The sequence below is a fragment of the Stenella coeruleoalba genome (assembly GCF_951394435.1).
Source record: "Stenella coeruleoalba genome assembly, chromosome: 2".
Classification (NCBI taxonomy): Eukaryota; Metazoa; Chordata; class Mammalia; order Artiodactyla; family Delphinidae; genus Stenella; species Stenella coeruleoalba.
Window position 1 is genome coordinate 9760068 of NC_137147.1, and position 72089 is coordinate 9832156.

General features: G+C 45.8%; 3 protein-coding genes across 4 annotated transcripts in view; all 3 read left to right on the forward strand.

Annotated features, from left to right (window-relative positions):
- Positions 1 to 3864: 3864 nt before the first annotated feature.
- On the forward strand, positions 3865 to 11689 carry LOC307181899 (uteroferrin-associated basic protein 2-like; the record flags this gene model as incomplete). The annotated part of the gene is made up of 5 exons (XM_079912792.1): positions 3865 to 4501; positions 7302 to 7569; positions 9290 to 9514; positions 11432 to 11439; positions 11538 to 11689. The coding sequence occupies 5 exons, from the start codon at positions 3865 to 3867 to the stop codon at positions 11687 to 11689; spliced, it is 1290 nt and encodes a 429-aa protein (XP_079768918.1).
- A 7359-nt stretch (positions 11690 to 19048) lies between these two features.
- Positions 19049 to 25298, forward strand: LOC307182838 (serpin A11-like; the record flags this gene model as incomplete). The annotated part of the gene is made up of 4 exons (XM_079914429.1): positions 19049 to 19824; positions 20983 to 21256; positions 22502 to 22649; positions 25095 to 25298. The coding sequence occupies exons 1-4, from the start codon at positions 19182 to 19184 to the stop codon at positions 25296 to 25298; spliced, it is 1269 nt and encodes a 422-aa protein (XP_079770555.1). The 5' UTR covers positions 19049 to 19181.
- Positions 25299 to 68489: 43191 nt separating this feature from the next.
- Positions 68490 to 72089, forward strand: part of SERPINA1 (serpin family A member 1) — a 10885-nt gene continuing 7285 nt past the window's right edge. The window contains exon 1 of one of the 2 annotated variants that reach the window (XM_079915025.1): positions 68490 to 68592. The gene's annotated coding sequence lies outside the window, so the exon portion shown is untranslated. Of the gene's footprint in view, positions 68593 to 70518; positions 70590 to 72089 lie in introns of those variants that run through there. The other variant, XM_079915024.1, reaches the window with a different exon arrangement.

Sequence of the window (72089 nt, forward strand, 5' to 3'; positions counted from 1 at the left end):
AGCAACACATTGTTGTATTTATTGCTGTACACAATCTTATGTATTTTAGAGAAGTTAAGAGAAGAATGAGAAAACATATTTAGAGTCTCTATATTTACCATTTTTATCATTGTTTATTTCTTCCTGTAGATTCAAGTTACCATCTGGTGTCATTTCCTTTCAGTCTGAAGGACTTGTTTTAGTATTTATTGTAAAGGAGGTTCTCTAGCAACTATTCTCTGAGTATTGGTTTACCTGTAAATGTTATTATTTCACCTTCATTTTTCTATCCAGTTTTGCTGGATAGAATTCTTTGTTGACAGGTTTTTCTTTCATTCAGCACTTTAACTATGTCATCCAACTGCATTCCTCCCTCTATTGTTTCTAACTAGAAGTCAGCCACTAATTGTTTTGTTATTCCCTTGCATGTGATAAGTTATTTTTTCTCTTGCTGCTTTCATGATTTTCCCTTTGTCTTTGCCTTTCAATAATTTAATTATGGTGCCTAGGTGTGGATCTCTTTGAGCTTCTTGGATTTGTAGATTAATGTTTTTCCACCAAGTTTGAGGAGCTTTCCATCAGTATTTCTTCAAATATTTTTTCTGCCCTTTTCTATCTCTCCTCTCCTCTGGGACTCCCGTTACAGTTATGTTAGTATGCTTGATGCTGTGTCACTGGTCAATGAGGCTCTGTTCACTTATTTTTCAATTTTTAAATGTTCCCTTCTCTGCTCATATTGGAGCATTTGTATTGGTCTAGCTTCAAGTTCACTGATTCTTTCTTCCACCATCTCAGATCTACTGTTGAGCCCTTTAGTGAATTTTTATTTCAGTTATTGTACTTACAAATCCAGAATTCCCATTAAAAAATAATTTCTATCTCTTTACTGAGTTTCCCTATCTGTTGTATCAATGTCTTCATATTTTTCTTTCATTCTTTAAACTGGTTTCCTTTAGTTCTTTTGACATGTTTATTACAGCTGCTATGAAGTCTTTGGCAGCTAAATCCGACATCTAGGGACACTCAGAGGCCACTTCTATTGACTTCATTTTTCCTGAGTATGGATCACACTTTCTTATTTCTTTTCATTTCTCACAATTTTTTTGGTTGAATGCTGGACATTTTAGATAACATATAGCAGTAACTGGATTCTGACTTTTCCCTCTTGAGAGTTTTTGTTTTTGTTTGTTTAGTAATTTGCTTGGACTGAATCTGTGAAGTGTGTTTCCCCTGAAATTTATGACCAATGATGTTTCTTCTCAGTCTTTATTTTTAAACCTGCCTCCTAGAGGTCACCCCTGTGTCTGTATTGCTTATTGTTCAGCCACATATTGGCCAACCTCAAGTACCATCATATTTTACTTTCCCCCTTTCTCTCTTGCTTCCCCAAGGGCCAGGGAGGTGTGGGTATCTTGGGTCTGCTCCAGTCTCTGTTTGCACATGTGCAGAACCCCCTTTCAACTTGGGATATACAGAGAGCTCATCAAGCCCCCAGTAGCTGTCACACCTCTTGGGACTCCCTGTTTAATCCCCTGCTAATCCATTAGTCCTTGTATTGCTCCAAACACAACTCCAGGCTAACAGAACCACTGCCCCCACCCACACTCACACACACTCTGCTTGCCACTGATGTCATCACTTTAACTGGCAATGCTCCAAGTCAAGTGAGCCTGCTCTGGCGACAGCAACCCCACTCCGGTTAGACAACCCACCAGCAGAGCTGGATTAGGGTGGAAGCAGCCCCAGACAAGCATGCCACAGGCTCACTCTGTTCTTACACAGAGTTCAGTACTTTTCATGAATGAACACTTATCTGTTTGTTGTGGGCCTTTGGTGGATTTTCTATAGCACCGAAACGGTTGTTTTTGACAATTTTGCCCACCTCTTTAGTTGCTATTGAAGAGAACATTTGGCATTCACCTCACTCCACCATGCCAGAAGTGAATTTCTCCTAGACTTGGAGAAACCCTGCACACACAGCCTTGACCACCACTCCCCCAGGGAACTTCACCCCAGCCCGGCATCTAGAATTCCCTCTTCAGGCTTCCTGGGCAATACATTAACTCTTGTGTATTTTTTTAAGACTTAGAGGAAATGTTACTCAATCTCTCCTAATTGTCCTAAATTATTAACTGTGCCCTTCTCTTTCCATGCACAGCCCCTTACTGGTAATGCGGACTCTCCACGAACTAGTCAAAATGTAGCCCACAGTCCTTTTACATGTTTGTTTCTTCCTCAAAACCAAGATCTCCTTGAACTCAAGGGTGAAGTCTCCTCAAGGGTGGAGGTCAGGCCTGAAGCCTTGTGTTCCCCCAGTCCCTAGCCCAGAGCATGGCTCTTAGTAGGAGCTACGTAAATGTTTGTTGAAATAGCACAGGAGTAATTTAATGAACAGTAGCTCAAACGGTACAAGAATCCATTAATTTGTTTATTGTCTCACTGGGAACTGAAATGATTCATCTCTTGTTTGTTCTGGACAATATGTGAACACAATCTTTTGGCCAAGTTAATATTAATTCAGGTTTATCCATTTCATTACACCAGTGACAGTATAAATAAGTCACTGATGGATGCAGAGAACAGCAGCAGTAGACAACAGCAGGCTCTCCTGGAGGGTAAGTCATCTTTCTCCTCTTGGGGACAGTGAGGGTCCACATGGGTAGGCATTTTATTGCCCTTTTGCTATGGTTCAAGCAGCATCTGCCTTAGTGCACAGCAGATGCTATTTCAGTAGCCATGAAAAAGGTCACCAGTGGTGGCAGTGATGATGCAGAGAAGTGGACCCTGTACCCAGAGCTGAGCTGGTTACTGTAGGAAAATAAGGAAGGGAGGACATGGCCCTGCCCTAAAGAGGTGAAACTTGAACGCAAGCTCAGGTCATGGTTCTCATCTTCTCCTTTCCCATCAGTGGGGCCAGAAATCCACCATTGGTGCCCCCTTCAGATGCAAGGCCTGACTTTTGGTCTCAGTCAATCATGGGGGGCACTTATGGGGGCAGAGAGGGTTTTTGCCCTGACAGTGGGTGAGGGACCATAGCTGTGAGCACAGGGAAGGCTTAAGTGAGGTGACCAGGATTTCCTGAGATGACCTTTGCCAGGCCCTTGATTCAGCTGATGTCTAAGTCGCCTGAGCACCACCTGGGCTTTACTTTAGAAATCACGCTGGCAGCTCTAAAGCCAGATCTGGCTGGGTTGCATCTGGGCCAGCTGCTATGAGCAAGTTGCTTTTGGCAAGATTGAATTTTCATGTAAAAACATGGATTTCTAGATGCTTCAGAAACAAAAAAATCCGGCACCACTGACCCAGCACTGCCACTAATCACAGCTGGAGCTGAGTGACACCTGCCTCTTCAGCCTGGCCACGATGACCCATTTTCCATAGTCCCCAGCACACCTTATTGCATTACACTGGCTGTCTTTCCACGTGGGTATTTCTGGCCAGATCTCTGCAGATGTTTGAAGCTGCAATCTGTGCTCTCTCTCTCCTCTTGTTTCTTTCCTTTCCACACTTTTCAGGATTTTTGTCATGACCTCTGTATTAAAAAAAAACAAAGAAGAAGAAGAGCAAGCAAAAAGGATAGAAGAAACCCCAGTGTGGTTGGAGAAGACCCACTTGCAGCGTAGGCTAGGGGCAGAACTGAATCCCTGTTAATCAGGTCACTTACCTTTAATTTGTCTGAAGTCATGTTCCAGAATACTCATTAGACTTTCCTTGTTAGACTTAGCTAGGATCCTTCAATTAAGGACAAATAGCAACCCCACCCCTGTGAACTGCACCCAGGTAAGAATGAGCCTTTTTCAATCCCCTCAGCATTGAGAACACGTTCCATAGAATATTCACCCGTATACCTCTTCCTTCCAATAACAGCTCTGGATTGTTGCAGAAATGTCCCACAGGAAAATACATCTGGTGCTGTCTCTGGTCCTCATCCTCTGTGGCCTTTTTAATAGCATCTTCTGTGAAAAGCAGCAAGACTCCCAAAAGAATATCAACCTAGTCTTATTAAAGAAAATTCCATCTCTCTCCCAGAAGACAGAAGCTGGCCATAAGGCGTTTGCCCAAAAATTATTCAAGGCTTTGATAATTGAGGATCCCAGAAAGAATATCATCTTCTCCCCTGTGGCCATCTCCATCGCCCTGGTCACCCTCTCCCTGGGGATCAAATCCACAACGCGCACCAACCTCATTGAGGACCTGGGACTTGACCTCAGAAAAATCCAAGTGTTAGACAAGGACAAGCATCTTGTCCAGACGTGGAATGAGCTAGTGAAGCAAGAGCAACTGAAGCACAAGGATGTTCTCTTTATCGATAACAACAGGAAGATCAACCAGATGTTTCTGCAGCAGATAGACAGAGTACATGAAGTGGACATCCAGACGATTGACCTTAAAGATACAGAAAAAACCAAGAAGGCCATCAATCACTATGTGGCTGAAAAGATACATAAGAAAATCAAAGACTTAATCACCCACCTGGACCCTCAGACTGTCCTATGTCTTGTCAACTATGTTCTCTTCAAAGGTGAGGTTTATTAAATGCATGAATTCTCATTTGGGGTAAACTTTGCCCCTGTGTTTCCTAAAAGATTTAAGTCAGGAAAAAAAAAATTTTGTCAGTATATCCCATTTTCCCAGAAACCAGTAGATCCAAAACTTTTTAAATGGACTTTGATATCATTGTGTTGTCTAGCATTTTTCAGTATTTCTCCTCTTAATCTTCTCAGTCATCTTGTTTGCCGTGCTTAAGATATTTTGGAGTATAAAGGCAATGACTCTTGCTGGTAAAAAAGGGAAAAAGAAATCTTTTTGCAGAGGCAGGAGCATTGGCTAATTCACTTGTTTTGTAAGGTCAGATCAGCGTGAGATGAGATGCTTTTCGAAGTTTTGTCCATTGTTGAATTCAGGATCACACACCAGGTGTCTAAACTAGCAGTTTAAATTCCAGGTCACAGATCTTGACGTGGCCCTTGTTTCTTCAGGTGGGCTCTGAGTTACCGCTCGCTGGCATCTATTTATACCCTCTTCCTCCACTTAGCATTACCAGTCTCCTTCCGCCATGGACTCTCAGTCAATGGCCTTGCCTCCTGCCCGAATGGGGACAAGAAAGCAGTTCTGACAGGATGTCCTCCATGCGCTGCCCAAGGCTCACACACCTCTCCTCTCACTCTCCCCTCTGGTCACAGTGAAGGAGAGCTTGTCCCCTCCCCTTCCTCAGGGCAGGTCCCCGTCCATCCTCCCTGCCCAAGGACTCCCTCTACTTTCCTCTTACCCCATAGCTCATGCCTCTTTTGTCCCCTTGGCTGGTTTCTCCTCTTCTGACTTCTACAACTGTCTCCTGCCTCACCTGAGCTCACGACCTCAAACACCATCTGTACTCGGACTATTCCCCGCACTCTAGATGCAGCCTGGACCACCTCTTCTGAGATCCAGACTTTAATACTCACCTGCCTACTGATATCTCTTTGGGGATGTTTCACAGACCCTCGAACACAATCCCCCCAACCACGCCCAGCATCTGCTCACCTCAGAGAATCACAGTGCCATTCACCCACCTTCTCCTGACAAAAGCTCCCCTCCAGCCTCCAGATTCAAGAACACAGTAAGTCCTATGGATTCTGCCTGCAGAGCTGATCTGGAGTGTGTTCGCTTCTCACCATCTGGTCTACCACATTTGTAGCCAAGGCCACCACTATCTCTTGCCTAGATGACTTGCCCCAGCTGTCTAATTATTATGTTTCCATTCATGCCTGCCTCCAATCCCTTCTCCATTAAAAGACCAGAACAATTTTCTTAAAACATAAATCACATCATTCCCCCATCTGAAGCCCTTCCATAGCGTCCTGATGCACTTGGAATGCAATCCCACCCAGAGCCAGCTGTGCGTGCTTTGAGCCCTGCTGATCCCTCCAGTGTCTCCCCATCACTATCCCTCTCATTGTTATGCTTTGCCCACAAAGACCTTCCCTTCTTCCTTAAATGCATCCTGCTTTTTCCTGTCTTAGTCCATGATGTTCCTTCCCTAGGAATGTTCTTCCTCCCCTTCTTTGCCAGATGGAGCACCCTCTTCTTTTAAACCTCAGCCTCAATGCTCCCTCCTCAAGAAGGCCTTCCCTGGTCTTTCAGAGGAAGTGCTCCCATGCCAGCACTCAGCTCTTTGCTTGCATCTTTCCTAATGCTCATCACACTTTTAACCATTTACAGTGGGGGATTGCTTTTCTCTCTGTATCCCCCTTAGAAAGTAAATGCCATGAGGACACAGGTCCTCTGTTTTATTCACTGCTATAACCTCAGTTCTTAGTATGGTACCTGGCACATTTTTTGAGCTCAAGAAATTTCAGATTTGAATGAGTCAATCAATGGATAAACTGTTGTGGATTAAACAGGGTTCCTACCAGGACATGCAGATTGTTTGTTCTTTACATGATAAGTGAAGGAAGTGTTCATAAAAACAATGCTTCCCAGCACAGGATGCTTGCTCAGGCTACTGGGACCATTATTCATATTTGGACTCACAGTTCCAGACTAGGTGCCTGGGACATAGAAAGTGCTCCACAAATGATCTTGGAGGGATCAAGTCTCTGGATGCTTCAGAGAACTCTCGGGCATGATTCCCTCTTAAAAGCTTTATCTATATCACACTTTAGAAGGCAAGTTGTAAAAACAGAACAGAGAGGACCGTAAGCCTGGCTATAGAATCAGAAGCAAGGCTAACACTTGCAGAGATTTTCCAGACCAAACTAGATGGCCGTCATTCTGGGTGACATGCATTTTTTAACTGGTGTGTACCTTGAATCTTTTTTAAAATCCACTGGGGAAGTGCATTAGCTAAAGTAGGATGTCACGCAGGGGTGTGCATGTATGCGCAGGTGTGTGTCTTTCTGATGAAAAATTTCCCTCCTGGAATAAGTTACATAAATTTTAAACAGATTTCTTTACCATAGGACTTCTTTGAACTCTTAATACACTCAAATGCAGTGGGAGTTTTCAAAGAAGGGTCGCTGTGGTCAATGTTTCCTAAATTATTTGATGACAGAATCCTTTCTTGGTGTAATAGTTCCAGAGGCAGGTATTTTGGTAAACATCCTTTGAGAAATACAGATTTAAAGAAATTCTATGGTGAATATCTTTGAAAATCATGCGTTAGCTTTTCTTTCCTTTGCACCAGTCTAGAATTTTAAATATTCTGTTCACTATGGTCAAGGTATCACCAACAATAGACTGCTTCCTTCCCAAGCTGATGACCTCTGGGGTCCCCGAACCTGGGGGTGATGATGGTTTTCCGCCAGATCACTCTTTGACTTTTTCCTTCCTGATTCCCCCAGGCATTTGGGAAAGAGCTTTTCAGAGCAACCTCACGCAGAAGGAGGACTTCTTTGTGGATGAAAACACCAAAGTGCAGGTGGACATGATGAGGAAGACAGAACGGATGGTTTACAGCCGCTCCGAGGAGCTGCTTGCTACGATGGTGAAGATGCCCTACAAAGGAAATGTGTCCCTCATTCTTGTGCTCCCAGATGCAGGACAGTTCCACTTGGCTCTAAAAGAGATAACTGCTAAGCGAGCTAGACTCCAGAAAGCCAGTGGCTTCAGGTATCCTGTTCAGGAGGGACATGCTATTGCATTGCATTTTTGCTCAGCCCTCGCTTCCTCTATGTAAAAGCCTTATTGTGGGTGGGGGGGGGGGAGTTTGGCATCTGGTTATTTCCTAGCATATTTGTAGAAAATGAAACAAACCAAACAGAAAGAATAGCAGCCTGAGTCCCCTTACCAGCCAGAAGCCCCTTAAACTGTTAATTATGGTTCTTTTTGTCACATGTACAGCATCAGAAACCCACTTCATACAAGCTCAGGATGGGTAAAGAGAGGACTTTATTGGAAAGATACATGGGAATTTCACGGAACCCCAGGGAATATACACAGCCGGGTCTCATGAGGGATTGGAACAAGGGACTACAAGGGCACCCAGAGCCCCATCTCTCTTGGTGTCACTAGTCCTTGCTTCTAATCTCTCTAGCTCAGCAAGCCAGCTTTTCACACACATGTTAGCCCATGATCCACTCACCCAAAAAATATTTTCTGAGCACCTATTGTATGCGAGAAACTGCTTGGTGCTGGGAATATAATGGTTAGCCAAACACTTCCCTACTATCGTGGAATTTTCGGTCTGGTGGAAGAGGTAGAAAGTCAACTAACAAATACACAATTTCAAACTGTAGTAAAAGCTAAGGAGATAATGAGTAGGGTGACATCGGCGAATTCAGTTGTGAAGTATTAATTAGGGCTCTTCATTAGTTATGACGGTCAGGGGAGGAGCCTGCGCAGGTAAATTTCAAGCTGAGACCACTGTAGACAGGCATGGCTCTCTTTCATTCAATCAAATGCTCCTCCCCACACTGAACTGAGTATCTTTCGATTCCCGCTGCATATTCCTGGAAGGGAGCATTGAACTAACCGAGCTTGGGTATGCTATTCACCAAGGTCCCATCAAATGTGGGTACATTAAATAGTGAAATCATGACTTTCAATGGCCCACTGATCTGAGCGGCAGGGTTGGGGAGACAGTCTTCAGGCAGTAAGTGTGTAGATTGGGAAGAAATCTCTCAACAGCGTTTACTCCTACAGTTGAGGGCCACGGCAGAGGGGGTCTGCCATCTTCTGCCATGGTTGTGCCTACCACAACGTTCCTGGTTGGGACAGAGGGGGTAGAGCAGTAGAGAGACCCAACTGAATGGGTTGCTAGCCCATCAGAAGCTCAACACCGCACTGACATAGTCTAAAATGTTGGGTGGGAGGGCTGGCGCTACGCACTCTGATACTCTCCCTTAGTCACAGAGTGGCTAGTCTATAGAGGGAAGAGTCCTCCTCTCTGTTCGAAAGCTTATCATCCAGGCTGGAGCTTCCTCTCCTGTGGAAACTCCCTCTGCTCTACCTGCAGCATGGGGACCTCATGCCCTCCATCTCCCTCACCACATTTAGGGTCATTGCCCAAATTAAACCCCTGCTTCCAGAAGGGTTGGAGGGACTCAGGGCTGGATGCTCTTGGGCTGACCCTCATCTTCTCTTGCATAGAGAGCCTGTGAAGGGAATCATTTGAATAGCAAGGTGTATTTTGAGTAAGCAGTTTGCTTGGAAATTCAACATTGCAGCTCATACTCCGGCATCTTTAATCTCTCCCCAACCCAGCACTTCAGAACAAACACTTCTGTTACCTTTTCACTCGGAAGAGGTCTTTCAACCTAAGCAAGGTGTTTCCGCTAGACTCCAGGAGAGGGACATTGTTCAGCTTCCTTGTCGTTTTCATTCTCAACAGATTGGTGCACTTAGTTTTGCCCAAGTTCAAGATCTCCTCCAAGATAAACTTAAAACATCTGCTTCCCAAGATTGACGTCAAAGATGTGTCTACTACAACAGCGGCCACCCAGAGCATCACAAAGAAGTCTTCTCTATCTATTTTGGAGGTGAGTGGGGTAATTTCTAGAGTCTCTGTTTTATCCACCACAGTCCTGATTGAGAAACTTTTTTTTTTTATACAGCAGTTATAACTCTTATCTGACTGGGTCCCTGGGCTTTGGGGGTTCTTTCGTTATTCACTCACTCAAAAGTAATTGCATCAAGCACTGGAGGCACTGAGGGTGAAGTCGTGAGCCAGCCAGACAACACCTTACTCTCGTAGCCGTTCCATTCTATTGACGGGGTAGGCAGTGAGCACGCCAACAGACAGATATGTATTACGTCCCCCAGTGATACTTCCTGTGAAGAAAGGAAAGCAGAGAAACTGGGAACGGCATGTTGGGGTGCAGTGAGCAGGCTTGAGAAGGCCTGGGTTGGCCTTTATGCCAAGGCCTGAATGAAGGGCAGGAGAGAGAAGGGAGCAAATACCTGGGACATGTGTTCCAGACAAAGAGAGCAAGTGTATCCTAAGGGAATGTGAACTTGAAATTTCTGAGGAACCCCAAGAAGGCCCAGGCAGTTAGAGTGCTGAGTAAGATGGAGCCTGGTAGGAAGTGAGGGCAGAAGTCAGGCAGGGCCAGGTCATGTAGGTGTCCCAGGCCCTGGACAGGACGGGGGTTTATTCTGACTGACATGGGAGACCACCGAGGCTGACATGAGCTGACATATGTTTTACAAAAGACCACTTCTTGCCGCGCGGAGAACAGGCAATGGCCCTGGAGGAAGAGGGGGACCCATTAGGAAGTTTGGCGGGTAACCCAGGTGAGAGGTAATGGAGGATGGATGGGGCCTTCGAGGGAGGGTTAGCTGTGGTGAGAAGGCTCTGTGTGCCTTTTGAAGACAGAGCTGGGGAGCAGGGAGGGAAGAGTCGGGCTTGTAAGCTGGAGCCTGGGAAACGATGGAGCCAATGCCTGAGGCAGGAAAGATGGAGCAGGAGTGGTTTGGGGGAGCAGACAGAGACTGGCTCTCTAAACTTGAGGTGCCAGTTAGACATCCAGATGCCGGGGAACATTTATTTATGAGATAGTTTTACCCATCCCGGTGGGCACAGGGGCTGCCCTCCAATGACTCCACCAAGGTCACTAACTGGCTGGCTGCTCTGTGGCCGCCATAGGGGCCAGGATACTTTGAGGACTTTGCCCAGGACAAAAATAGCAAACACAGTCCCTCCCCGTGATACAGCCCCTGACAAATTACAAAGCACTTTTTCATAGTTTCTCTTGCTCGAGTCTCCCAATGACCTTGGGGGTCGGGACAGGGCAGGGGTCCTGTTCTTTAATTGGGAGATGATGAACCTGTCACTCACAGACACTGGATGGAGTTCCCAGGGTTGGGACCCCGAGGGGACGCCATGCTTCCTGTGGCCCAGTGGGTGTAAGCACTACTTACCGTGTCCAATTCAAACAGAACCCACCCGGCAGGTGTGCACTGAGTGCTGGTTGTTGGGCTGGGTTTGAGAGATGTTGAATCCATCACCAGTAATGCAAGCAATGCCATGGCCACGTTCCCCAGCAGGGCCTCTTGCAGATCAGGGAGGCCAACATGCATGTTCCGGCACAAGCACTTTTACACGGAGGTTAAATTGTCCTTGCATGGATGGAGACAAGAACAACTAGCCCCCTAGTAGTTTCTATCACATTCTTCTTGAAAGTGTTGGAAATGACTATCTCTCAGTCGTTCTATGGGATTTTTTTCTAAGCCTACAGACCACCCAGCCTTCCTCTGTGTTTTATTCCCCTTTCCTCCCTTTTAAACCTGTTAACAACTTGAGCTGTCTGCCCTGCACTGAAAATGTCTGAACTCAACAATTACCAACCCTAGTATCAACCCCACTCGGGGACGTCTGGCCTTCAATGGTGAACCCAGCTGCTGGGAGCTGAGGGTGGTTTTCTAGGAATGGAAGTCAGCTTTCCTCCGCCTGCCATCGGCCATGGAGGGAAGCTGCCTCCCTGATCTTGACCACAGGAGATAGCTGGGCACACCGCCCCGGCTTGCTCTCCAGCCAGCCAGGTGAGTTCACTCCCAGAGCTGAGAAGGAAACTGTCTCTCCCAGGCCGTGCATCAAGCTGAGATAGAGGTGAGCGAGCATGGCTTAATCACGGATCCAGCCAAGGACGCGGACGTGTGGAAGGTCCCCGTGGACACGAAGGAGGACCCTGTGGTCGTGAAGTTCAATAGACCCTTCTTGCTGTTTGTGGAGGATCAGATGACTCAAAGAGACCTCTTTGTGGGCAAAGTCTTAAACCCCAAAACTGAGTAGAGGGGCCAGGCTGTGCTGCGCAGGAACTTAGCTGGTCATGAATAAAATGAATACAATTCACCACCCTGTGCATCAAAATGCTGAGACTGACAAGTGTGGTCTGGGAATGGAGTGGGGAGGGCCACTGCTGGTCTTCTGTCCAAGAACAGAGCAAGATAAGAAGCAGGTTGAGGGCCTGCCAGACACATTTGGCTGGGGCACCTCTGTCCTGGAAGAAGGCTGACATAGGCAGGGAAGCAATTCTGAGGGCGGTGAGCAGGTGCGGGGGAGCTGTTTCCGTCGGTGGCTGTCTCATCAGCCTTGCTTCCTGTCCAGCTGGCAACCAGAGCCTGTCATCTCATCTGTACAAGAGGAGCTGTACTAACCCCCCCAGGCAGCTGCAGGCAGAGGCAGGTCCCACAGCAGAGAGGAGGCTGGGAAGAGGGTTGGTACCCAAGGACACCTCGGTGGGCTTCCATGTGTTCACCCAGCTCCAGGGGGAAATGGGGATACCCGGAGAAGCAGAGGATCCCAGATATGTTGGCAGCATCTTCTCTGCCCCATGCTCTAGTCTCTTTTCATCTTTACAACAACCCTCTATGAGGGAGTTATTATTGCCCCCTACTGGAAACGAACTAAAACTGATGAGGGGAAAACAGGAGTGTGTGTGTGTGTGTGTGTGTGTGTGTGTGTGTGTGTGTGTGTGTGTATGTGTGTGTGTGTTTGAGAGGCTGGGACTTGGGAACTAGCTGGCTGGCCATGACTTGCCTTGGGCATATGGGAGGGATCATGGAGTCTGATGGAAACCAGACATTTGACTAGGGAAGTCAGATCCAGAGGCCATGGGCACAGCTGGCAAAGACACTGGCCAAACAGGCTGACCCAAGAGTGATACCCAAGAGGCGGGACCTTGCCTGGGTGGGCTAGTTCAGAGCAGTAACTGCAGCAGACTAGGACAGAGGGTGAAATAAAACTCTTCTGGTAGAGCGCAGGCTCAGTGCTGAAAACACAAGGCCGAGAATGAGATTGGAGGCCAAAGATGGGGCAGGGGGGACTGACTGCAGAGCCATGTGATGACATGACCAAGCCAGAGCTACCTGGGGGCCCACAATTAGACCCAGGAGCCTTGGACTGGATGAGAGAGGGCTGGTCACCCCAAACCATGAAAGTCCCTCTGTGGTGGGGTTTAGGACACAACCCAAGTATTCTCTTCTGGGAACAACGTGACCCTGAAGGAACTCCATCCACTACCAAAGGAGTCACTTCAGGGCTAAAACGTCCATTCCTTTAACAAGGATGCTCAAACGCCCAAGAAAAGAGCTTGTCACTTGCATCACCACTTACAACCCAAGCTCCAAGAAAGGAGAGGCCTGGGGATGGGCCACAAGAGCAGCTTGGAGAAGTAGCTCAATAAGGAAGCTAACTCGAGAGAGGAACAGTAAAGTGGATTGTTCTAGAAAACGTGCAGGAAGTGAGTCAACAGCATAACCAGAGGGAGGAAGGGCTAGAGATCCATGCTTGTGTATGTCTTATCTCCAAGCAGATCCACGGCAGAAGCAGAGGGGGAAGGTGCTCGTGAGGATGTTGGGGGCCTGGACCCATTTAGTAGAGGGTATCCATGGAGGATATTGAGGGTCCAGTGTCCCACACGCTAAAGGGAGGTAGGCAGTGGCACGTGAAACAAGAAGATTATTGGCACATATAGGAAAAAGCCCGGGAAACGACTGAGACGCAGTCGGCACCCAGGTCAACTCTGCAGACTTAACCAAGCCCACCTGCCCAAGCTCATGGCGAGCTGTGCCATCTCACAAACTTTGGTGCCACAAATGCGGTGTCTTCACTAGAGGCCAGGGTGGGCTTTTTCTATGACTGCAGCAGTGAGCTGGTGTGATTCCAAGGTTGACGGTGAGAGGAGTTTACTTTCATATGTGTAAGGGCACATTTTCCTGCCCTTTGACTCTGAGATTGGACACACAGGTGAGGTATCTGTGCGTCAAGGTCAAAGGTTTGCACTCCAGGAAGGAAACCAAGCAACCCAAGGAGGTGGTACTCAATCCTCTTTCCTACTAACACATGACATGTGTGATAATTTTATGTGTCAACTTGCCTGGGCCACAGTGCCCACATACGTGGTCGAACATTCTTCCGGATGTTTTGGTGGGGGTGTTTAGGGGAATGATTAACATTTAAATTGGTGGGCTTTGGGTAAAGCAGGCTGCCTTCCATAAGTTGATGGCCTGAATAGAACAAAGACTGACCTCCCCTGAACGCGAAGGAATTCTACCAGCAGGCAGCCTTAGGACTTGACCTGCAACATCCACTCTTCTTGGGTCTCCAGGCTGATAGGCTACTCTGTAGACTTTGGACTTGCCATCCTCCATAATCACGTGCGTGAACCAATTCCTTAAAATCCCTCTCTCTCTCCTTGCTCTGGGCCAGGCACTGCATAAACGTTGCCCATGTACAAACGTTTCATTCCCACCACAGCTCTGTGAGGGTCTCTACTGTGGCGGGGTCTGTAATCGATTCCAAAACGTGGGTCTCCCGGGATTGTTTCTTCTTCCCTAGCATGTGACACACGATTGTAAAGAGCCAAGTAATTTATGTGCAAGCCAAGAGTGAATTGGATTCCTCTTAGGTGAGAAAGGAACTCTGGCCGTGTACTTCAATTTTTTGTTTATTCATACTGCAAATGTGTCTTTATAAAGCACCCAGAAAGTTCTCGGCACTGTTCTAGACCCAGGGGTAGCGTCTCAAACATCAGTGGGTGTACCAGACTCCATCAGTGCCTGGCCAAAGTGTCCTTGGCTTTCACCTTTCCAGCACACACCTGTTGGGTCCTACTGTGAGTACCTTCTGCTCTCCATCTGGGGCTTCAGCACACCAGACAGGCCAGAGGTACCTCCAGCCCCACCCTATCATAGCATCAGATTCAGTATCCTAGGAGCCTTTATGTTTTAAAAGTGCCTTTTGATTGGAACCACTGTGCCGACCTGAACGAGCTTTTATTTTGCTTTACGTGTACAATTAAATAATTCTACTTTTTAACAAGGTTTTATTGTTTTTTGTTAAAAATAAAATACATGCTCTTTTTGAGAAATTAAGAGAAGACAAAAATCCACAAAGAACATAAAAATTACCCAATTCCATCACTAAAAGACTCACTCATAAAAAATATTCATTTAGTTCCACGCTTGGTTCTAGATCTTAGGTAAACAAAAATCAATGATCAGGCTTCCCTGGTGGTGCAGTGGTTGAGAGTCCGCCTGCCGATGCAGGGGACACGGGTTCGTGCCCCGGTCCGGGAAGATCCCACATGCCGCGGAGCGGCTGGGCCCGTGAGCCATGGCCGCTGAGCCTGTGCGTCCGGAGCCTGTGCTCCACAACGGGAGGGGCCACAGCAGTGAGAGGCCCGCGTACTGCAAAAAAAAAAAAAAAAAAAAAAATCAATGATCCCACTTTACAAAGCTTTTGATACGGCGGGAGAGAAAATTTTGCTCCATTCTCTGAATTTCCTTCCAGTCTTTTTTTTCCTGTACATGGATCATATTCATTTAAAGCATCAGTAAAATACCGGAACGGTTTAGTGTTGTAGTGAAGGCCTCATCCGGGGGGTCAGATCTGTCTTCTGAGGATGGATGGCTCCACCACCCACTTACTGAGCGAACGAGTTACAGACCTCGCTGGGCCTCAGCTTCCCATTTGTAAAGTAGAGAGAATCATGCCTCTCGCATTCTTTAATGGTCCCAGTTTTACTGAGAAATAATTGACATCCATCACTGTATAAGTTAAAGGTATACAGCATGACGGTTTGATTTACAGATACTGTGAAATGATCACCACTGTAGGTATAGTTAATGTTTCACATTCTATTGTGAGAGTGGTTCATAAAGAAAACTGCCTGGAATACACCAAACACAGGTAATGGATCAGCAGCCTCCGCATCACGACCCCCTGCTGCCACCTCCAACATGAGAACATCCTCAAACCACGCTGGGTCCAGAGTCACGATTTGCTTTATAGGACAGGCTGGCAGGGCAGAAACTTTGAAGAAAAGGTCACTTCCTGTTTTCATACCGGTTCCAGGAATTGACCTGACAAATATTGACTAGGCTGCCATGACCTTCAAACACTATTTTCCTGTGGGTAGGAGGTGATGCAGCGCTGAAGACCCAGGGCCCCCAGCCCAGGGACCTTGCTGTGAGTACCACGCTTGTGTCTGAAATGAAGGCCGGGGTGGCAGCTCTCTCTCTCTCTCTCTCTCTCTCTCTCTCTCTCTCTCTCTCACTTTGGCAGAATAAATGGGAGAACTGAGTCCCCTAAAGGAAAAAAGTGATGATGTACTCCTTCTAAGGCTTGAAGTAGGAACTTCAGGTTTTAAATAACATTTTATGGATAGCTTGGCCTTTAAATTTTTTGAGAAATTCCCAGTATTCCTCAAAAAGTTAGACAAGAAAACGGAACAATACAACCCAAAACAAAATGATAAAGTTTTTGCAGCAACTTTACTGGAAACTCTGTTATATGAAAGGGTGATGATGCAGGGACCTGGTCTGGAATTTGAATCATGCCCCTGCCACTTAATATGTGTTTCTCTCCTTAATAGGTGTTTCTCTCCAGGGATAATATTACCAAGGTCTTAAGGTTCTCGTAAGGATTCAATTTAAAGAAATTAAGCAAGTTTTTCTCCACTGGGGCACTGCTGGCATTTGGGACGGACCCTTCTTCTTTGGCTGTGACTATTCTAGCATTTCGAGTGTTTTCTCTCTCCCATTAAACTCCAATAATAGCACCTCCTTCTCCAGACTTTGAGATGATCCAAATACTATCCCCGCTTCACACACATCCCTCCCCCTGCATTTGAGAACAAATCTGTCCGGGAACCAATGATACAATATAGCTAATATCCCTACCATAAAAGAAATAATAAATAGGGATATTATAATTAATTATGGAGTTCTTAATTTTCCTCTGGGATCTTTCTGGAAAAGGAATAAAGGAATAAATTGGGTGTAACTATATCCAGCCTCAGTAGAAAGGAGTGAAAATTAACACTGCGTACTTCCTATGTGCTACGTGCTATATATATATTACGCCTTATAATCCACAAGCAACCCCACCCCCAGGAGGTAGGCATTGTCATTTGCATTTTACAAATAACACACTGCAGTTCAGAGAGCTTCCTTTACATTGTATCACCCAGTGATTTAACTGCAGAGCCTTGATTCAAACCCAGACCCCCTGACTTACAATTCAGTCCTCTGGGAAATAGATCCTCTGCAAGTTGGGTATCCTGGGGGTTCAGTAGGTAGAAAATGGTGGTGAGTTCATTGGGGTAAGAAGAATAAACTGGAAATAGTTTTATTACAGCTGTACTTCTAATCTTCCCCAGGAGCAGACCAATTTTTAAGTTGTTCTGCTTCCCAATATGAACAGAAATGAAGCGGGCCTACAGCAAGCTGTGCTGGAGGGGGTAGGACGTGGCGTTGGGAAGCTGCCTGCAGTACTTTGACCAGCAAATGTGTTTCAACGTAATCGATAACGTGGCTAGATTCGTCCCTCCTGACAACTGGCCTTGGGGGTTTGGTTGGGTATTTAGAGCACCAGGTGCTATAAATCATCTACAAAAATATGTAAGCGACCCAGAGATCATTGGTTTGGGAAAAAGGTATTAAAGGTGCTGATTAAGACACAACATTTATCAGGACAGATGAGCAACAAGGATGGGGTGATCAGCTGTGGGCAGCCGCTGTGGCAATGGGACAACAGAAGGGTCAGTTTTGAAGGGAGCGAGGGGACGAGACTCCTTACGGAGGACAGCAAGGCGGGGGATGGGGGGGTCCGAGTGTGTGCACGTGGGGACGTGTGTGTGACAAGCACATTGTCTACACGGCAGCTTCACCTTGAGCTGGAGCTTCGCTCCCAACCCTGAAGCACTTTGAACCCCTCGGTTGACACGAAGGCTCTTCTGGCACATTTTATAACTTAAAGCACAGGAGTTACTGCATTTGTTTCCTAGGGCTCCCATAACAAACTTCCACCCAGCTTAAACAACAGGAACAGATTCTCACAGCTCTGAGGACTAGATGTCCAAGATCAAGGCGTTGGCAGGGCTGGTTCCTTCTAAGGCTCTGAGGGACAGTCTGTTCCAGGCCTCTCTCTTGGCTGCTGGGGGTTTGCTGGCAATCTTTGGTGTCCCGTGGCTTGTAGAGCATCACCCTGATTGATTTCTGCCGTCATGTTTACATCTCCTTCTCCTTGTGTGTATGTCTGTGTCCAATTTCCCCTTTTTATAAAAACACCAGTCATATTAGATTAGGGCCCATATTAACCTCATATTAACTAGTTATATCTCAATGATGCTATTTCGAAACAAGATCACACTCTGACATGCTGGGGATTAGGACTTCAACATATGAATTTGTGGGATGGGGGGTACAATTTAACAGATATCTTTCCTTAAACTCTCCATCAACTAAGATACAGGTTTCAGCCCTTGCACGTGATAAGAGGTACTCGAAATAGCAGGTTTGATGGAGACACAGTAGATCTTTCTTGTCTCTTCCCCACCCTCAGGCTCCATCCATCCTGCGGCTTTGCCATCCCTCATTCCTCATGAGCTGCGCCCACCTGCAAGGTCCCCAGGGCTGATCGTCGTATCCACACTCCAGCGAATGGAGACCAGAAAAGTAGAGGGCATTCCTCTTTCTGGGAGAGCCTGGCCTAGGAGTTCCACACATCATCCTCTCCCCTCCAGTCAGCAAGATTCTAGTTACTGGCAACACCTAGGTGCAGGGGAAGCCCAACATCACTTGTGTCACAGTGTCCTGACCATTCGTTCCATAGTATTGAGGGTTGCCCCAGTCTTTGAAAGTTAACAAGTGATTGAAAGAATGACTGGAAAGGAGAAAGATAAAAGAAAAAGAAGGAAGGAAGGAAGGAAGGAAGGGAGGGAGGAAGGAAGGAAGGAAGAGAGGGAGGAAAGATAGATGCAGGGAGGAATGCAGGCAGAAAAGACCACAGAAGTTCTTTTTTTAATAGCCCAGAGTCCTTTTCTCAGCAAAATCTTACAGGCAAATCAATATGTAAAGCAGACAAGAGGCCGCTGCTCTGACTCTAGCCTGAGGGAAAGAATCTGGAGCCCGCTGGCTCATCGCTGCCTCACCCTCTGTAGCAGGTCCTCAAACTTTTTGGCACCAGGTACCGGTTTCGTGGAAGACAATTTTTCCATGGACGGAGTTTGCGGAGCGATAGTCCAGGCGGTAACGCAGGCAATGGGGAGCGGCAGATGAAGCTTTACTTGCTTTCCCGCCGCTCCCCTCTTGCTGTGCGGCCCAGGGGGTGGGGACCCCTGCTCTACAATACCCCGCCTGACACCTCTGTGGGATCCAGTTTGGATGGGAGGTTTGCCGAACGTAAATGTAAATGTAAATTCCCTGACGAATGTAAGTGTGAAGCACTGTGAAGCTACTTATGAAGGAGAATGATGTGTTCACCATCTTGTTTTTAGAGGATGGGACCAGCGTGGCAGTGGCTGCTGGGAGCGGGGATCCTGGCCTCTGTCTACTGGCAACCCTTTCCTGCCCGCGGAGATAAGAGCCTGGGGGTGCCTGAAGCTCCCCGTGGCCAGCTCTCGGAAGCCCTCCCGGCCTACCGCAAAATCACACCCACAATTACCAACTTCGCTTTGCGTCTATATAAACAGCTGGCAGCAGAAACCTCAGGAAACATCTTCTTCTCCCCGGTGAGCATCTCCAGCACCCTGGCCCTGCTCTCTCTGGGGGTGCAAGCTGACACTCCAGCTCAGATCCTGGAAGGTCTCGGCTTCAACCTCACGGAGACCCCAGAAGCTGACATCCACCGGGGCTTCCAGAGCCTCATCCACACCCTTGACCTGCCCAGCCCCAAACTTGAACTGAAAGTAGGCAACTCCCTGTTCCTGGACAAGCAGCTGAAGCCTCAGCAGCACTTTTTGGGCAACATCAGGGAGCTGTACCGGGCTTTCGCTTTTTCTGTCAATTTCACGGACTCTAATACAACTAGGAGGCAGATAAATGACTTCGTGAAGAAGCAAACGTATGGGCAGGTCGTGGACTTCCTGGAGGAGCTCACCCAAGACACGCTCATGGTTCTCTTGAATTACATGTTCTTCAAAGGTGAGGGCTGCCTCCGGCTCCTCCATCCCCAGCCCCGCCCCTAAAAGGCACCTATCTAGAAGCCTGTAGCTGTTTCTTCTGAAAGTTGCCTCTGTATATTTAAATAATGTTCTTATAGGGCTACTTCTTAATTTATCAATATTTGATTTCTCTTGCCATGTTTTTCCTATTCTAGTTTTATCCTGATTTTTAATACCACTGACACTCAATCTCACTTTTCTATTAATACTTCATTTTTTTAGAGAAATATTTTATTTTTTATATTATTGCCTATTTCAAACCTACAGAGATATGCAGAGAATGACAGAATCCACCATGCACTCCCTCCCACCAAGAATTAGCAAATATTAACATTTTTACTATTTACTTCAGATTTTTATTTTTTTTAAAAAATGTAATATTGCAGATACAGTTCAATTCCTTTTTAATCATCCCTTGGTCCCATTTTCCTCCTTCCATCCCCCCCCCAGAGGCTACCGCTATCCTAGGGTTGGTGTGTATCCCTCACATCCATGGGTTCAACCATTACGGTCTGAGTCTGAATCATCTTTGATTCTCCAAAGGTGAGGAAAGGTCCAAGGAAAAGAGCTACCATTGACTTTCAAGAAACAAATTTTGTTGGACTGGAGCATAGAACACAATAGTGGAATGCCTAGGTGGGAGTGCTGAGAGTTGTAATAAAAAAAGTAATCAGGGGCTGTGTTGAGAACCCTAGACTTTATCTTAGGATCCCCAAATCACCAAAACGTTCAAAGCAGTGCAGTGACATACCTGTTGTAGAAAGTTCAGTCTGGCTACAATTTGGGAAATGAGAATAAGGGTGGAAGAACAGAGACAAGTTAGCTTAGTGAGATGGTTCAAAGTAAGACAGTGGTCTCAAATCAAGGTGTGGCTTTGGAGGCAGAATCAGCAGTACCTGGTCACTTGGAAGTGGGCGTGAGGGACAGGATGAACCAGCCCCTCTCCCTGTCACCAAGATCGGTGCTGTCAGGAGGTGGTTGTCAGTGGAGATTATAAGTAGAAAGAGACGAGATACTGCACACGGGGACAAGGCTGTAGCAGATTCTGCATCTCTGACCAGTGTGGCTTAGTGCATGTCTGCCTAGACTTCCTCTCTTAGAGTGTGTTCTCATGGTTTTGTGGGTTTTTTGTTCTAAGCCAAGTGGAAGCATCCTTTGAATCGCTACCAGACCCCGAAGCAAGAGAGCTTCTTTGTGGATGAGAGGACCTCTCTCCGCATCCCCATGATGCACCAAAAGGAAATGCACAGGTTCCTCTACGACCAGGAGGTGGCCTGCACCGTCCTCCAGATGGAATACAGTGGAAACGCCCTGGCCCTGCTGATCCTCCCTGACCCGGGAAAGATGGCTCAGGTAGAGGCTGCCCTGCAGCCAGAGACCCTGAGGAAGTGGGATCAACTGCTCCTCCCCAGGTAAATGCCAGAGTGCAAGGACTTTGTTCAAGAACTCGAGCAGGCCTTGATCAGCTCCAGTTGCAAGACCCTAAGCCCTGGCTTGGCTCACTGCCCTACCAGCTAACCAACTGCGTGGTCTTGGGCAATTCTTGCTCTTCAGGCCTTGAATTTCCTCACATGTAAAATGGGGCCATGATAACCACCACATTGGTTGGTTGGAGGATTAATCGAGTTAATATGTATAGAATATGAAATTGGTACCTGGTGCAGGAGAAGTGCTCACCAGGCATTAATCATTCTTATCCCCTCCCAGACATCTTTCTGCCTTTGCTCTTCTCTTTTTCTCCAAATAATAATTTACTACCAGAAGGTAGTTAAGTGTAGGCAACAAATCAGATCAAGGACAATTATTAAGAATAATTATGACCCCCACAGAACAGTGGGTATTTCTTAAGAGTGCCTCTGTTTTAATTAAAACATTTCCGGTAAAGATGCTCTAACCTGAATTAGCATCTCTAATCTGAATTCATTTGAGGCAGAAGTTTCCAAGCTGGCTATTAAATAAGCAAGCTTGCGGGTGTCATGGCAACTGTCAGACAATAATTCCGGAGGAGAATAATCCCAGGAAGAAAGGGACAGCTTTTCCATGGGTCACAAGAAACTTGTGAATGTAGCACAAGGAATATGGCAATCTGATGGCAAAGACATGACAATAACAGGAGGGACAGTTAGTCTATTGATTTGTGCCCACACTGTACATGCATGGTCTCTCATCAGATCTTCAACAGGCCGTGAAGCTCAGACAGGTTAGAGATGGTGTACCTTCTATTAGGGGATTGCCAGTAGATGGATTTAGGATATAGTTCAGAATCTGAGCCAACAGAGCTTGCTGATGAATTGGATATGGAGGTGGGATAATGTTAACCGTACTTAACTTCCATGGTTATTACATGGCTTCGATCAGTGAAGCCTTGTAATCCAATGTCTGGCACCTAGAAAGCCCTCCAGAAATGTGACAAAGATGAAGACCTATGGCTATGCCAGGAGTCTTCTCAGATCCAGACACAGACTCTCTGTGAGGTCTGAAGAGAAGGAAGCTCTGGGTTGTGGAATGTCCTGGCATAGCAGGTAGTGTCATGAGAAGACTGGTTCCCACACTCTGAGAAGCACATCTCCTTCCCAAAGCTCAGGCTGCCCCCAGACATGTCAAAACCAGCACAGATAACGAGACAGCAGTGCTTCTCCGTCTGATTCTCTCCCCAGCCTGTTGGATTTGCATTTGCCAAGGTTTTCCATTTCTGGAACATATAACCTGGAAGAGATACTCCCCCATATTGGTCTCACCAGCTTATTCAACTTAGAAGCTGACTTCTCAGGAATCACTGGGCAGCTCAACAGAACTATCTCCAGGGTAAGGTGGTGAGTGTGGATGTGTATTGGCAGAGGTTGGGTGTCTTTTCTCCTTTGACATGAGGTGCATTTGAAAGTCAAGTTCCCCCCTTTTTCTATTCTGGCTTTTTAATATCACAATCTTTAAGGCTTCTTTTCATAAGCCTCTCCCTTTCCATCCCCACCCCCTTCTTCTAGACCTTTATATTCTTCAAAGCAAGGATGGAGTCTTGAATAGAGTAGACACACATTCAGGGTCATCCACAGAGCCAGAGTTTCCCCAGGTGTGGGACTAGCTTTGTTTTTATCCCTTAAACTTCCTCCGAGGGCAGGTAGTGAGACTCTATCTGCCTTTGTTATAGCTGTAGAGAGTAGTGGGCATGAACAGAAAGGATATCCATCAGTTTTGCTGCAATAACAAATGATCCCCAAATCTCAGTGCCTTTTCATCACAGAGATTTATTACCTGGCCATATGACATGTCAGAGGTGTGTCACTACCATCTGGCTACAGATCTACTTCTCATGTTTTCTTCCTTCTAGAATGTAGGTCAAAGGAGAAGCTCCTATTTGGGACATACCATTCTTATAGCAGTGGGAAAAAAGCAGAGATAATGTGCTATATCTCTTAACACTTCTCCTTACGTGTGGTCTCTGTCAAGGCCACTCACAAGTCATTGGCTAAAGCAAGTCCCACAGTCAAGACCACCGTCAATGGGGTGGGCTCGTGTTCTCCTGCAGGAGGTACTGTAAGCCACAAGGCATGGGCGAGGGCTGATGAGATCCTACAGGAAGGGAGAGTTCATACTTGAGAATAATAATGCAATTTTCCACAGGAGGGAAGGCAATAAAAGATACTTCTCTGTTCTTCCATCATCTTCCTAAGATAGAGTCATTATCAGTTGGGTCTTTATTAGAAATTTCATAAGGAAAGTTTACTCTCTTTTATTTGGGAAAGACCAGCTGAGATTTGGAATGTGAAACCAAGGAACAGGGATGTGGTCTTGTGTGTGTGTGTGTGTGTGTGTGTGTGTGTGTGTGTGCGTGCGTGTGTGTGTATGCGCATGTGCACCCTCTGTGGAGAAGGTAAACAAAAAGAAATAGTTTAGTTTTTTACAGAATTTCTTCCACAGTGACCTCAGATGTTAGATTTATCTCTTCATAGACCTTTATGGAAATGAAAGAGACTGTGAACACCAATGTTTTTCAACTTTTTTTAGTTAAAGCCTCAGAATCCTTCCTAAGGAGTTGTGTGAAAATGAGGTTTTAAAAAAACAGAATTCTTTTCATGGAGCCCAGTGGAGGCCTCGGCACATCACACAACCTGGTTTCACTGAGCTTATTTTGAAAACCATTGATTCAGTCTGAGCGAACCATTTTTCTTTTCATGTTTTAAAAAAAAATTTTTTTTTAATTTTATTTTTTAACATATTTATTGGAGTATAACTGCTTTACAATGGTGTGTTAGTTTCTGCTGTGTAACGAAGTGAATCAGCTATACATATACACATGGCCCCATATCTCCTCCTTCTTGCGCCTCCCTCCCTCCCACCCTCCCTATCCCACCCCTCTAGGTGGTCACAAAACACCGAGCTGATCTCCCTGTGCTATGCGGCTGCTTCCCACTAGCTATGATTTTACATTTGGTAGTGTATATATGTCCATGCCACTCTCTCACTTCATCCCAGCTTACCCTTCCCCCTCCCCGTGTCCTCAAATCCATTCTCTACATCTGCGTCTTTATTCCTGTCCTGCCCCTAGGTTCTTCAGAACCATTTTTAAAAAGTTTCTCTAATTTATAATCATACTTGCCCTATCAAATAAGGACCTTGATCCATCAATTGCAACATTCTAAACTGCAAATCTTTTTTAAGCTGGGAGCACCTTTCATCATATCTCTAAAATGCGAGTGCTTTTTTTTTGGAGCTCCTAATCTAATTGGGATATATGTATACATATGGCTGATTCACTTTGCTGTATGGTATAAACTAACACAATATTGTAAAGCAACTATACTCCAATAAAAAATAAATAAATAAAGCCAAATAGGTGAGCAAGCTATTTTAAAGATGAGAAAACTGAGGCTAAGAGAGGGCAAATGCAGCTCGTAGCAGAAAATGTCCTTGGGTCTGTGCCACGTGCACCCAGGTGCTTGGGAAATGCCCCCAAAAGTCGCTGTTGGGTTTTTGCAGCCTGGTGCATTCTCAGGTAGCCTTCAGCCCTGTTCAGGCCCATCTGTCTCCCCTTCAAAGAACAAACAGCACGGTCAGGGTGACTCCCCAGGAAATGATGGAGGCGGAGAAACTGGGACGGGGCGGGAAATGAAATAAAGGTTGGAGTGCTGCCTGGGAAGGTGGGACCTGAACGGGGTGACTCCGCTTCCATCTCCCTTGTGTCGCGTGAGGTGGCATCAGCCCCTGGAAACGCCCTGCCCCGATGCTGTCTCTGCTCCTCTTCTCTCCTTCTAGGTGTCACACAAGGCGGCAGTGGATGTGAGTGAGCGGGGAACAGAGGCAGGTGTGGCCTCCGGCCTCCTCTCCCAGCCCCAGTCTCTGAACGCAACGTCGGCCCCACACGCCCATTTCAACCGACCTTTCCTGGTGCTGTTTTGGGAGGTGACCACCCAGAGCCTACTCTTCCTGGGAAAAGTCGTCAACCCAGCTGCGGGGTGACGGTGGTAGGAGGCCAGGGGGTGTCCTGTCCCCTCCCTGAAAAACAGGAAGGCCAGCGCCAGCCTGCATCTCAGGGTTGCTCTGAGGACCATTTAATCAGTGTGCAAAAATGCTAATAAAGTTGGCCTTGGGTTTTGTGAACAGTGAGGGGCGATGCTTACGGGGCGGGCGGGGTGAGCACGCACAGCAACGGTCAGTCATTCACTCTACAATCTCCTCCAATCTATTGTCAACTGTGGTTAGAAATTTGGAGGTGAGAACAGCCTCCGATTATGGTCTCCTCAGAGACGTCCACCACTTCTGCCGCCACTGCTGGTCTTTCCTGAGTGTCTTTTGGGTCCTAGGAAAAGGCACAAAGGATATCAGGAGGAATAAGCGAGCCTCTCACTTCATAGTGGCCGATCTTGGCTATGCAGCAAAGTGAGGTCATCCTGAAACGTCATTGCCTCGATGTCAGGAGTTAGTTCACCTCGAGAGGAGAATGAAGCCAGGGCAGGGGCTCTAAGACATGTTCTATGAAAAGAAAGGGATGTGAGGATAGGCCAATGCAACAATGGGCCAATCCAGAAACGGAGGTCAAACGTCCAAGGACAACCCCAAGATCAAAGAAAGTGGAAGGGTTGACATGGCCTCGTGAGACAGTGGGCTTAAGGCACAATCTTGGTCAGTGGGATGAATGTGGGGGCAGTATTCAGAGGCAATGATGCATTGCTTAGAGGTCAGAAGTCCTACTCCCACAAGTGTGCCCCCCAGTCTTAAAAAGGCATCAATCTGGAAGTGGTGGGGAAACTCAGAAATGCCATCTTAGCTGCATGTATGTACCATACATGTGACAATACATCCCCACAATGAAGTCATTGTCGAGACCTAGAGGGTGGCTGTGTGTGGTACATGTCTAGGAAGAAGCTGTACCAAAAATTGCAAGTGGTAGAACTCCCCCATGCCCACCCAAAGGAGGCAAGACTTGAGTTGGGTCTTGAAAACAAGGGAAGCCTTAAATAAAGGGAAAGAGGGTAAGATAGTCCCGGAGAGGGCGGAAGAGACACACTATGGGCAAAGGCCACCAGGGAAAAGAAAGAAAAATGTATGTTCTAAGAAGAGAAAACCAGTTTTGCAGCAACAGAAAGTTCATGTAGGGTCACAATGGAAGGTCATGCTGGAGAGGAATTTGGAGGTAAAGGGTTGGAGGCTTTGGATGCCAGCGTTGAGGCAGACTTCCGGACACTAGTGAATTCTTGCCACCTCCCACTGGTCAGCCAACCTTGGACATGATGCTTGATCCCGCTGTGCCTCAGTCTCTTCTGAAGAATGGAAAACATAAAACCTAAGTTACAGAATTGTGAAAATCAAATGAGATCACGAATGTGAAGTATTAAGCACCTGGTAAACCGTAGGTGCTCAATGAACATTTGTTCATCTCCACCCTATTCTTTTGGCTGCCCCAGCCCTCAGGGCTGTCCTTTATTCTCACGGAGCATAGCTCAGCTCTAGGGAATGTCCAAATCCCCCAAGGGGCCGCTGGTCCAGGTGCCAGATGTGAACCCTCCCAGTTAAACCATATAGGGAGCACATCCTCAGAACCCAAAGGTGTAGATGGAGAGCCTTCAGGGACTTTGCCCAGGCATGAAAGATTCCATCTGGAGGGCAAGACTGCTCTTGCTGCGGGGACATTTGCTGTGACAGGGACATTCACTGTGACAGCACTGTGGCGCCCGGAGGGAACCGCTGGCCCAGGGATCAGGGCTGAGACTGTAGAGGCCCACGTGGATGACAGCCCGCAGGTTTTCTCTAGAAACATTATTGTTAGTGTCATTCACTGAGTTGTTTCTTCCTTCCCATCTTAAGCTGTCACTTTCAGTCATCTGTGAATTGAGTAAATTTCTCCCCAAGTGAAGATTCCATATGTATTTATACTTCAAACTGAACTTTTAACCATCTAGAAGAACCCGATCATTTTCTTTTTTTAATTTTCATTTTATATTGGAGTATAATTGATTAAAAATATAGTGTTAGTTTCAGGTGTACAGCAAAGTGACTCAGCTATACATATACATGTATCTATTCTTTTTCGAATTCTTTTCCCATTTTGGTTATTCAAGAATACTGAGCAGAGTTCCCTGTGCTATACAGTAGGTCCTTGTTGGTTATCTATTTTAAGTATAACAGTGTATACATGTCAATCCCAAACTCCCAATCTATCCCTGCCACCAACACTTCCTCCCTGGTAACCTAAGTTCATGAAGAACCTGATCATTTTCAAGGTAAGTCAACAGCTACCTAAAATGTATATTTTTAAAGATCTTGTGATTCTCTTTGGTGGGTCTTGAACCATTTCTGCCATGCCATTGAGTCCTAGCTACACTTATGTTGCCCCTGGGTCAAAGGAGGTAAATAGGCTTTGAACATTCAACTAAGCCCCTGGCCAGGTACAACCTACACGAATACACAGGACCCTGTGGGGAAAATAGCATTAAAGCCACTGTCACCCTACCTCAAGTTTCCATGAGTATCACAGAGTCCACGAAAATGGGCACAAATGTTCTCCCTTCATTCCAGCCAGGAACAGAGCTGAGAGCTTTAAAGTTGTCCAAGTAGGAGAGGGTGTTTTCTAGACTCCTACTTACTCTTCTGTTGAACTATTTGTCTTGTCTTGCGTCAGTACTACACCATCTTAATTATCGCAGCTCTGTAAGTCTTGATATTAAGTCAAGCCCTCCAGCTTTGTTTTTCAGAAGTCCTTGTTAGCTTGTTTTAATTTGTTTTGCTTTCAGTGTTTGTTTGCCATCCTGTCCACTCCAGTAGTTCAGGCTCAAGTAGTTGGTGACTTTCTCTGTTCCCCCAGCTGCAGTCTTCCAGAACTTCATACCGGCCCCAATCCACCCACACTCATGGGATCCCCAGTTCCTATAATAAAACCCTTTATTACAAAAACTACTTGCAGTGCCTCTGTTTTCCTGTTCAAGGAACCAGACGGATTCAGGTAAAAACACCTTTGTTTTGCCTTCATTCTTGAAGGATAATTTTACTGGGTGTGGAACTTGAAGTAGGCAGATGTTTTCTTTCAGTGCTGGAAATATGTCACTCCATTATATTTGACTTTCACATTTTTAGTTGAAAAGTTGTCTATAATCTTTATAATCCTTTGAAGGTAATGAATTTTTCCCCCTCTGGCTTCTTTACATTCTCTCTCTCCTCTCTTTTTTTTTTTGGTCTTTCACCTGCTTTAAAATGATGTCGCTAGGTACAGTTTTTCATGTATTAATCCGGCTTGGGGTTCATATAACTTCTTGAAAATGCAATTTGATGTCTGTTTTGAAAAATTCTCAGAGACTGTCTCTTTAAAAATTGCTTCTATTCCCATTTTTTTCTTTTTCTGGGACCACAGTCATGCATATAATTAGATGTTCCAGGCACGTCCCATATGTCTCTTACGTGCTTTCCTGCATTTTCTATGCTTTTTTCTCTCTGGGCTTAATCTGGATACTTTCTACTTGCCCATCTCTCACTTCTGCTCTCTTTTGCTCCGTTTGATCTGCTGTTAAATACCTCTATTTTATTCTTAATTGAAGATATTTTAATTTTTTAGTACTAGAGTTTTGATTCTTTTTATGGATTCCACTTCTCTGTGAAATTTTCTATCTTTTCATCTATTTTATTATACAGAATAATCATGGTTAAAGTCTGTGTTTGTTGACTCCAATATCTAGATACCTGTGAGTGTTTATTCTCTGCTTTTCATTTTCAGTTATTTTTTTCTGTTATTTGTTATGCCTGGTCATTTTTTATTAGATGCTGAACAATGTACATCAAAAATTATGTAGCTGTGGCTATTTCCTTCCTCAAGAGGAGATTTGATTTTCTTCTCTCAGGCAGATAGAGTACAGACTGGGTTTCAGTCTCTTTTGGGGTCAGGTTTATTTGGCCTCCCCCGTAATGTAGCAGTGAGGAGGTATCCACTGAAAGTGTGGCTGTTTTCCAGAGTCCTGGCCCCTTCACAGGTTCACGCACAAATTTTTGTTTCCTGAGTACTATGAGCCTACTAAAATCTGTGTTATTTTAGCTGGTGACTTTGTCATGATTATTCAGCATCTCATCCCATACATTCACCACTCAGGAGTCAGAAAATTCTTTGAAGGGAAATTGTATGCAGAACACTGGATTCACTTCCTTGTGGTTCTCTATTCTCTAGGAACTTGGTCCCTCGAGTTCTAACTTCTTGTTGCTTCTGAACTCCCGTTTTTGTTTCCCCAGCCTAGTGACACTATTATAGGCTCTAGGCCACTGTGTCCTGTGCCCCAGATTGCGAATCAGCAAAAGTCCCAGAGGGAAAAGGCAGCAGCAAATGTTAGCTTCACTATAACACAATTCCTTTCTCTCTGGAATCTTCTCCCCATCCTTATCTCATCCTTCTCCATTGTTTTCCAGTACCTTTAACCATCTATATTTTTTATTTTATTCAGCATTTATAGTTTTCTTGAGGAAGGATGAGTCTGATATTAGACTCTCTCCCATAATCAGATGCCAGATGTATTCCTACAAAGAGAAGCCCATGCTACGATTCCACGCCCACTGTAATAACCTCATATTAGGTGTCAACTTGGCTGGTCCATGGAGTGCCCAGACATTTGGTGTCCAGACATTATTCTGAGTGTTTGTGTGGTTTTTGGGTGAGATTAACATTTAAATCAATAAACTAAGTAAAGCAGATTGTCCTCCATAATGTGAGTGGGCCTCATTCAATTCACTGATGGCCTGAATAGAACAAAAAACTGACCCTCCCCTGAGGAAGGGAGAATTCACTTGCCTGACGGCCCTCACGCTAGGACATCAGCTCTGCAGATTTGGGACTTGCCAGCCTCCATAGTCACTTGAGCAAATTCCAATAAACAAAGATGATAGATAGATAGATAGATACGTACATACATAGAAATAATCTCTCTTATTGGTTCTCTATAGGGAAACTTTTTTTTTCTTTTTAGAAGAGACCACTGTGTAATAATAAACAAGAATAAAATGCAATTCTTTATGGAAAAGAATAGTAATAAACCTGTATTTGCCAAAAACACAGTAGCTGATTATATACGGACTATTTACTGATGGACTGATTGATTTTTAACTTGATCTTATTTTATTAATTAAAGCAAAATTGCACTGATGCCAAAAGAGACAGATCAATGAACCAGTACATGAAACATGTAATAGACCCAACTGCATCTAGGCATTTGTTTCTTTTTATTTTCTTTTTTTTTTTACTGGTTTTAAATTTTTTTAACTTTTTATTTTATATTGGCATATAGTTGATTAATAATATGGTTCGTTCAGGTGTACAACAAAGTGATTCAGTTATACATATACATGTATCTATTCTTTTTCAAATTCTTTTGTCTCTAGGGAACCTTGACCACACCACCCCACACTCATCTGCAATATCCAATGGCAACTCCACTGTGTGAGAAGACCCTTGGTAATGAGAAATCTTGTTACCTCTTCTCTGGATCTCTCAACATTGTAGAAGCGGGTTTGTATTTATTTTGTTCACTAATGTGTTAGAAACCAGTGTGCTATTAAAATTGTAAAAGGGCAGGGATCTGGAAACCCCCATGGTCTACTCCAATTCACAGTCCCACCTCTCCAAGAGTTTCCTGATAGTGATGCTTGAACAAGATGCAAAAGGCAAATGGAAACCCAAGGTTTGTTTCACTGTTGGCAATGGCTTTGAACCGTTATCATCCACAAAACCCTGGTCAGCTGAGCTGGACCCAGTGACATCTGCCTCAGACCCACAAGAACTGTTTCCTCCAAAGCCCAAACCCAAATCTGGAATCCTACCATTAAGACGGTTCAAGATAGAAAGCCTGTGGTAGATGGAGGGATGAGGGAGTGTGGGATGAGAATGTACTCAAAGAGCAGACCGAGAGGGGATATGTTTGCCCCAATGCCTCATGCTGCAAGTGTGATGGGGGAGGGGTCCATTCAAGAAAGAAAGCCCTCCCCGCCCCCAAGTTAGAGGAAGGGATGACCCTCTTGAAAGCCTGCCTGAAGGGCTCTGGCCTGGACTGACTACTGTAGTTATACAGAGATGTTACAAAGTGAGTGTCATAGCAGAGCCTTCTCCTATGTGGAGAGAGGGCTGGACATAAGATTGGGTCTGCACACGTAGGCCCAAATCCAAATCCTGAGTTCAGCTTGTGGGCCACCAGTTTGAAATACCTATAAAGCATCCAGGTTGCTAAATGTTTAAATAATATCAGGATAGCCTGGGCCCAGAAGCCCATGGACTTCAGCACCAAATAGAGTAAGATTAATGAGGCAATACCGAATCTTGTGTATCTATGGTGATGCCTTGATCGGCTTCATGTTTGAGAGGGAAATGATTCTCAAAGTAATTGAGATCTCTCAAATAATGGGTACCCTCAGCCTACATTTTATCACCCACCATTTACAAGGAGAGAGAGACTGAGAAGATGTTGATCCCATACCCACTGCCCTATTACCGAAGACTAGCCCTGCCCCCTGCTGGTTATAGAGGATCATTGCCCATCCTAGAAGCAGCCCTGCACCCTCTCCTCTCCCTTGAGGCTGGGCCAAGGAGGACTTGTGGGAGGGGAGGGTTAACAGACAAAATAAGAACACCCAATTAAACTTAAATTTCAACAAGTAGGGGCTTCCCTGGTGGCGCCGTGGTTGAGAGTCCGCCTGCCGATGCAGGGGACGCGGGTTCATGCCCCGGTCCGGGAAGATCCCACATGCCGCGGAGAGGCTGGGCCCGTGAGCCATGGCCGCTGAGCCTGCGCGTCCGGAGCCTGTGCTCCGCAATGGAAGAGGCCACAACAGTGAGAGGCCCACGTACCAAAAAGAAAAAAAAATTTCAACAAGTAATCTTTTAATTTAAGTATATCCCATGCTATGTTTGGGACATACTTCTACTTTTTTTTAAAAAAAAAAGGTGGTTGTTGTTTATATAATATTCAAATTCATATTGTCATATTTTTATTTGCTAAATCTGGCAATCCAGGGAGGGGTATAAATGCTCAATATTTGTGACGGGGTCAGAAGAAAGGAGAGGTCTATTAAGCTGGAGGGCAGGCTGGCTGGGCATCAGGGTAGAAAGAGCAGTGAATATGGTTAAAAGAGAACTTAGAAGAGACATCTGTGAGGCAGAGACAGCTCCGGACCCTTGCATGTGAGCAAATCCAGGCTGGCCTGCTGAAGGATCAGAGACACATGGCTCAGGATCCTCCATCGCCATGGCTGACATCCAATCTCTTGCAAAACCGTGAGTAAGGCCATCCTAAACCAGTGGCCCAGCTGACCTGCCAGCTGACCACAGATGCCGAGCAAGTCCAGCCAAGATCAGCCAAGCCTGGGCCAGGCCAGAACTGCTCAGCTGACCTAAAGATTTATGAGCCAACTTCCGGAGTGGTTTGTTATGAAGTATAGGTAACTGATATAAAGGGGAGAATGGGTGTGGGGATGGACCTTGGGAATTCCAGACCAAGAAGACAATAGGATGAGTTGTGGTGCCTGAGTGCCCAAGTTCTCTAGGTCCTCCCCACCCCCTCCCCAAGGACTGAAGTGGCAGGTTTTGAGGTACCTGCTCATGTCCCCATCTCAAGGAATCTGATGTCCCTGAAGGCCCTTGAACAGGGCCAGCTGAGCGAGGGATGGGACTTGATTCAAGGGTAACCCGTCCATTGGTTGGCTGCCCATGAGTTGTGGCTGAGCTCAGAAAGATGAACTGGACCAATCAAGACCTTTCCTGGCAATTCATGAAAGTACTGTGACACCAGAGCTGAAAGGTCATGGGTCAGCCATTAAAGACCACCTGTGAAATGGAGAAGCAGAGGATGTTGTTTAGAAGTGAAGGGAGCAGATGCACAGAGAGACGCAGTGGCAGAGAGATGGGCCAGAGAATGGCTTTCCTCATTTTCAGCACTGGGGAAGGGATTTGTTGGTGATCGTCTGGGCCTAGGGAGCAGAAAACTACTCAGGCTGGTATGAGAAGAGGGGTATGCATCGTAAGGATGTAGGGCCACCAAAGAACCCTCTGAGAGCCATATAAGCATTTGCGGAAAAGTGGAAACTGCACAGTCATCAGACAGGACAACCTCTCTCTCACCTTCTCTCCTGCTTAGGCTCTGTCTCAAGGCCAGATCACCTTGCTTCATTTAATCCAGTGTTTATCAAGGTCATTTGATCACAGATATATTTTTGTCTCATAACACTTACTAACATCCCACAGATTTGGTGTTCTGTGTGACCCACTTTAAGGAAGAGTGCTCTGTGGTCTGCATTATGTTATCTATTGTTCTTTCTTCTTTCTTTTTTATTTTCCTTTTCTTAGGAAGCTCCTGAGGCCTAAAGAGGTTGTTGTCCTGCCCAAGGTCACCCAGTTTTTTAGGGGCAAATTTGAACTAAGACCAGGATGCCCTTCCAGCATAGACTATTAGGCTACATTATTTATACTATTTATACAAGAAAGAAAAAGAAAAAAAACAAGAACAGCAACTATCACCACTGGGCATTAAGTGACAGGCACTGGTGTGAGATATTATGGGGGTTGAGAGGCAGGCCACAGATAAACCCTCCAATTGAAAGACAGGTAAGACCAGAGTGAGACTTCCCTGGGAGGAGAACTAGAAACCGTGTACAAGCCCCTGTGTCCTTGTCTTTTGAAGTAAAAGGCTGCCTCAAGAGTTAATGACTGGGAAGTGAGAAAATGTAAAAACGAAGAATAGCTGTTGGGTCTGGGAACTGGTAACAATTTAGACTATAAGTCCGCCACATAGCAGAATAACCAAACTCACAGTTCCCTGAAAGACAGAGATAAAGGCCTGAGACACATTCCTACCAGATGAAAACTGCTGACCATAAGAACATAGACCCCAGATTGGTTGGAAACAGAAGGTTGATGATGCTGACTCCCCATTACCTCACCACCAACCAGTCATAAGAACAACCACAAGCTGAGCATGCCCTGCTCCTTGAACACTATGACTCCTCACTACCCCCTCCAGGGCAGGACACAGTCTTGAGGGCATTAGCCCACTGTGGCCCCCGTTGCCTGGCAAAATAATAAGAGCTACTCTTTTCTACTTCACCCAAAACTCTGTCTCCATGTTTCTATTAGGCACCGGTGAACAGAGGCCAAGTTTCAGCAACAAGTTCCCAGCTGTTCATCTCTGCACTTGGACACCTGTGCATACCCCCCTGGATAACTCTCTGCACCTGGTAGGCGGAGGCTGGACCACAGGGGCATGGGGCTCTCGAGTCAGAGTAGGCTGAATGAATTGGCAGATTGGCCATGAGTGTCTGGGGCATTGATGAAGGATCAGAAGCCCTGGAGCCAGAGAATGTAACAGATAAGAACAAATATAACAGAGAAGAACAAATGTAACAGAGAAGAACAAACTTGACTCCATACTGGATCTATTCCTTAGCTCTAACTCTTGTTGCCTGTGCTTAGTCGTGCTGGCTCTGCATCTTTGTAAAAGAATGTTGCCTACAGCCTGAAATATAGGCAATGATACCCCATTCTCAAGGCTCTGATCCTTAAAGGTATAACCCTTTTCCATTCATATAGAGATAAAAAGTTGCAGAACAGAGAATAATATTTGTCTTGTTGGAGGCTTATAGGAACATTGTGACAAGACCAAACTGGACAGCTACAAGAACAAAGGATTCATACACCAAGAAGGATTCATACACCAGCCACACGCCCTCCTCTTTTAGTAGAAAAGAAGCCTGAATTCTAACTTGGGTAAGATGGTTCTTTGGGACATGAGTCCACCATCTTCTCAGTCTGCTGGCTTTCCAAATAAAGTTGCTATTCCTTGTCTCAACAACTAGTGGCTCAATTTATTGGCCTGTTGAGCAGCGAGCAGTAGGAACTTCATAACACAAAGGGCTCCCTGTCACTGAGTGATGGAGTGAACATCCCCACTGCAACCGTAGCCACCACCACTGGTCCTCGCTGTCAGTGCCTGCAGCCCTCCATGTGCTGGAAGAGACACCATCCTTGGCTCAGATGCCTCCACCCGCTGCAGGCTCCCCATCCTCTGACTTCAACGTTCCTGGAGGCTGAGGCCTGAGTTTTCAGGGCCAGGAGTGCTCCCTTTTATGGCCTTACAAGTGAGAGAAGGTCAGACAGACCCCACTGCACCTGCCAGCGTTGCCGCTAGGAGGACAACCCCTACTACTGCTGTGGAACTGAGTTTCGATCTTGGGGCACTGGCTCTGTCACTGTCACTGTGCCTCCTTACAAGCCAGGCTCACTATACACATCTCTGAAGGTCAGTTTCTGTTCTCAGCCTCCCTGGGAAGGGCTCCCAAATCTAACTTTCTTCCAAAAGGATTTCAAGCTATTTATGGAACTAAATAATATGAAAGAACATAACTTAAGATTTAAAAAAATGCAAAAAAGCCCATTTTAAAAGTATGAAAAAATGCAGAAATAGAAGTTGTCTATCATTTATCTTGTCTATACATGTACACTGAACTCAGATATAAGTTCTTGGCTTTTGAAGCAAAAGGAAATGTATCGGCTACATAGTGTTTAGTGGCAAGGGAGCGCATAGACGTTTGTGGGCATAAAAACACTTATTGTTTTCTTCCTGGAATCCAGCTCCAGTTGGTCTTTGTATTAGCGCAATTCTTCTTGTTCTGATTTTAAGAGGCACAGAAGCATTGTTCAGATGACTGATGCCTGCAATCAGAAAGAAAGGTCAAGAAGATGCCACGATGTCTGCCTTGGCTCAACAACATAAGGCAATCTGAACAAATGGGCTTTGAAGTTGAAGCTCAGTTTTCAGGTGAGACAAATAGGAAATTAAACGGGGTTCAGACGCTGCTGCTCCCTGAGAGTGCTTCCGCTTAGGATGTATGTCATATGACTGGATAAGTAGGACACACGGTGATGTCATTAATTGTATGATTCAGCAAACTAGACAGACCTGCTCTAGCAATGAGGGGTTTTGAGTCTCCCCTGCACGAGCTTCCTTTATTATTAATGTTTAGTTCCCTGAGCCACACATGATCACTGTGTGCACTTCATAAGGTCCATAGAAGTAGTATAAAAATAAAATTTAGTTACCCACCACCCAGAATGAGTCCTATTAGCCTTTGCCATATTCTTTTCTTAGAATATATACATTGCTAAAATAAATAGACACACACACACACACACACCCCCCAAAACAAGATCCTACCATACATACTGCTTTTAAAATTTTATTTGGACATAACAACATATTATTTTAATGACTGCATAATATTGCATTTTTAGGTGTGCCATCCATAAGTTTTTAGTTTAAAATTCTCTAACAGGTTTTAAGTTTTTTTTAAATTTTAAGAACAAAAAGATGCATATCCTTTGAATATATCTGTGCAATTAAAATTGTTCACTCAAAGGAGATACAAATTATAGGATATTGAAGCCTTTTTTTTCAGATTATCTTCCCCAAATAGTTGTGTCTGGGTAGCCAGAGTTGATTTGAATTGTGATCTTTTGTAAATCAAATTCTCCTATACACATGAATCTGTTTCTTGACTCTCTCTCAGCCAGAGTGAACTGTCTGTGTTTTTGTACCTGGTACTTCATGTGTTAATACTGTAGTATCATTGTATGGAACAAGTCCCCCATATTATTCTTAGTTTTTTAAAGATTTTTCCAGGGTTTTTTAAATAAAATGAGTCTTCTAGATGAATTTTAGGATCCTTTTGTCAGAGTCCAAGAAAAATTCTGCTGGGTTGTTGATAGGAATTATACCGTATGTATAAATCGACGTAGAGAAAATGTACATCTTATAAATTGTAGAGTCTTTCCATCAAAGAACAAGGTGAACCTCTTCTCTTACTCATCTGTATGTGGCCCTTACCAAGTTTTCCTTTTTCTTTTTTCCTGAAGATCTGGCGCATCTCTTGTTACTGTCATTCACGAGTGTATTACACACCTTGTTGCTCTTGTGCGTAAGATTTTTCCTTCCATTGGCTGGCTGCCTTTTCTACCATATATATGAAAACTACAGACTCACGTCTTAACTCACCACCTTAATGAATACTTTGAATGTGTTAATCGTGTCTAATACTTTTCAGGTTTTTTTCTCTTGGCTTTTCTAGCACTATAGCACAGGTCATTTGCATAAAATGATTATTCTGTTTCCTCAAAATGATTTATTCCACTCAGGGCCAGAGATGGAAGGGAGAATCTTGAAATTTGGATCTGCAAGCAGGATGGGGCGACAGTTTAGCCCTTATCCTTAGCCAAAGGTGGCCTTGGGTGGAAAGTTCTCTAAAACTGGATTTTTTTGTTTTTTTTTCTGGTACGCGGGCCTCTCACTGTTGCGACCTCTCCCGTTGCGGAGCACAGGCTCCGGATGCGCAGGCTCAGCGGCCATGGCTCACGGGCCCAGCCGCTCCGTGGCATGTGGGATCTTCCCGGACCGGGGCACAAACCCATGTCCCCTGCATCGACAGGTGGACTCTCAACCACTGCGCCACCAGGGAAGCCCCTCTAAAACTGGATTTTTACTCTCCCTGCCCAAAGCTTCCAATTCTTTACCTGTAGAGGCCATGATCCATCTGCATCTGTAGACAAGTGTGACTTGCTGCACATGACAGCTCCTGGTTAGAAGTTCCTTTCTGTTACCCGTCACATGAACTCTAGTAGCCTCTGAGTCCCCCTGATTCAGCCTGAGAGAATTTCCTTCTCTTCCAGCTGGAGGATGCCCATCTGCACTCCGTTGCACTGTCCAGCCTCTCCTGTTTCTAGGCTGTGTCTTGGGGCAGCTAATGATGTTTCCACCCACATGCTCCATCTATGTGAAGTTTGCTTTCTTTAAATGGTCTGTGGGGTCCAGCACAGAGCAGGCAGAGGTGAAAGATCAGGAGGCTTTCACAGATTCGCTCTTGGGCCTTGCACTGCCCCAAACCAATAGTGAGATCTCAGCCCACAGGAAGTGTCTTGGGGACAATAACGCCCAGAGGAGTGGATGTTGACAACTGACACACTGATGTTTTAAATGTTGTCTCTTTGCCTGTTGTTTCCTGCTGGTTCCCAATTCTACGGCAAGAATTCATTCATTTTTCTTTTCATTTTATATTTCTTCTACTCTCAACCAGAGGTGCTCAGGAGAATTCTTTACGAAGAGAATTGCTGTTTCCATTATCCCGGAGTGGAAAAAGGAAAAGTAAAGCCACCTGTTGATTGTGCAAATTGTGTAAAGAACAAAACATCAAATAGCTTTTTCCTCCAGTTCTAAGAATTTGGCCAGTAGTTAAAAATAACTCTGAAAACCAGTAAAACTTCTGGGAGGAACGTAGCTTCGACTTTTCCCTTTCTGCATTATGAATGGCAGTCCAAACAATTGCTTGGGGTGTTTTATTCAATTCCAGTGCTCTATCGTTCTTTCATACAATTCCCATACAAGCCTTTACACAGATCTGTTCCCTGGGTATACTTTCTGCCTCTCTGAAGCTGATGGTCACACACTTTCCATAAGTCTCCAAGACAACCTTCTACCTGCCCTTCTCAACTTCCTCCACAAACTTTTTATTCTAATCAAAACTTCTATCAAAACTTCCACGTTACCTCCAAAGAACCAGAGACAACATAAAGTGGTAGCAGAAAAAAACTATATATAGGCTGAAATCCCAGCTCCACTCTTTTTTTTTTTCTTCACAATACTGTGTTAGGTTCTGTTGCACAACAAACTGCATCAGTCACATGCATACACATGCCCCCGTATCCCCTCCCTCTTGAGCCTCCCTCCCACCCTCCCCAGCCCACCCCCTAGATCATCGTTCTTCACTATGTGACTTTGGAAAGTTACTTAAACTTTCCCAACCTAGTTTCCCCATGTATGAAATGGGGATAATCATGTGTTCATTTTATTAATGATCTTAAAAATGAATTCCTTTGAGTGCTCAGTGTGTGTCAAGTAATTTGCTAGACAATTTGCATGCATTATCTCATTTAATCCCCACAGGGATTTCTGACATATTTGCAATTATCATCTCTCTTTTAGAAGTGAAAGAACAGAAGTTCAGAGGAGTCCAATAACTTACTGTTTCAATTCGGGTTCCTGAAAAACACTCAGAGACTGTGAAATGCGCATGCAGGAGTTTTACTGGGGAGTGCTCGCAGGAACCATCCCGATGAAGGAGCGAGGGAAACAGCTTTGGACAGAGGGAGATGTTCGATGCGCTTGCAGCAGCAACCTCAGATCACAGGACACTCTGATATGGAGATGGGCTTAATAAAGGCATGGGAGACCAGGCGTTTGTGGCCCCACATCAACCAGTCACTGGTGTGGATTTCTCCCCAGAGGGGTTGTCACTTTGGGCGTGGTCGCTTCCTTCAGTAGAAAATGAATTTCAGGGCAACACAGAGCCATGAGCTGTTAGCAGCCGACATTGTTGGCGGCTGAATGCATGAGAACCTGGGTCCTGAAGGGAGATCTGGGTGGTGCATCCCAGCATCCTCTACCCAAACATGACAGAGATGGTAAGCGGTGGAGCTAGAATTGTCATACACACCTACTTGGTACCCGAGTCCGTGCTTTTATCCACTACCCTACACCGCATTGAGTGAAATTAAGTGCATTAAGTGAAATAGCATATGTAAACTTCAGGGACCACAGTAAGTGCTAATCACATGTTGATTTCTGGTCAATCTGGGTCCAGTGAGGAGACAGAAACCACCTTGTGATTTAAACAGGACAATATAATATAAAGAATTATGAAGCCATCATAAAAGAGTAACTCTAAAATGTACATGAACTCTAGAAGATTCTGTAGGACTGACAGAGAATACCCAAGAAAGGACAAACTTGGAAAGGGAGGGTCCCTTGGGGCAGGGGGACTTCTCTCCCAAGGGGAGAAGGTGCCTGTGCATCCCACTGGTGTCAGAGAAGGTCACTGGTTTGCCCAGGCCAGAGCTGATCTGCAGTCACTGGGAAAGCAGGAAGCAGCCCCTCCAAGGCGCAGGCAGGCCACCGTCGGTGGCCGGTTCTGCAGGCATGCAGCAGGATTGCGGGCGCTGGTGCAGACAGGAGGTCACGTGGTGTCCATGTCGGGAGGACCGCAGCATCAGGAGGGCCACAGGAGACAAAACTCCAGAGGGGAAGGCAAGCAGAGGCAGTGGGGGCACCAGTGTGGACGGGAGACCTGGAGTTGGTGTGGAGCGACTGGTGGCAACCACCATGCTGGGCTCAGGCTGGGAGGTGGCTGAAGGATCGCCCATCCCTGGCGTGTTCTGGGACAAAGCATCACTGGCTGGTCTCACACCCACACTGTGGTCCTCCCACCGACCTCCCACCAGCACCATGCTGCAGGGGCAGCTGCCGGAGGAGGAAGCCGGGTAGAAGCCCTCTTCCTCCTGCAGTGTCTCTCCAGCGCCCCCTACTGAGAAAGCTTGACACTGTAAAGGAGAAACGCCTACAGGAATCATGCTCATGATGCCGTGGTCACAGAGCTTGGATTGGAAGGTGAATGTGGAGATGAGAGGCAGTATACTGATAATTGTGCAAGGAAATAAAAAAAGCATCATCATAGAACAGTCCTCCAATAAATCAGAAACATGGTGTGATGGTCTGAATTGTGTCCCCCCAAATTAATGTGTTAAAATCCTAACCCCCAATACCTCAGAATGTGACTGTATTTGGAGATAGGGCCTTTGAAGAGGTAATTAAGTTAAAATAAGGCCCTTAAAGTGAGCCCTAATCCAGTATGACTAGTGTCCTTATAAGAAGAGGAAATTTGTACACACAAAGAGACACCAGGGGCGCACATGCGCAGAGGAAAGGCCATGTGAGGACACAGTAAGAAGGTAGCCATCTGCAAGCCAAGGACACAGGCCTCAGAGGAAACCAGCCCTGCTAGCACCTTGATCTTGGACTTCCAGCTTCTAGAACTATGAAAAATAAATTTATGTTGTTTAAGCCACCTATTCTGTGGCATTTTGTTATGGCAGCCCTAGCAAAGTAAAACACGTGGACAGACTCTATTGTTAAACCAAAAGAAAACTAAATCTAAAGTAAAAACCTGCCAACCAACCAAAATGATATCCTTTTCCAGTGATTGATGGCTGTCCCTCCATCTACTGGTAACCCATCAGCAGTGTTTGTTTGCCTTTAGAATGTAATCTAAGACAACACTTGACAGGGCCTAAAAACCCGACTGGCTTGTCTTTCCTGAGCCCAGATTCACAGGCAGCAAGAGAAAGCAGGCTCCCTGCATGCTGGACAGTCAGGGAAGGTCAGCAGGACCAAAGCTGTTTCTGGAACATTGGTGAGAATGGCTGGTAGATTTACCAGTTAGTTGCTTGAAGCTAGATACTAATAGATAACAAGGCGCTGCTTCTTTTCCTCCTGGCCCCATCCTTATGTCCACAGTGTAATTGGCTGGCCTCATATCAGACCCAGGAGAAAAGGAAAGTTGCCCACTGATTTCAAACTCTCAGATAAAATTTATTACTTACAATTTTCAAAAAGTTTGATACTGTATATAAATTATGTCTTTTTAATTTGAATATTATGTTTTATTCCTAGACAATGTCCTATTGGTACAACGTTGTAAATCAACTATACTTCAATAAAATAAAATAAAATAAAATAAAACAAAATAAAATAAAAATAGAAAACAATGTCGTGGAATGCTATTTTAACTTACAAATTTAAAAAGAGGGAAAAGAGGTTCTAAAATAATGTTCCCAGTATTTGTACCCCAAAATAGCTTTGGTCCTATTGATCTAAGGCTGAAACTGGATTTTCCTGAAGGCTCTTCACCTCCCACCCAGCCCTTTCTTCTTTCCCAGATCCTGGGTCCCTTGGATGGCATGACCGGGTCTCTGAGCTGGACTGGAGGCTTTTCTTGACTCCCCATTCCTCGGATCCTACTCAGAATCCTGACATACGAACCTGATGTGGCTTTGCAAGCATCCCCTATGCAAGTCGGGAGAGTTCCCAGCTCAGTGTCCTGCAGCCACCTTAGAGGCTCCCGCCTTGTGGTCTGCTCTCCACAACCTTGATTCCCAAGTCAGCACCTTGACCGTGCAAAGCTTCCTTCATCTGCTCCATCTCGCTTTCAGCAAACAGAGACAATTGTGCCCTGGACTTTTCTCTTAAATTCATCTACGACTCACTGCTCCCTCAACGAGGGCATAATGCAGTTAAAATGCCTGGCACATAGTAAGTGCTATATAAGTGTTAGGATTTTTTTAAATTGAAGTATAGTTGATTTACAATGTTGTATTAGTTTCAGGTGTACAGCAAAGTGATTCAGTTATATATATATATTCTTTTTCAGATTCCTTTCCCTTATAGGTTATTACAAAATAAATATTGAGACTTCCCTGGTGGTCCAGTGGTTAAGACTCCACGTTCCCAATGCAGGGGGCCGGGTGTTTGATCCCTGGTCAGGGAACTAGATCCCGTGTGCTGCAACTAAGACTAATAAAATATTTATTTATTATTTTAAATAAATATTTTTTAAATATTGAGTATAGTTCCCATAAGTGTTAGTTAAATAAAAGTAAACTGTGCTGCACTTGAGTGAGAAACATTGCCTGGAAGTTCCTGCATCTCCAAAGAAGTAAACCAGAAACACAGCCCTACCTTGGCAGAGAAAGTCACAAAAGCACCTGTGTTCCCTTATCTGTGATTTGTGACATTTTCACTTCTGGCTTCCGTGCCTGGTTTGAGCTATTTTCAATAGGAAAACAAATATCAAATAGGGTAGAACTTGAAATTGAATGGAAAACCAAGTAGAAAAATTCAGACACTACTAGACACCAAGGAGAAGACAGGCAGATTCTAGCAAGGGCACTGAAAGTAGGTTGGATTTGACAGACTAGGAGAATCCCTGACATTCCTTCCATGGAGAGTCAAAGGTCTTGTGCTTGAGTGGTTGTTCCTATGAGTCTTTCAGAAATAAAGGCCATCAGATGCTTCAAGTCTTGCCACTGTCACTTTTGCAGGAAGATTACAAACTAGAGTGGTGTTTGCTAAATCTTATTCTAGGAAAGCGTGGCAAAGAGTCAAGTAAATGAGTATGTCTTCAGTGTGATTTATTCCAGATTTAGGCAGCTCCATGATTATGAGGTTGCCCAAGTGTTTACTTCCTACAGCTAGCTATAGGGTCTCTCCCATGGTAAGATAGTTAGAGCACCACCTCTTGAAGTCGCCATGACATTTTCGGTCTATCCAGGGGCATACGAATTCCTCAGTCTCTGCTGAGAATGAGCTCTGGGCCAGGCCTGAAGATTGGGCCTGTGCACAGAGGCAGGGGAGCAGGAGTGGGGCTCTGTGACAGAAGAGGAAGTCACTGCTCCAGGACAGCAAGACAAGGAAAAGTAGAGTGTTACCCTGGTGGTGATGGGGGAGGGGAACGAGAAGAAGAGGAAGCCAGCAAATGGAAAGATCACATTTCGAGCGATGATAACATGCCCAATATTGTGCTAGTCCTTTGCATATATTTTCCCTTTCTTTTCTGGAATTATATTTTTTAATTATCAAAGTAATGCAAATAGTATACCACATAAGAAGCAAAACTCCCCCCTAGAATCCCATGTTCCAGGAACGACCAGTGTTAGTTTGTTTAAAGACAAATGAACAAGCAAAAAATAAACAAGATAAACCTTCTTCCTTTTCTGATAATGAAGTAATTTGAATCTACCCTCCCACTAAAGACAATTAAAATATCTGGATTAAATATTTTGCAAAATTTTCCCTTAAAGCCTCAAAAAAGTTAACAGGATAGTGAGGTTTATTGAGCCAAGTTCCAGGAAAAGATGACCATCCTGAAAGGTAAGCTGGGACCACCATTAACAAGTGGATGTTTTCTGATCCAGAAGAGGCTTCTGATTTCAAAGAGACTGCTAAAAGGCTGAGCAGAATTTTTTTTTTTTTTTTTTGAGCAGCATTTTTGACAACCTCAGCAAGAGTCGGGAGTACCTATGATCTGGGATCACCTTAATGCAACTTAGGTCTTGAAATTACGCCTGGATCAAATCCCGGACACCTGGTTGAAACAAAAAAAATCCTATCTGGGGGAAGATACCATTATCCTAGATTATTCCTTCAAATAAATTTTCAAATACAATGGAACACACAGAATCAAAGATAACTGAGCTGAAATATGAAGAGATAATACAACACACAAAAAAATAAGTATAAGTAACAGGCAAGAAAAAAGTCCAGAATTACCAAACAAAAAACAAACCAACTATGTTTCTGAAGATTAAAATAATCCTTTTAAATTTCATGGAGAATTAGAAAATATGAAAAGTGACACTGCAGATTTGGGAGAAATAAATTCTAGAACTGAAAATAAATTAAGAACTCAATGGGTGAGTTTGACGGCAAAAGAGTGTCACATAGTTGGTCAACAAATGTTATTTACTAGGAACAAATACTTTTTAAACGCCTAACATGTTCCAGGCAATGTTCTAAATCCATGGGTACTCAGTAAATGTAACAAATCCCCTTTTGTCATAGAACTTACAGCATAGTAGGAAAAAGAGAGAAAAAATGTGATGATGAAGGATATTTATGCTCCCTATTACTCTCACCTGCAGGATACCAAAGCCTTATTGTGGCACCAAGGGTTTTGCCATGGACTGAATATGTCTCCCCAAAATTAATATGTTGAAACCCAAACCCCCAAAATGATACTTAGGAGGTAGGGTTTTAGGGAGATGATCAGGTAATGAGGGTGGAGCCCTCATGAATGGGATTAGTGCCCTTATAAAAGAGACCCAGAGAGCTCTCTTGCCCTCTTTCCGCCATGTGAAGACATGAGAAGTCTGCCATCTGAAAGAGGGCTCTCTCCAGGGCCTAACCATGCTGGTACCCTAATCTTGAACTTCCAGCCTCCAGACTATAAGAAATAAATTTCTGTTGTTTATAAGCCACCCAGTCTATGGTATTTACAGCAGCCCGAATGAACTAAGACAACCCTTAACATAAAGCTGATTTGGCCTAAGGCACATTCTCTGAGCAAATGATTGGGCTGCTATGATTACAGTTTTGGAAGAAAGCTCTGGACAATATACACTATGATTATTTATCACATAATGACCATGGAACTGCAGAAAGTTTTCAAGAACACAATCTGACTAAAACATGGACAAAAGAGAAAATTTTGGATAATAAAACATGTAAAATATTCAGGACTTGGAAACGTTTGCCAAAACACACAAACTCCCTTCTTTATTTAAAACTAGAAGTTAGGTATGAATCATCATGCAGATCACATAAAAGAATCATGTTGCAAAAGCAGAAAGCCTTGTCCCCTGCTGGGAAAAAACTCACCATCGTGGTGACAGGAGAAAGTCATTTTTTCCTGTGAATATTTGGAGGCTGTATGACATTTCAAAAAAAATTTTCTTTGGAAGAGCCAGTTTTAAAATATGAGTAATACAGTATATGACCTGGCCAGCTAAGCACAAATTCACCTAACGAATCCTAGATCCTTCCACAAATATCGTCTTGTAAAAGCATCCCTGCTCTTTTTCAGACAGTGGCTTGAGAGGATGATCTAAAGAAAGTTTAACTAGCAGACTTTGATGCTTTTCACTTGAGATTATAGGAGATAATACTTTATTCCCATTTCCACTATGCATTTAATCTTGGCAGAAAATACTAAATTAATTTCATCACACTGAAAAAAAGAGAGAAGTAAGTGAACTGGAAATAGCTCAGAAAAAACTCTCCAGAATACGGGATGAAGATATCAAAGGATGAAAGATACTAAGAGGGTTCAGTGGACATGAATAGTATCATGAGAAATTCTAAGACACACATAACTGAAATCTCCAAAAAGGCAGAAAAGAGAGAATGGGCAGAAGTAAGTCTTAATAATGGCTAAGAATTTTCCAGAACTGATGAAAGACATCACTCTCAAAATTCAAGATACCTAATAAATCCAATGGCAAATTAATGCTTTTAAAAAGAAAAGAAATTAAAACAGAGGCACAGCATCATCTTTAACTGCAAAAAATCAAAGACAGATACTTTTTCAAGCAGCCCAGGCGGTGAGGATGCATTATCTTCAAAAGAGCAGGAGAGTGACTTCTGATGTTTCAAGGACAACTAAGCAAGATCAGAAGGCAATGGAAACAGATAAAGTAGGAAATGAAAATAACTGCCAGTGAAGAAAGTTAGAATTCTACAACCTAAAAATATCCTTCTAGGATGAAGGTGAAATCAAATGCTTTCAGATGAGAAAAAGCTGAGAGAATTTGCCAATAGCAGACCTCACTAAGGGAAAGTCTAAAGGAAGAACATGCAGGTATACCTAAAGTTGATGCTATACAACAGTCATAACATAATTGCCTAATAGTTATATGGAATGTAAAATGGACAACAACAACAGCTTGTGTGTTAGGAGAGAAGTATGTGAAATTAAGGTGTTCTAAAGTCCTCATCTTATCCAGGAGGAGGGTCAGAGTGCTAGTTAGCATTGTACCTTGATAAATCAAAGAATGCATGCTCACTTTGTAGGATAAGCACTAAGAGAATAATGAAAGGGTTTATCTTCCAATGGAGCAGGGAAAAGTGATATAATAAAAATTTTCATTGTAAATAGGGCAAGGAAGGAGAGAAAAAGGACTATTGAATAGAAAAAAAATAGAAAGCACCTAGAAAATGGTCAATTTAAATCCTAATATAACAGTATTCCACTCGATGTAAGTAGAATAAATAGGGATGAGTCTTGGCACATGTGGGATCTGAGTCCTAAGCCCAGATGGTGATGGAGAGAGAACCGAGAATGTTTTACCAGATCTTCCGAAGTCAGCGCCTGGAGCAAGTTGCTTTCACAGCTGCAGCTGGTGCCGGCTGAGGTGTACAAGGATAGAGAATCCATGCTGAGACAGGTGCTAGGACCCGGCCAGGGCTTGGTCACAGGTAGTGGCCAGACCCTTTGTTCGAAGAACCCCTGGTCCCTGTAACCACTAGATGGCACAAAACCCAGGGTAGTGAAGAGAAAACTAGCATTGGGGCCAGACCACGTGGCAGCTAAAAATGAAACATCAGGTTAGTAAAAGAGACATGACCAGGGAAGGTGGAAGAAAATAGAAACCAGAGTCCATAGAACCAGTCAGAAAAATAGACAGCATGTAAAAGGAAATTGAAGGACTTATGAACTAGACTGGAACTACAGTGAACATTTCAAATGAGAGAGGAGATGCTGTGAATGTCATTGAATGAACATCAAATTAGGGTGATCACAAAATGAGACTAATGGCTGACTTCATTAGTACATGGAAACCCTCCTGGAAGGCTTAGCACTGCGTGATAGTGATAGTTGCTGTGATGGTAATGATGAGGAAGACGAGGATAAAATATACCCAAATATGTCCTCTATACTGGACATTCATTTTGACAAACCCACAAGGTGTATGACAATAATGCTCAGTATGTAAAAAGTGCTTTATTATCCTTGAAATGCTGCCAGCTGTTCTATCATTATCTGCCTTGATCACCCAGAGCATCATTCTCCCTCAGTTATAGAAAAGGAAACAGGCTCAGAGTGGGGACGTGATATGCTTGAGGCCACTCAGGAAACCCACACTGTGATTCACGTCTTTTCATGTCATTCTATTTCTTTCTGTCACAGAAGGGACTGCATATATCATATCAGAAGACTCATCATTGTTACGATGTCAATTCCACCACATTGATTTATAGAATCAATGCAATTGCAAAAAAAAGTGCTACCATGCTTTAATGAATAAATTGAAAAGCTTATTCTAAAATTCGTATGGAAAAGCATAGGAACTTGGATAGATAAAACAACTTTGGAAAAAAAAGAACAAAGTTGGAAAGCTTCTATTACCTGATTTCAAGACATTGTACAACTACAATGCGGTGTGAGCACAGAACACAAATATAAACAAATAGATCAAAGGAGCAGAATAGAAAGTATAGAAATAGACCCACAAATATAAGCTCAATTGATTTTTGACAAAATTACAAATGGCAAGTCAATGGTCAAAAGGATTTTTTTTTCAAGTAATGGTGCTGAAACAATTTGAAAAAAATAAACCTTTGATCTATATCTACACTTTATAAAAAATTAACTCAAATGTATTATAGAATTAAATCTAAAACTTTAAACCACTAACTTCCAAGAGAAAACATAGAAGAACTTTGTACCCTTGGATTAGGTAAAAATTTTTTTGATACGACCCCAAAAGCACAGTCCATAAGAGAATAAATGAATTCAATGGAAGTTCATCAAAATTAAGAACTTCTCTCCTTGAACAATACTGTTAACAGAATGAAAGACAAGATGCCATTTGGGGAAAATATTTATAAATCACATATCTATAAAGGACTTTTCTCCTGAACATATAAGAACTCTCAACACCAAAAAATGAGAAAACAAAACAAAACAAAAATCTCAATTAAAAATATGGGCAAAAGAATTTGAACAGGCATTTCACCAAAGAAGATACACAGATGCTGAATGAAAGAAATCAGGCAAAAAAGAGTACGTCATGTCCAATTCCATTTATAAAAATCCTAGCAGATGCAAATTAATCTGTAGTGACGGAGAGCAAGTCAGTTACTACCTGGGCATGTAGAAGACAGGGATGGAGGTGGAGTTACACCAGGACCATTGCGGGGGGGGGGGGGGGGTTATGTTCATATTTATTGATTGTGGTTATGATTTCATGAGTGTATACATATGTCAAAACTTATCAAATTGTATACTTTCAAGAGGTACAGCTACTATATGTCCATTTTACCTCAATAAAGCTGTTTAAAAAGAAATGGAATATGACCAGAACTCCAGACACTCCCACCCCACCCCATTGTGCTCCATTCAAATCATTAATTCTCCCTCAAAGCTAACAAGCATCCTGACTTCTAAGCACAGACTACTTAGACCAGCTTTGAACTTTACATAAATGGAATAACACAATACATAACACTTTGTGTCAAGCTTCTTTCACTCAATATTATATATGTGAGATTCACCTGTGGTATCATAGGTCTAACAAAGTTAACTGCCTACTAAAACAAAACCGCAACACTTCTCAGAGAAATATAACAAAATCCAATGTCTTCACACCATAACATTCATGATGTCTGGGATACAATCCAAAATTACTCAAAACACAAAGAGCCAATGACTTTAAAGCAGCTGGTATAATGATGCTCACTGAGGAAAATGACAATTGGAATCAAAAATGGGAAATTTCAGGAAAGAGAGAGGGAGTAAGAAGTAACAAAGTGAAAATTCTTGTACTGAAAAATGCACTATCTAAAACTAAAATTCACCAAATGACCTTAATAGCAGAATGGAAATGACAGAAGAATAATCTATATATAACTTGAAAATAAGTACATCAGTAAAAATTATCCAATCTGATGAAGAGAAAGAAAACAGATTTTTAAAATGATCAGAGTCTTAAGAACCTTTGTTACAATATCAAAAGATTTAAGATATCAAAAATTAGAGTACCAGAAGCATGAGAAAGAGAGACAAGAGAACAGAAAATATACAGTAGCCCAAATTTCCAAAATTTGGTGGACGTCATGAATGTACAGAGTCAAGAATCTCAATGAAACTCAAATGGGATGAGTAAGAATTAAACTTAAATAAATCATGCCTAGGCACATAACAGTCCAACTGCTGAAGACCAAAGTTAGAGAGAAAAGCTTGAAAGTGGCCAGAAACAAAATGATACATCATAACAATATGAATTTTCACAGACATCTCATCAGAACCAGGGAGGCAAGAAGACAGTGGAAAGGATTTTAAGACAACCTTTAAAAGAAAAGGATCGGTGACCCAGAATTGTAGATAGAGAGAAAACATCTTTCAAGAATAAAGGCAAAATGATGAAATGTGCAGATAAAGAAAAACTAAAAGAGCTCATTGCCACCAGAAACGACAGGAAGTTCTTCAGGATGATACCCGAGGGAAACTATCTTCAGGAACAAATCTTCTAAATTTGTAAATAAATGGGTAACAAAAGAACTTATTTTTTCCTCTGAATTTCTTCAAAATAGCTATGCCTATTTAAAGCTAAAATTCTAGCATTTTCTTGTGGGGATTAGTGTAGGTAGACTATAATGGATGACATATAATGACTATATTACAATGACTATAACAGCGTGGCGTGTGTGAGGATGAGGTGGAATGGACCTATTCAAGGGCAAAGTTTCTGCATTTTTCCTTGAATTTGGACAATACTAACTGTGAACCAAAAGTCCCAGCCACCCTGGCAACCCTTAATCCAAATTTCTGTATTGTCCATGGAGTGAAACCATCACTCCTTGGGCTGTTTCCTGCATAATAATTTGGAAAATAGTTTTGGGGAGAAAACTGGAGTGAGTGTGGGCTCGTGTCGTTTGCTTCCCATCTCTTAGGGTTATAAAGATCGTAGTCCTGCAGTGATTAGTTGCTTCTTTTCCTACACAAATGTTTATCGTGCTTTTGTCATGGGGAAAAGGGTAAATGTAATGCCAGCTCTTCCATCACGGTCAGAACCAGAAGTCCTGCCAACAAGGCTGCTGACGCTGAGAATTTTGGACTTGATTCTTTTGACTAAATGAAATCATTGGAGATATGAAGTGGTGGGGTGACAGTGGTAATGGTAAATGAGCAGTACTCGTTTTCGAAAGATCTCTGACCGCAGGGTGGGGGATGGATGGAAAGGAAGGTTAAGTGGGAGGCAGGGAGACCACAACCACCATAGTTACCATGCGTTAATAGTTGACAATTTGGGCTTCCCTTGTGGCGCAGTGGTTGAGAGTCCGCCTGCCCATGCAGGCGACACGGGTTCGTGCCCCGGTCCGGGAGGCTGGGCCCGTGAGCCATGGCCACTGAGCCTGCGTGTCCGAAGCCTGTGCTCCGCAACGGGAGAGGCCACAACAGTGAGAGGCCCGCGTACCGCAAAGGAGTTGACAATTTGCGCCCCGCTAGATGTTTTACCTGCATGATCTCCTGGCTAATCCTCACACAACCCTAAGAGGTAAGTATTATTGTCATCTCATTTTCCCAAGGAGAAAAATGAGGTCCAGGGAGGTTTCAAAACTCAACAAGATCTCCGAGTTTGTTAGTGTTTGGAGCTGAGACTTGAACTCAATTCTGCCTCAGAAGACTTCCTGAGTTGATCTCTATTGGAAAGCTTTTGTCACCATTCAAATGAAATGGGTGACCAAGGGTAGGTGCAGGCTGTGTCTCAGGCCCTTTCCTTGTCTTATCCAGATACCTTGGTCCCTGCCCAGCCTGCAAAATTCCTGCAGTATTTCCTTCTGTTTCCCTCATCCCTCCAGCAGGGGATGCTCTTCCATGTAGGCAACGTGGGAGTAACCACCAAAGATTCACCCAATTCTACACTGAAGTCCAGTCTGGGGACGCACCCTGCTAAGGTTACCCATGGAACTAGTGCCACAGCTCAACTGGGATGCTTGTTTTCTGACTCCGGACCCAGTTCCTGCCCAGTTTGGCCTGTGCAGAAGTCAAATGGATGTCGGAGAATGACTCTGGAGTATCGTAAACATAATCACCCTGATTTATAACATTGATGACACCATGCTGACTGCAACCAATGAGCAGGAAATAGTGAGTATTTTAGCTGCCTTAGTAATACATGTGTCTACTACAGGCAGTCAGAGGACTGCCACCACACAGGAGCCTCTGGGCACTCAGCGGTCTGGCCCATGTCAGGATACCCTCTCCAAGGCAAAAGACACGTTGCTGCGCCCTGAACCGCCTACCATGAAAAAGTAGGCCCAGGGCTTGTTAGGCTTTTTTTTGGTGAGTTTAAAGAAATCCGTATTGGAGTATGGGGTTCACAATATGTACTGCTGTTCTCTGCCTTTCGTCTCGCCAACAAGTATCTCCCACCATATTCCCACTTGCAGTTATGTCCCAGCCACACGAGTTCTCCTGTAAGTCCTGGAATAACCTCTGTCCTGCCTCAGGGCCTTTACACTTGCTACTCTGTCCTTTGCTTATTTCACCTTCAGTCTTTAGCCCATAGGTATTGACTCGATTTCACTGCTTCATAAATGATTCCCTGAACACCTGACCGAAAGTGGATTCCCATACACACCCTTACTGTCCACTTTAGTCCCTTGTTAGTTTCCTTCATGACATAACATTTATCTTATCTGTTTATCTTTCTTGCAGATGTTTTAGCTACTGGTTCATTGTCACTCCAACACTCCTTTTTAAATTCTTGAAAATTTCAATATCTGCATAATCTGAACTTTCCAGTCCTGGACCTTCTCCTCCCCTACAGTGACGCTTCCCTCCCTTCTGTCTAAGACACACACTCCCATGGCCACGCCCTTCATCTCGTATTTACCAATGACTGTGTGATCTTCATTATAATCCCTCAACTAACATGCTCCTTTCTCTCTTTGTCATTCTAGCAAAATCAAACCCTGATAACATCCTGCCCTTCATCTACTCCTTGTGTGCAGCTGTACAGCTGAAGGAGATGGAAAAAAACACACATGGCCATAGTGACTGGCCGTTCCTCCACTTTATGCTCTATAAACACAAGGGACCCCTCACCACTCAGAAATTACACTATGTATCTCTAATCCATTCTTCCCAATTTCCTGTGACTATTTCATACTTTCACCTCTCTCCTAAGATTTCTAAAACAATCTCCCCATTGTGGTCCTAGGCTGATGACTTTATTTCTTGCTGCATTGAGAAAATTGAAACAATCAAAAGAGAACTTCTACAAGGTTCCAGCTCAACATTCTTCTGCTTTCTTACCGATATGTCCTTAAACTCTTCCTTCCCCGTAGTATAACTGTGGATGAAGCGTCCGTGCTCCCAGCCAAGGCCAACACCTCTACTTGTGTACAAGACCCATCTCCTTCATCAACCCACGGACCACGCTCCAGCAATTCTCTCCTCTCACCCCCGCACCATCAATGTTTCCCTCTCCACTTGATCATGCCCCTCGGCTAACAAACATGACATCTTCCTGCCAAACTCTGCGGCAGGTACCCTGGGATGCACAAAGGTGAACAAGCAGGTTCCTGCAGTCATCCTTTCCCTTATGTAATGATAATGTGGTTTGTGATATGAGACAAAGGGAATCTCTGTTCTCTCCGTGGGGTAATGGGAGGTGGAGTTGGGAGCTCAACGTGTAGAACGCAACACCGGAACACACAAGACATACTGGAAAAGTTTCGAGTCATTTCACTCTGGTCTCTCCTGGCCATCATTCCCTCAGGAAACGGAGTCCCCTTGTAGGGAGAGTGAGTCTGCTCAGCTAAATAGGGAACCGATCTCATCCCATGGGGAAGGGGTTGGCATCCAGGGACCCAGGGTGTAAACACACAGAACAGAGACCCGAGGTCCCTGGAAGAGGTGGGGCTAATGTTGGTAATCTGCTAAGGGTTTGGTACCTCATCTAGTCCCTGAACTCAGTTACTCATAAAACAACTCAGAATGAAACTACTAAGATTTCAGAGACTGGTGTGATCTCTTCTAGATGAGGAAACACGAAAGAGGTAGCATTAGACTGGGGCATGACAGCATGCCAAAGAGGCATCACCGTAAGTTAAAGAAGAGAGGCATTGATTCTCAGTAGGGGATTCATAGCTTCCAGGAGGAATGTGCCAATCACCTAGCTCACTGCCAAGGGAAAGATAGAAGGTCAGCCACTGAGTAGGGATCTTTGGAATTCCAGCCATTCCTCAGGGCAGGACTTGGAGTCAAACACTGTTTGCAGTTACTTCATGACAGTTGTTACCCAGAGTCATTGAGTAAGGCCCCTGGCTGCTGGAATCTAAGCACTGCAGTGCTCTTCAAGCCTAACTTGTGTTGGAGACATAGATTTTGCTGGTCGACCTTCAGAAGTCTGTCTTGGTTATTTATCAACCAGTGCAGCTCAGTTCCAGCCATGATGTGTTTTCTGTGCACATCTACGAACTGAGTTACTTAAACCGCCACAGCTCAGACTGCAACTGGGAGGCTAATACCTTCAGGTAGATTCAGTCAAGGGTCGTCACTGCTAGAAAGCAGTGTCCAGTGTTCACAAGCAGATGTCCAGATGTGGATGTCGGTTTGCAAGGCTCTGACTTGGTACTTGTAAAAAAGTTGAGAAAACGGATGGAGAAATAGCAGCTATGTAACTTAGAGTGTTTCTCAAGAGTCAGCCTGGGCCAATGATTAACGTACTATGACGTACACATAAGAACTGTGTAGGGGTGAGCTGATGAATGTCAGTGGCCTTGTTCACAGAAATAGGGAAGGCAGAAAGGAAGAAGAGTTGTCACGGAGGGAGATGGAAGGTCGACAGGTTGGAGCATAAATCAGGAATCAATCATTTGACATTTCAGCCGGCCCTCACTTCACTTTTCCAGACATATCACCTACATTAGCTGTTCCCAAATATTTGTTTATGGTCCAGACACTTTGCAATCAGCCTCACTTGGGGAGTTGTTAAAATAGATCCTATACAACTTTTATAGAGGCCATCTAACCCCAAGTGTGATGCGCCTGAGATTCTATAGAAAAAGAAGTAATTACCTAAGAAACCATCACACAGGAAAATGGAACCAACTCACCTGCAGGTACAATAATTTTGAGAGGTTTTATCTTAAACCGTAAAAGTTGAAATCATACGCCCAGGAATGGATTAATAAGGCTTACCGTCTAATCTTACATCAAACATAAGAAATCATTATTCCTATTTTTGGTTTGCTGAAATCCAAAGTAATAACCCTGACCACTTCCAGGTAAATAAGAGGTTTATTATTTTAATTAAAATGACACTTTTAATAACAGGAATTCTATAGTGACAAGAAGAACCAAGCTGTGGGCTTCCCTGGTGGCGCAGTGGTTGAGAGTCTGCCTGCCGTTGCAGGAGACACGGGTTCGTGCCCTGGTCCGGGAAGATCCCACATGCCGTGGAGCGGCTGGGCCTGCGCGTCCAGGGTCTGTGCTCCGCAACGGGAGAGGCTACAGCAGTGAGAGGCCTGCGTACCGCAAAAAAAAAAATACAAAAAAACAAAGAAGAACCAAGCTGTAGCATGAGGTGGCTTCAGAAAATTATCAACGTTATATTGTGTTAGTCAGAACAGATTAGGTTATGCTTCAGCAAGAAACAACCCCCATAACTGCAGTGACTTAATGACAAAATTTCTCTCTCATGTAAGTTGGTTACAGGTCTATCTATACATTCACATAGATTCCATTTTCTTTATCGTTTACCTGTCCACACTCACTTAGGTTGTTTCCATATCTTGCCTATTGTGCATACTGCTGCAATGGACATGGGAGCACAGATGTCTTTTTGAGATACTGATTTCATTTCCTTGGAAATGCACTCAACAGTGGAATTGCTGGATCATATGGTAGCTCTATTTTTAGTTTTTGGGGGAACCTCCATACTGTTTTTCATAGCGGCCACACCAATTTACATTTCTACCAACAGTGCATGAGCGTTCCCTTTTCTCCACACCGTCACCAACATTTATGTCTTATATTTTTTTTTTTTTTTTTTTTTTTTTGCGGTACGCGGGCCTCTGACTGTTGTGGCCTCTCCCGTTGCGGAGCACAGGCTCCGGACGCGCAGGCTCAGCGGCCATGGCTCACGGGCCCAGCCGCTCCGCGGCATGCGGGATCTTCCCGGACCGGGGCTCGAACCTGCGTCCCCTGCATTGGCAGGCGGACTCTCAACCACTGCGCCACCAGGGAAGCCCTATGTCTTATCTTTTTGACAATAGCCATTTAACAGGTGTGAAGCGACATCTCATTGTGGTGTTGATTAGCGTTCCCTGATGATTAGCCATGTTGAGCATCTTTTCATGCACCTGTTGGCCATCAGTATGTCTTCCTTGGAAAAATGTCTCTTCAGGTCCTTTGCCCATAAAGTGGCCCAGCCTTATAAATGCTGCTCAGTTCAGGTCTGTGATGCATGTGTTCCTCCAGTTGCCAGCATGAAAGGATGTAAAGTCAGCCATTGGCTAGACCTGGGAAGCAGGGGAATTCCGGAATTGGCTCTTACCACTTGCTAAACTTCTTGACATCAAGACCAGACATAGCGCATCTGGGAGGACAATATGTCGCTGCTCCTTTTCTTCCATTACACGCTTCCTTGCGGCCCATGTTGAGCAGCCAGCCTTCTCCCCTAGTTACAAATGCAGAGTAGACGTAATTTCCAAGGTGCTTAGAATGCCAGGCACTAAACTCCTGTGCGTGTGTGTGTGCGAATGTGTGTACCCACACACCAAGGATATTAAACTTACCGTAATGACTCACAGCCCATCACAGGATGGTACTAACCCAAAAAACTAAAGGGACACGGAGATTTCAAATGATCATGCGTGCACAGCTAATATGCTAAGGCCCATCAGTACACTTTAAAAGGGAGAAATAATAATAATTTCAAATAAATCATAAGATCAAGGTGGTGCTCCTAGCCTCCGTGGGAAGATTCATCTGGAACGATACACTGAAATTTGCTGCTCAGACTGATTGCAGCGTGGTAGACAAAATCAAGGTAATCAGCTGGTTTCCGGCTAGGGACTTTACTAAAACCAAATTTAAGCAGCAAAGGAAAGAAGTTGGAGCAAAACAGAAAATTGTAGGCTGTGGAATAAAGGTATTTACTCAGCGACTTCCTCAGATTAAAGGCTTTATAGCTCCAGGGCTCTGAGAGATCCAACCCGTTAGCATCCTAATGGCTCCCAGACGTATAGTTCTGTCCTGGTGTGACGGTTTAATATACTGAACTTAAAGTTGCAGGGGAAAGTACCAAGAGCACTTTTTGTTGATTCGTTCATGAGTTCAGGCATGCAGGAACTCACACTACATCTACAGGCATGACTTAGAAAATCACAGCTGGAGACCTATTTCAGAACTGCCCTGAGCTCAGGAGAATGGCAAACCCTCAAGAATTACCAAAGTGTTGGGTAGAAGACAAGTCACAGTTTCAGAAGAGTTTATGCATGAAAGTTAAAGGTTATAAACACATTCATCAATTATTTCTCCAGTGGCTCTGATAGATATGCCAGGCACTGGACCAGAGGCTGGATGTGGCCAAGATGTTAACAGTCACAAGTATCTACAGGCTCCTCTTCATTTCCCAGCTGCCCTTGCAGTAAGGTGAGGGTCCTGTGGCCAATGGGCAGTGAGCAGAGTGAACTGTGTGGCTTCCAGGCCAATGGAGTTAGGAGCTAGTGTGTCTGCTTTCTCTTTCCCTGCCCCGTGGAGGCCATGTTTCCAGAAGGTGTAACTATGTATGGAGAAGGGTCCCTAACATTCCTGTGCTAAGACCCTGCGATTTGGAAGTTATTGCAACAGCTAGTGTTAGTGATCTTGGCTGGGGACTCAGGACAGAACAAGCCAGACCTGGTCTTTGCCTTTATGGACGCTACACTCTAGCGGGAATGGTGCTCTAAGTTTTTGCAACTGCCTTTAGAATTCAGACCTCAGATTGTACCAAGATTATTAAACTGCGTTTTAAGTGCAGGGTATGGTACTGAAAACAAATTATGCCTGATTACATTGGCATTTAAGAGTTTAATTCCACTAGTACAATCATGCAATAAATATTTTTTGAACTCTTACAATGTACTAGTTATTGTTCTAGGGGATACAGCAATGGGCAAACCAATGTGTCATGTTTATAAAAGACTTATAGCCCAGTGAGAGAGACAGACATAAACAAATTAGCAAATATATATATTACAATTAACAAATAAAATACATAATGTAAATATAGATATACAGTATAATGTCAGGTAGTGATTAGTGCCATGAAGACAAACAGAGCAGCTCAAAGACATTGTGTCATAATTAGGAGGGCTGATATTTCAGATGGGGTGGCCAAGGAAAGCATTCTCTGTGGAGGCCCATTTGAGACATGACTTCAATACATTGTAGGGCCATCCATGAGGACACCCAGGGGGAGAATATTCTAGGGAAAGGGGCCAAAAAGGGCGAGTACCAAAGCCATTCTGGCAGGTCAGGCTCTGTGCCCAAACTCTGGGAAATGGCAGATCCACCAATTGCAAGGATAACTTGTGGTCAGGCTTAAGTGGGCCAACTCACATTTCTGGAAAATAAATTAGGCTCCCAAATCTATATTCCCAATGATTTGACCGACCTTATACTTTGGATTTAAGCTGTGTCCATGCATTTTTGAGCAAATAGAACTTATTAAAGTCACATTTTGCATTGTTCATGTTAATATCCATGTGGATTTCCAGTGATGTTACCTACTTTTTGATGCCCCAGCTCCAGATTTCTGCAGCCATAAATTGCTTTCCCTGCCTAATCCCTGGGTACCCAAATAGACCCAATGGATCTGTTAAAGCACAGAAAAAATATTGTAAAATTTTATTAATATTTTTATCTCCTCCTTAAAATGTCTGTTTGTATTTGTTTCATTAAGGCAAATAATGCATCAGGGCAGTCATACATGTATATAATTTATAAATAAATGAAGAAACATGTTTTGGAGGTACTACTTTTTCATTTTACTAATAGAGATGCATCAGCCTATTAGGCTTATTCAAGCCTTTGTCACATATGTTGTTGTGAGTCATGGCTGCCCACAGTTTGGTAGAACAGCTCCAACTTGCCTAGTTGACCAGATGACCAATACAATTAGATATTACGACAAAAAATCTGAACAAGGATCTTGATGGGTGCCGATTTTGCATTTTGAAGCTTTTTTTTTTTTTGAGGTACGCGGGCCTCTCACTGCTGTGGCCTCTCCCGTTGCGGAGCACAGGCTCCGGACGCGCAGGCTCAGCGGCCATGGCTCACGGGCCCAGCCGCTCCGCAGCATGTGGGATCTTCCCGGACCGTGGCACGAACATGCGTCCCCTGCATCGGCAGGAGGACTCTCAACCACTGCGCCACCAGGGAAGCCCTGAAGATGTTCTTTGCATGCAAAAATATTGGATTTCCCAGAGTCATTCTTTATTAATGAGGCTATAACAATAATCCGAAGGCGGTCTCCAATCTCTGATTAGAAGAAACGTATGTGGTGCAAACTGCAAGAGGATAAGTGAACGACAAACACAGACCTTACAACCTCTCCAGGCACCAGGGTCAAAGCCAAAATATGACGTGGCCATAGTGTGCATAATATATACCTTGTAACATACAAACAGAGAAGGAGGAACGCTGCTGGTGTTCCAGGGCAGAACTGGGCAAGTCGTTTAAATTATCTGAGGTTCGGTTGCTCATCTGCAGAGCGAGACGATAACAGGCAGTGACTGTTCCACAGGGCTGTTGTGAGGCTGCCAGAGGCAATATCCACGAAGACTGTGACCTGCACATTGTATGGGAGGAAAATTGCCACTGCAGTCATTAAGGCGCTTCTATACGCTTGGGCTGTACACCGGCATCTCATTCAGAGCTCCCCCAAAAATCCAAAGTAGACACGATCGCTATTTCATTGCTGGGCTCACAGAGATTAAGTAATTTTCATAAGGTCCCGCAGTTGGTAAACAGTTGACTAGAATTGAGCCCTGTACCATGTGACTCCACATGGAAGCCTTTCCACTCCATCAGGCAGACGTCCAAGAGGTAGGGCATTTGGAAGAAAGCCATAGTGGTAAAAGAGATGTCCTTGAGGCAATCTCGTTTTTCAAAGACCCTGCAAGAAACTGTCACCTATGTGAATACAGCATCCTTCTGTTTGGTTGTTAAGTTATAAAGAACCGACGATGTATTTTTTTTCATAGAAGCCACCCATTCTTGTTGTGAAAACATCAACACACAGGAATACGCAGAAAGAGGAAGTAAAATTCACCCCAGCTGGTAAGTGTGCGTCATTCCAGGGTGATAATCCGGAGTTTGCCTCCTTCCAGAGCCCTCTCTGCATATTCTTTAGTTGCTACATATATAGGTTCTTACCCTCTACAGTGTATTGCGAATGGCATTATTCTCTTATTTCCTCATGTTCAAACCAAACCGAAAGACCAAGAGGGAAGAGAAGGGGAATCAATATTTACTGAGTGTCCACGACATACCAGCCCTTTACATATATTCACTGATTTCTACCCTAAAAGTCACCCTACGACCCTGGAACCAAAATCCCCATTTACGGATAAGGACAGTGAAGCCATGAGGGGTTAAGTAACTTGTCCACAGTGAACTGAAGCCAACTCTGACTGTCCCCAAATCCCACCTTCTTGCCAAAGTCCACACTGACCCAAGCAGTGTCAGGACCACGATTTTTCCAGAGCTCTGCGTACAAGAAAGGGGAGCCCCAAGTCCCATGTGGGGATGGGGATAACACGTCTGCGTGTGTGTGCGCGTGTGTGTGTGCATGCGTGTGTGTGCGCGTGTTTGTGTGCGTGCGTGTGTGCGCGCGTGCATGCGCAAAGAGTTTGCCTTCGACCCCTTGAACGGTGCCAGCCTCCCTGATAGGCCTGAAGCTCCGGCCCACGGGAGGAGGCCACGCTGCCCTGAGTCCCTTCCCCTCAGTTTCCAGCGCCTGAAGCTGAGTCACTTACACAGCCTCCCCCACCTGCTTCCCCTTTACCCCCTGGAGGCCAGAGGTGGAGGACGAGGGCAGAGGAAGGCCTAGAAAACACACGTCCTCACTGTTTGCTCTGTGCAGACCCTCTTCCCAGGAGGCAGTGTTGACCTAGCTGTGTTTACCTTACTTGCCCAACACTCTGTAAGGTGGATGGTTGAATACGAGGCCCCAAAGCCTGTGTAAGGAGAATGGAAATCATTGATTATGCCTAAATTCTGGGGGCAACTGTGTTTTTGTTCCCAGTCATGTCACTGAATTATTTCATTTCTAGTTGCCTGCTGTTAAAATCACCATAGCACAGCTCCAAGGATGAAAAAAAAAAGGGAAATCATATTTATTGAACCAGACTTTTCATGATTGGTATCGCAGGTAATCAATCCTCCCTGGAACCCCGTGGTGGGGAAATAATCATCCCCATTCCACAGAGTAGATGAAACCAGTAAGTGGATCCAGGTTCTCAGCTCCTAAAGGCAAGTCTGGGATTTGAACTGCTTCTCTGCTCCAAGCCTGGAAGCCTTTTGGACATCAGGAAGGGAAAGGTGGAGGGGAGAGAGGGCAGTTCCTTATAAAGTTCCACGTGGAAGATCCTATCACTAGCCGTTCCACCCAAGAGAAATGAAAACATGTTCACACAAAGACGCGCACGTGGATGCACACAGGCGCCTGATTCCTAACAGGCAACATCAGAAACAACCCTGACGCCTCTCAACAGATACACTGATTGTGGTCCATCCCTACGATGGAATTGTACTCAGCAAGAAACACGAGCAAATTGCTGATAGAAACAACGACTTGGATGAATTTCAAAAACATGCTGCTGAACAAAAGACACAAAAAATGTACAGAACGTAGTCTTCCATTTACATGCCCTTCTAGAAGATGCTAGACCAATCTATGGAGACCAACACCCAAACGGAAGGTACCTTCAGGGGGAGATTGGGAGGTAAATGGAAAGGAACTTCCTGGACTGAGGGATTTGTTCCGTAATGTTGATCCGAGTGGTGGTGACACAGAAGTACACAATTGTCAACACGTATTGTGCTGTACATTCAGGATTTATGGTTTTACTGCATGTAAGTAACACCTTGGTGGAAATGAATACATAAAAAGTAAGGGAAGAGAGCACGGCACGTATCAAGGTGGTCGCAATTGAGAAGAGGTTCAAGAAGGAGGCTTCATCGATTCAGTCTATTTATGCTCTCCAAGCCTCACCTGCGGAGCGGATATAACAAGATCTTTACTGCAGAGCTGATGGGAAGATGAGAGTCTGTGCACACAGTGCAGGGTACCCAGTAGCCAAGCAGTGAATGGGGAGCTTTGCTGGGATTATGCTGTGAGCAGCTGGGGCAGGGAATGGCAGGGTCAGCTCGTGGGCAGGTGGGGCCAAGAAGAGAGGCCCCCGCACATGCCAGGCCGAGCCTCAGGGAAAGTGGAAGGAGGGGACAGCGGGCATGACTCAATCCCCTTCCCTGGATGGCATTTCACCATTACAGCTCAGCCTCCGCTCTGCTGACCTCCCATGAACCATTCCCCTTTTCTCATGGGGCAGAGGAGGAAGCAGATGGGGAAGCCACTCTGGGTGATGGGGGAGGCCAGGCATGACAAGCAGGACAACCAGGCTCTACGTCCAGGCTGTGAGAGACAACCGGCCACCCCTCTCCCCTCGGCCTTCCCATGGCGGGGGCACATGGGAGGGTCCTCAGATGATGACTTCCGACTGGCCTCAAATAGACAAAAGAACTGCTTGTTTTTTAATCTAAGGAGTTGCATGCCCCATGCAAATTTTTAGCATCCTGAAGGTTTTCACATGTTCACCCCAACAAGGCACCTTAACCATCTGATGATAAAACAAAAACAAAAACGTTCCATTTCTATTCTCCTTCATTTATTTTAACTCAGCTCATCAAGCACCCTGGGAGCACCCGTTCTGCCCTCAGCCCAGAGTCAGAGAGATGGAAAGACCAGGGCCTTGGCCTCAGTTAACCGCAGTCTGGTGGCAGAGCTGCGCCGCGGGGTTTGTGCCTTGCCCTGAAGTCACACAGCCTGGTTCGAATCTCCCCTGCACCACTCCCAGCTCTGTGACCTGGGGCTAGCTGCTTGACATCTATGAACCTCAGTTTCCCCATCTGTAAAATGGGGGTAACAAAAGTACACACCTCATTAGGCATATTGTGAGGATAAGAAGAGTTCATCTCTCTGAAATGCTTGGAATGGTGTCTGGCACACACGACCTGCCCAGTAAGTGTCGGCTATTATGATAAATGTTATAAAGGAGGTGGATGAAGCACTGTGGAAGTGGCAAGAAGGGACACCAGGACATTAAGGTGGGGGATCAGGAAGGCTTATCGATGAGTCTGTCCTGGACCCGGATGCGGAGGGACACAGAGTGTCAGCCATGCAAGGAGGCAGAGAAAGGTGCTTCCCTCGCGAGATGGAGAGCAGCCTGGCAAACGCTGGCAGCCTAGGAGGCAGTGCCGGGCCAGTGACAATGTGACAGTGAGATGGAGGTGTGAGCGTGACTGGGGTCTCGGTCAGGGATCAGTACGCTTGTTCTGGGAAAGTCAGACAGTAAATATTTTAGGCTTTGAAGGCCTTACAGTTTTTGTCACAACTACTCAACTCTGCCCCCGGAGCATGAAAGCAGCGTTGGACAATGAACGAACAGGCATGGCTATGTCCCAGTAAAACATAAAATGTGGATGCTGAGAACTGAATTTCACATCATTTTTTGTGTGTGTTACAGAATATGATGCTTCTTTTAATTTTTTTTTCTCAAGCATTGAAACACGTAGAAGCCATTCTTGGCTTGCTGGCCGTACAAAAGCAAGCAGCAGGCCAGACGGGCCTGTGGGCCATTGTTTGCCGACCCCTATGGAGGGGAGGCTGGGATGAGCCCAGGGGAATGAGATGGGTCAGGCAGTGGAAGCGACAGCACCAAGAAACCAGTGTCGGGGTTCAAGCTGTGGTCCACAGGACCAGGGAAGGGGAGGGGACAGAGGGGGACTAGATGGATGGAGAGTTAGGGTTTGCTGGGTGGGAGCAAAGGAAAAACAAAGGGAGCTGAAGGTTGTATGAGTGTCCTGTTGCTGCTGTAACAAATTACCGCAACTTACTTGCCTAAAACAACACAGATTTATTATGTTACAGTCCTGGAGGTCAGAAATCTAAAATCAAGGTGGAAGCAGAGTTAAATTCCTTCTGGAGGCTCTGGAAGAAAATTCCTTCCCTTGCTTTCTCCAGCTTCTAGAGGCCACCTGCATCTCTGGATCCGAGGCCCCTTCCTCATGACACCCTGACCTGTCTTTCCATTGTCATGTCTGCTTCTCTGACTCCAACCCTTCTGCCCCTCTTTTATAAGAACCCTTGTGATTATATTAGGCTCACCTGGATAATCCAAGGTAATTTCCCATCTCAAGATCCTTAATCTTAGTCACATCTGCAACATCCCTTTTGCCATGTAAGGTGACACATTCACAGGTCCTGGGAATTAGGACATGGGCATCTCTGGGGACACTATTCTATTGAGGACAAAGGTATTGACAGAAATGGGCCAAAGAGATGGACCATGAGGTTTAAGCAGATGACACCACACCATCTCCATGTGTCCACAGTGGCAGTCCATTAGGGTCAGGGACAGAGGGAGAGGGGCAACCAAGAGGGGGCTGTAGATGAAGGTTCATAAAAGAGGCCTCCAACCTGACATTGAAGGTCAAGGTGGGTCATATGTGGGTGGAGAGGAGTGAAGGAGGTCGTGGGAGATGAGAAGGAGAAGAAGGGAGGGGCCAGGGGCTGCGGGTACCATCCACAAGGATGGTGAGTGATGCAGAACAGACCAGGCTGGGCCCAGACGCCCTTCTCCTGTGATGCAGGACGGGCCTGTGGATGTCAGGGATAAGGCTAGGGCAAGGTGGGACTGTCCAGGGAGGCGGCTACCTAATTCCTGGGGGAGTAAAGGTTTGGAGGCAGTGGTGGGGATCTTCTCATGGCAGGTGTGCTGGAGAATAAACAGCCCCTACTGGAGAGGACTTTCGGGGAAGCAACGTCTCTGGGGAAGCTGGGTCTCAGCTATCTGATTAGTACACGGAAGGAGGGGAGACAGTGGGGTGACGTGATGGGGCCCTGAGCCCCAGATCTCAGATGGGGTAGAAAAGAGGAAAAAAAGAGAGATGCTGTGAAATGCCCCTGTTTTCCAGGGCCTGCCAGCCGGCTGTGAATCTATCTTTGGAGTCTTGGCTCCTTCCTTTCATGGGGGTTGGGAGAGACTCTACCTGGGGGATGGAAGGGTTGGCGGAAAGAGAACTGAACAGAAAGTCAGGACATGTGGATTCCAGCAGGGCTTCCAGGGAACCCTGAGGTCCACCCGTGCATCCCGCCACCTACCCGCAATGTCAACCCTCATCTGTTGCTCCTGCCTCCTGTTTCTCTCTCACACCCATCCCCCATCTCCACCTCTCCCTCACTGGGACATCTGAAAGGGCCTCTGTGGTTCCCAGGGGCTTGGGCCTCCACCAGGCTATGAGTTTCTGAGCAATTGAGACCACATCTTTTCACCTTCACAAACTCTGAGCCAATAGGTGATCAATACGTAATACTTAGTGAGTTACATGAACAAATGAACAGATGCAGAGGAGGGAGCGAGGCTGAGGGGTTTCATTGTCAGCATCACGGTAACTGTGCCTCAGTTTCCTCATCTGTACTAAGGGAATATTAATGGTACCCACCACTCAGGATTAAAACAGAGCCTGGAAGGTAGTAAGTGCTCACAAAGGATCAGCTATGATGTGATGCGGGTAGTGACAGACCACACATTGGAGTTAGTTTGGGGGGTTGTACTGTAACATGAAAGCAGCAAGAGACTCATGAAAACCAAGCAAACAGAAATGTTTAAAGTCAACAGGATAGACGGCAACAAGGTAAATCGAACCATTGCAACCCAAGGTCTATGTTGGGCAAGTCGGAAGAGCCCTATTGCTCTCTGTTATCTGAGACACCCACTCAGGGTTTATACTTCTGCAAAACAAGTCCCAAAGTCCTTCAAGGTCTCCTGCACATCCGGCCCTCCCTGTGGTGCCCAGAAGGACCTTTGCCACCCCTGCTGTCTTCCTGTCCCAGAGAGGGTCAATGACACCATGTCTTGGGGCAGAAGAAAAAGAAGATGGGTCTGGGACGTGGTGTCACTGCTAGAAAACAAGTGTGTGCTTTCTGAGATATCAGCAAGGGCTGCTGAAAAGAGAAAAGAGATAAATTAAAGGGACTCCTAGCGACCAAAATGTGACCACTTGACTGTCCAAAAGGAAATACTAATTATCGTTAAACAGCATGGGTTGAGCCTCCTAAAAGCTTAAAGTCCATAAAGGCCTTAATAGTCCATACATTCAAAAGGGTAAAGTTGAAATAAAGTGTAGAAAAAAATAGTGAGAATAAAAACATTACTTTTACTAATTTTAACAAGTAGGGGAGGAGGTAATAGCTGGGTGTTTTATTCCTTCTAGTAACCTTATTGTCATTTACAGTGCGTGGAGTTGCCTTCTTTTTCTCCAGGTAAGGATGAAGAGTGAAACAAGAAGCTGTGAGTAAGTCAAATAGTTCCAGAAAAAGCAAGAATTGAACCGTGCACAGGAAGCAGCCCTAGAGGTTGTGCACAGAAGGAAAAAGCGTCCACCAGGGTGTTGCAAGTTGCAAGATGCTAGGAGGAGACAAACTAATGATGCAAACTCAGTCGATTTCCTGGACTCAAAAACCTGGACCATGCAGCTAACCTTACTAATTTAACCAAGTTATGAGAAGACAGACACAGTGCCAGTTATGCTAACAGAGCAGGCCTGATGTCAAACACCTCACCTAGCATCCCTACATTTAAGCCTCACAACAACTATATGAAAAAAGAGGCTCTTAGTGTGCCCATTTTACAGAGGAGGAAACTGAGGCTGGGAGAGCTGAAACGAGGTCCTCCCCTGAATCCACGTCCCCCCACCCCAGCTCCAACCACCCCTCATCCAGCTCGGCCTGCTGCCCGTCACAGGTGCTCAGAAAGACACTAACCACACCTGGCTCTGTGCCCTCAGGAAGCAAAATGAGCCCAGCCCCCAGGAGAGGGGACTGGTAGCATTTGGGGATAAGCAGAAGCTTGGATCTGATGAGGTGTCCCTGGACAAATGTGCTGCTGTCCAAGTCTTTCTCCTGCTCAGCCCCTGGGACCCATCTGAAAGGTTTCCCAGGCTCAGGACATCGAAGCTCAGAAGTAGCTGGCATTGACTTAGGGTCCGTCTGTGCCTGAGGCCACCCTCAGTCTTATGTACTATCATCTCACTGGCTCTTCACAATCCTGACAGAAGTGACCATTCTTACCGTCCATCTCACAGATGAGGAGACGGAGGCAGAGAGAGGTGAAATGGCTAAGATCTCCCAGAGAGAATGGTGGAGTGGAGGGTCGAACCCAGATGCTCAGACCCTGAGCCCATGCCTGAACCACTGAGCCACACTGACCCCTGAAGAAGGGAGCTGGTGCCTGGAGGGGGGCTCCCATAGTGAGTATGGGGGGATCTGACTGTGGACATACATGTGACATGTCAGTGTATGTGCCTGGGGCAGTCAGTACAGGCTGGTTTCCGCACTTCCTGGGGAACTCTACCAACAGGTGTAACATCCCTGAAGTTCACTATCGCTCTCTGGACCAATCAGGGCCTCTGGTCCTTGATCTGCTTTGCCCCGGGCCCCTCGCACACCCTTCCCTTTCATTCCCTTCTTGCTGCAGACCCCACACCTCAGCTCTCGTGCGTCTCTCCATCCCTCTCTCATCTCTCGGCAGGCCAATGCAGGGATAGGGTCTTCCCAGACACCCCTTTTTCACAGCCAGCCCACAGCATCTTCCTAGGATATATTTAGTCCCAGGGATCAGTCCAGATGTTACAATGGACAATTCCAGAAGTAACCAAGTGGACAGGACTTCCTCCACCTTGGCTTGTGGTTCGGGTCCTGGAGAATGGCCACTGGGTGCCCCCCACCCTGGGCATTCTGTCCTTGCCCATTTTTCCAGATCATCCCACCCCTCCTTCCCAGGATGCCGGTCTAGAGGAGCTCTCCGCAGCATGAAATACTAGGGGGGAGGGGAGTGGGAGGATGGGGAGACAAGAAGGACTGAGTGTGGAGTCCTTGCCTCAGAAGGGATAGGTCCCAACCCCGAGCCCCACTTTCTCCCAATCTCCACCCCACTGCTCTTTCTTCACTCCACCTCCAAGTGCCCAGTCCCCCCGACGTCCTGCACCTTTTCGTCCCACAGCCAGGGTCTGTGACGCACACCTCCCCCATACACACGGTCCTGTCTCAATCTCTGCGGGGCTCTTCTTGTGCATTTCAGAGGTGGCTCAGGTCTCGTCCCTCTACAGGTGGCCCTGGAAACCTGCCAGGACCCTGATGCCAGGCTCTGGGCCAAAGGATGACATCTGTCATCTCCGTTAATCTTTTCTGGCAGGTGCTACCAGCCTGCCTACAGAGGCTCAAAGAAACTGGGTGATCCTGGGTCACACAGCCAGACGCGGCAGGCACAGCAGGTGACACACAGGACTGCCTGGGCCGTGAAGGGCAGTCTGTCATCTGCCCGGCTCCTGGCAGTTTTGTGCAAGGCAGCTTCCTGCCCCAGGTCCCCGCCCCTCCCGGACCTGCTGCCTGGGCCACCGAGAGCTTTCTTCCTCCTGTGCTGGCAGAGCCCGGGCGCTGCACTCGGGGACACACAGCCTGCACGCTGCAGCCAGGAGCCCCAGGGGAAGGAGGAGTTCCTTCCGCTGCAGGAACTGGGAATTGAAGGTAGGGGGGTTGGAGAGGGGGCGGCACCTTCCCACCAGCCCCAAGCCACCGGGCTGAAAGGGTTGTCGCACCTGGCGACAGCCTGGGTGCTTGCCTTCGCCCATTCAGTGCGAGAGCCGGGAGGGGCAGCCGGGCGTGGCAGGAGGCCATTGCACAGATGGGGAAACTGAGGCATGGAGAGGGGAAGAAATGCCCAGAAGGTATGGAGGGTAGGCCTCACCTCACCACACCCTAGGTCTCCAAGCTGTGGGCAGATGTAGTGCCCTGCGGGAGATGGCCTTTCAGCCAGCTCAGGGGAAAGAGTCAGAGTTCTGAAGCCAGACTGTGGAACCGGGGAGTGGGGAGGTATGGGAGCGGGAAGTCCACCCCTTCCTGAGCTAATTTCTGCTTCTATATGAGGGGTGGTACATACTCCCCTCACAGGGGGTACTGACAGTACTGAATGAAGGAGTCCTGGGAGGAAGCTCCTGGATAGCTCCGCCCCAGCCGCCCACCCAGAATGACACCCGCGAGACCCACTGTCATGGGGATGACAACATCACGGGGGGCTCACCATGCGCCCCCAACACTGGGCCCTGAGCTTACCTGAAACTGCTGCATTTAGTCTTTGCAGCAGCCCAGCGAGGTAGGAACTGTCACCATCCCCATTTTACAGATGGGGAAACTGAGGCACGGGGAGGTTAAACAGCTTGCCTGAGATCACACAGCCAATGAATGGGGGCCCTGGGTTCCCTGGTCTGACCCTGTGAGCTAGAGGAGCCTACAGGCTATTCACCTGGCGGAGTCCCACAGCTGGGGCCGGGGGAATGAGAGAAGGACAAAGACCTGCTTGTCCACTGACTCAACAAATAAGTATCCACTGCGTGCCAAGGGGGCGTGGGGCGGTGCACACAGTGTGAGGCCAACCGCCTTGGGTTTTTAAATGGATCAGGGTCAAGTAGGGCCCCACTGGCCTCAACCCTGCATCAACACCTCCAAGCACCCCCAGTGCCCCCAAAAGCCTGCAGGAGCTCCTGCACGGAGCAACAGTCCCAAGGAAAATTCAAACAGCCTGTGGATCGCATTAGTCTGCCGGGAGCCGCATCCAGTGGAAACAGACGTGGGCCTGAGGCTGGCCAGGAACTGAGCCTCTTCCTGCCCGGAGAAGCCTGGAGAGAAGGTCTGAACAGAGGGCTGTGCAGACCAAGATCAAGAGCCTAGTGTGTGCCCGGCGCTTTACGTAAGTGATCTTGTGTATCACTGACAACTGTGCCAGGAAGTGGGGCCTCCAAAGCCCTACGCTGCAAACCAAAATACCTCGTGGCTCAGAGAGGTGAAGCAGCTTGCCTGAGGCTGCACAGCTCTTCTTAGATTGACTCTCTGCCTCCTGGCCTCTGCCCACGGCCACCCAGACCAGCCTGAAGCGGCTGTGTCAACAGCGGTGAAGCCCCATTTTCTTTCCAGGGAAGTCGAGAGAGGTTTTGTATCTGGCTTGGTGACTTTGGGTGGATGAGCAGCCTTTCACCCTGGGCCTCAGTTTCCCCATCTGCCAATTGGACTCATCACCTACCTCACCCCCTGCATCTTCAGCAGTGGGCATTTCAAGGTAGCTCTCTAAATGGTAGCTCTTGCTACCAGTGGGGCAGCCACTGAGAACTCCCAAGTGGGAGCACCGGCCAGCAGGGTCATGCCATCCCGAAGGGCGTGAGTCACATGCCACCCCAGCTTGGAGACAGATGCTGTCGTTTATGAGCTGGGCACAAAGACTCCCTTTGGTATATGGAACAGAGGGCCGCACGCCGCCCAGGAGGAGCACAGACAGGCGGCGTGGGCAGGGGCTCAGTGTCGAGTCAGTGAGCTTAGTCCCTGTTTACTCCTCTGATAACTGGGGTGACCTTGGTTAATATTCACCAGCAGCCTCCCACATCGTCTCTCTGGATCCACTGCTTAAATACAGGCAAGGACAGGGCTCTGTCTCCCCAGCTGTGGTCACCAGCCCCGACCTGGGACAGTGAATCGTAAGTATGCCTTCCACTGGCAAGAGCCTCCAGAGAGGCCTCCGGGTCCCTGCGCGACCCGGGAAAGGCCCTGGGGCTGCAGGGAGGATGGAGAGGGCTGGGGCTTGGCCTCCTGTTGTCATAGTAACAGCAGCCCTGGGGGTCCTTTCCTGCTCCCCAAGCCTGTCCAGGGCCTCCCCAATACCTCCCGGTGATTAAACTGGCCCTCTGTGGGCAGAAGTGGAAACGGGGGGCTGGCTCTGGCGTCCCGGGACCGAGGAAGGAGTACGTTTCTGCTGCACAGCTTCTGTGTCTTTCCCGTAGGTTGTCTTCTGTAGGTCTCAGCACCTCCCCTACTCCTCGGGTGTGTATCTTTTTCCGCTTCTACAGATGAGAAAAATAAGGCTCAGAGGGAGACAGTGAGAAGCCCAGGCTCACGCAGGGACCTGGTAGGGGGGCCAAGCCAGACCAGAAGCCCAGAGTTTCAGCTGCTCCTCAGGCCTCCATCCTCTCCCGAAATGCCCAGAACAGGACCGCACCAGGTCTCAGCCTGGAGGTACCAAATTGGGCACCCCGTGCACTGTGGGCCTCTGGGCGTCCTCGTACGCAGCAGAAGATGGGAAGCTGGGGACGGGCACCATCATCGGGGGGCTTTGAGCTGTATTCCTGAGCCCTCGCTCTGGCCAGGCAGCTCTACTGAAGCCCCATGGCCATCTTCTGAGGTGCTTACCATGGCGCTCCCCTTTTACAGACGAGGACATCCAGGACAGGGAGGCTCATCCCTTGTTCCCAATCACACACCATGTAAGCTCAAGCTCAGGCCGCCTCGTTCCAGAATCCCCGCTCCGGACCCCAGGTCCACTGCCAACATGGTTCCCTCTGGCCTCAGGCACCAGCTGGGGAATGGGAAGCCTGGGCTGGCCTTGAGCCCCCTCTCATGCTGGGTGACCCTAGAAAGTTGCTCAACCTCTCTGTCCTTTTGGTCAAAGGATAGATAACCTTTGCCCTCCTGACCCCACTCCACTCCCACTAGCCTTGATCCCTGAAGTTTAGGAAGCAATATGATTTTTCCACCATTGGTTTTGGGAGATGGGGCCTACAGAGATGATCAAGGCCAAGGCAATCAGACTCCCCGAGAGGGTTCCGAAAGTTTCACAGTATCAGTAACGACTGATGCCTCCTGAGAGCTGACTGCGTGCCGGGCAGTTCTTGGCACTTTGCACCTATTTCATTTGCATAATAGCTCCATGGGGTAAGTACACCCTTATCAGCTCTGGGAAACTGAGGTTCAGAGAGGCTGAGTAACTTGTCCAAGGTCACACAGCTGATAGTGAATTGACCTTGGGCATTCTGGCCTCGTAGCCCCTGATCTTAGCCACAGAGCGATGTTGCCCCTCTTCATTTAGCCAGGCCACCTCTGAGTTTTCTGTTCCAAGGCCTCTGCCTTCAGCTGTATACACAGAGAAGGGTTAAATGCCAGACTCAGAAGTCGAAATACCTAGGATTAAATTCAGTTCTGTA